Here is a 71,556-nt window from a genome sequence, read left to right as displayed (position 1 = left end):
CCTCCAAAACTAACCGTAGGCGAAGCTCGTGATCTCGGCCCATGGTACATCTTCTCCGACGAACTCACTCCAGTATAGGACGAGTCAGTTGAACGTGTGTCCTAAACCGTCGAGTACACATACCCGTCAAGCCTGAAGCCCCTACCGAACCCCAAGCTCTCGTTGAACCCGAAGCCCCCATTCAAGCAGCTGAGGAAGCAGTTATCGAATCAGATCAAGGTCACAATATGGTGACAAGAAGGACGATGACGATCAGCCGTTTTGTGCCCGGAGCCTGGCTAACCTCGCAGCGGTAAGAAACCCAAGGCAGAGATCCAACTCCCCCTCCTCCTCCTCCCTCTGGCCGTTCTCGGAAAAGACAGTGTACGATTGAGCAGACTTAGGCTGGCTCGGGAGATGCGCCTACGAGGACTCCTCCACGGCCATCAAAGGCTATCATTATTTGAGAGCCAATTGCCCAAACCAGGACGTACGTGGCATCCACCTCCCAAGTCGCGGCGGAATGGCAGCCTACATTCTAGCTTGACGACAAACCCCTCCCCACGTCCACCAGTGTAAGAGTATGGGATAAGGGCGAACGGGGTCATGTCGCTCAGATTTTGGCGCACAACCTCCTTTTGCTCGAAGACATACATGTTTTTTTGAGGATGGGATAGACAAGCCATTGGGTAAATGGTTGCAATGGCACACATAGTGGTAATCTCTTGTCCCTTGGCTTTCTATTTGCTTTCGCACACGTACATTTGTTTTCATACTTATCATTATCGTTTTATTAGGCCATGCAGCTGACTCATGTCCTTGATGGGTGGCTGAAGGAGCTTTTCGAGGATGCCGAGAAGGAGAAGGCTCTTAAGGAGGTTGCTGAGTTGACTGCTAAGGAGAAGGCGAAGGCCGTGGAGACCGTGGAAAAGAAGGCTGCTATGGCTAAGAAGGCTAGGTGATTGGTGGAGAAGAGGTTTGCGAAGCTGGAGGCGAAGTTGGGTGAGATCGAGCTTAGGTTAGCAGAAGCCGTGAGTCTGAACACTACTCGAGCCGAGGAGTTGGCTGATCTGAAGGTGGCTTTGGAGGCTTGCGAAAATAAATGGTACAACGAAGGCTTTGTCGATGCGGAGAACTCTGTGGAGCCAGTCATTCGGGAAGCTCGAAAGCTCGCATTCGAGAAGGGTTGGTTGGCCGCCCTGCAAGCTCTGGGGGTCCCCGAGGACTCTCCTTTAAGAAATCCCAACCAAATTCCTCTCCCGGGCCCTTCTCTTGCTGCACAGAACCCTTCTGGTGCCACTGACGAGGAAGAATCTTCGAGCATGAGGGAGTTGGTGGAGGCAATTGACTCCTATGTGGAGTTAGTTGACCTGGAAGTCACTAGCAATTTCCGTGCTGATGATTGGCCCGGTGAGGATGCTCAGCTTCAGCCACCTTCAGCAACCTAGCAGCCACCTAAGGATGTCGCCCAATTCCAGCCTGCAGACCCTTCAATTTGATTGCTGAACTAAATTTCTACTTTTTACTTTTCCTCTGCTTAAGTAATTTCCTTATTTTCATTAAGTTTGCCCATGTCACTAGGTTGTGGTGACAAAACAATTATTTTTCCGTGTTTAATTTTCCTATAATCACCGACTTATGGTGACAAAACATTGGTTTAGTTTTTATATGTTGGCTTTATTTGATTATGGTATGATTGCTGAACACTTGCTTTAAGTACGTCTATGAATGTTTGATTCTATGTTGTTCCTTTCATTACGTTCTTTTATTTTCTTCATGTTATAGAGATACCCCTAGTGGCTAGGTAATTCAATCACAGTTCGCTTCTGAATGGGGATTGAAACTGCTTTCTAGTTTACTTCCATAAGGAAAGATTATATCAAGGTATGTATGGTGTCTGAAACCGGTTTAGACGGGAGAAAGAGTTAACTCCTTGGCAATAGAGACTTCGTTCGATGTATGCTCACTCTTTGGGGTTAATGTAGGGCATAGAAAACTGAGAAGCAAGTTTCTGAGTTTAGCTTTTGTGCAAGGTTTCCACTTGCTCAATGATAATGATCGAACCAAGAAGCAGGCTTTTGTCCTTAGCAACACCTTTAGTGTAAGGTTTCCTCCTACTCAGTGATAATGATCAAATCGAGAAGCAGATTTCTGTTCTTAGCAACACCTTTAGTGTAAGGTTTCCACTTACTCGATGATAATGATCGAACTGAGAAGCAGGCTTCTGTCCTTAACAACACCTTTAGTGTAAAGTTTTCACCTCCTCGGTGATAATGATCGAACCGAGAATCAGACTTCTGTCCTTAATTTTTCTTAGTTCTTTTATCCTTATGTTGGCTAGCCAGGGCTAGTTAGTTAACGATAATGGAATTTAATACACCTGCACATATAAATATCATCATTGTATTAGCTAATAAAATGTACATTTAAGATTTTATTGAATTCACACACCCATGTATAGATGATTAGTGATAGAACTTCTTCAGATTATGGACATTCCATGGTTAGGGAAGCGGTCTCTTGTCCAGGTCCTCTTAACAGTACGCTCCTGCACTCGCAATGACAGTAACCTTATAGGGCCTTTCCCAGGCCAGGGCCAGCTTCCCGGCATTCGTATCCCGTATATTCCCTACTGCTTTTTGTAGCACCAGGTCCCAAGCTCTGAATTTCTTTGTCTTTATGCCTCGGTTATATCGTAGGGCAAGTTTTTGTTGATACTCCACTAGCCGTATAGTCATTGTTTTTTGGTACTCTTCCAGCAAATCCAAACGTTCTACCAGCAATTTATCATTCTGGGTATGGGCAAATCCCGCAACCTGTGCACTACATAAATTTACCTCGGCCGGTTTTACAGCTTCTGCCCCATATGTGAGAGAGAACGGAGGTTCCCCAGTAGACCTTCTAGGAGTTGTCCGGTATGCCCACAAAACGTTGGGCAGCTCCTCGGCCCACCTACCTTTTGCACCATCTAACCTTTTCTTAAATTCGTTCACAATTACCTTGTTGGTGGCTTCTGCTTGGCCATTGCTCTAAGGATACGCTGGGGTGGAGTACCTATTCTTGATGCCGAGATCACTGCAAAACTCGCGAAAGGCTCTGCTATCAAACTGTAATCCATTATCAAATATAAGAGAGTCTGGCACCCCAAATCTTGTGACTATATTCTTCCACACGAACTTCTTAACATCCATGTCCTAAATATTGGCTAACGTCTCTGCCTTTGCCTTTGCCCATTTAGTGAAGTAATCAACAGTCACTAAAACAAACTTTCGATTGCCTGTGGCTTGGGGAAATGGGTTGAGAATATCTAGCCCCCATTACGCGAAGGGCCAGGGGCTGTTAATTGGATTTAGATGGCCTTCTAGTTAGTGGATCAAGGGGGCATGCTTTTGGCACTGTTCACAGTTACGTACATACTCGGCAGAATCCTTCTGCATCTGTGGCCACCAGAACTCCTGAGTCATTGCTCGGTTTGCTAATGAGCATGCCCCCACATGACTGCCACACACTTCATCATGTAACTTGGCCAAGAGTTCATTAACTTTCTTAAGGTGTAAGCACAAAAGGTACGGCCCCCCAAAAGACCTCCAGTATAGCTTACGATCTGCCGACAACAGTACCGAGAAGCTAGTCGGCGAACCCTGTTAGCTTCCTTTTCATCATCTGGGACTCGATCCTTGGCTAAGAAGTCAATGATTGGGTCCATCCAACATGACTCGATCGTCGAAATTACTGCAACACCAATACCAACCGCTGTATTAATGCTTGGATCTGCTATGAGCTTTACCTTGATTAACCGAGGCACATCCTCTGTCATTAATGATGCCAGCGTGGCTAGAGAGTCAGCATGTTTGTTTTGTCCCCGGGCCACTTGGGCCAACTTTTCCGTACAAAACTTACTCATGACTTGCTTTACCACCTGTAAGTACTCTTTCATTCGAGAATCCCAAGCTTCAAAACTGCCCTACACCTGGCTGACCACTAGCCGAGAATTTGAATAAATCTCTACATCCCTTGCACCTATACCCAAAAGAATGCTCCAATCATATTCCTTCTAGGGTGATAATGACAATCCCGGCACCAGCCTCCATAGCACTTGATGCACCGTCCACAAATACCTTTCACGAGCGACATTCCACATGACAAACCATCTCCCCTTCGTTCTTGGGAGAAAACTCTGCAACAAAATCAGCAAGAACTTGGCCCTTCATCGAACTTCTTGGCCTGTACCTTATATCGAAGGATCCTAGCCGGGTCCACTATTTAGCTATCTGGCCCGTAAAGTCAAATCTTTTCAACAACAACTGTAAAGGGTACTCGATCAGGACATAAACAAGTATGAGCTTGAAAATAGTGAGACAACTTTCTCGTAGCTGCACTGGTGCTAACACCAACTTCTCTAAGGGTAAATATTTTGTCTCGGCATCAACCAAGGTTTTATTGATATAATACATAGGCTTCTGCACTCCTTGATCCCTTAATAGCATGGCACTCACAGCATGATTAGACACCGAGAGGTACATGAATAAGTCTTCCCCAGGTTCCGAGGCTGTTAACATGGGTGCCTGCATCAAATACTCCTTCAAATCCTGAAAAAATCTTTCACATTCCTCATTCCATTGGAACCCCTTCCACTTCTTCAAAAGTTGGTAGAATGTACGACAGCGATTGACAAACTTAGAAGTGAATTGATTAAGGGCAACTAACATTCCGATCAACTCCTGCACTTCCTTCGGATTGCCCGGCGGCTTGAGGCGCTGCACGGCTTCAATCTGATAGAGGTTGACCTTTATCTCACGGTTAGTGATCAGATAACCTAGGAACTTGCCAGTCCCCACCTCAAAAGCACACTTGTCCACGTTCAGGCCCAACTTATGTTGCCGAAGCACTTTAAATACCCCCTAGAGATCCTCTATATGCTGTATCTCTTGTTTACTTTTTACCACCATGTTGTCAATGTACATCTCAACCGTACGCCTAATCTTTTCCTGAAACATTCTAGTCATCATTCGTTGATATGTTGCCCCGACATTCTTTAACCTGAAGGGCATCACGGTGTAATGGTAGTTTGCATCAAGGGAGATGAATGCCGTCTTCTCCTAGTCCTTGACAGCTAGGGCAATTTGATGATAACCCTGAAAAGCATCCAGGAAACTCATCCTCGAGTGCCCATAGGTGGCATCGACCAATTGATCTATCTTTGGTATAGGGAACGGGTCCTTTGGGCATGCTCGATTCAAATCCGTGAAATCTACACAAACTCTCCATTTGTCATTCTTCTTCCTGACCACCACGGTATTTGCTAGTCATTCCGGGAAGAGGATTTCCTTTATCGCCCCGGCCTCTTTTAACCTCCCGACCTCTTGTCTCACTGCCTCAACGTGTTCCCTTGCCGACCTTCTCGACCTCTGCTTCTTTGGAGGAAATAACGGGTCTACGTTAAGCTTGTGAAAGATGGACTCGAGATTAACTCTGGGCACCTCATACGGGCTCTAAGCGAACACATCTACATTATGTATAAGAAATAACAATGTTTCTACCTTATCCCAACCCCTATCTGAAAATACCAGTCAATATCCGGTAGAATCTTTACTCTGATTAATTCCTTAGCACAACTAGCCCTCATTCCCTCTTGGGGCTCCTGTAATTGCTATAAAGGGACCTCCTCGATGGTTTCCTTTTGTTTAGCCTGCTTATGCTTCCAACCGACCACGGTCACTAAACATTGCCTGGCCGCTTGCTGACTTCCCCTTACTACAGTAATGCCTTGCTTGGTGCGGAACTTAACCTTCACATGCAAGGTGGAGGGGACTGCCCCTATCGTATGGGTCCATGGCCTTCCCAGAATGGCTGTATAAGGAGAAAATGAAGCAACAACTATAAAAGCCACTGTTACTTCCTTTCCTTCCATATTCATGGGAAATGATATTTGCCCCTCGGGAATCACCACCTGGCCATCGAACCCGAGAGGCAAATATCACTTCCCATTGGATCTGTTCAAATGGCCGTATTTAGAGAGGTCCTTCTTCTTCAGTCCGAGCCCTTTGAACAGATTCGAATACATCACATCGGCCCCACTTCCCTGGTCTACCATTACTCTCTTTACTATGAAATCATTTATCCGGGCCGTCACAATCAATGCATCATTGTTGTTAAAAGCGATGGGCTCCAGACTAATCTTCATCTTCTTCTCGGTGGCTTGCTTGCTTGAGCAATTTCCCACAGGTGCTACGGTTAACATTCCTTTCCTCCCAGCCACAGCAGTACTCCTCGGGGCGGCATGAATGACTTTGATCACTCCCAATGGAAGCGGGAGAGGGTTCCCTCTTTGCTGAGCACCTTGCCTAGCACCATTGTTCCTTGAATCTACCACAAACTCCTTCAGATATCCCGCCTTCACCAATTGCCCTAAATGGTCCTTTAATACCCGACATTGCTCGGTGATATGTCCCTTATCCTTGTGATAGGTACAGTACAAATTTTGGTTTCTCCGAGACGGGTCACCCCCCATCTTGTTCGGCCATCTGAAGTACGGCTCGTTCTTAATCTAGTTTACGAGCTTGTGCACAGGCTCCTTAAACGTCACGTTTACCTCCCCCAGTTACAACTCTGGCTTTTGTATCCTCAAATCCTTTTAAGACCTTGGCTGAAAACCACTTTGCCGAGGATGATTCATTAACGGGTTCTTACCCTTGCTCTGCTGTCGATCATCCTTTAAGCGTTTGTACTCCTCAATACGCCTCATGAGCTACATCATATCCTCGGGAGGCTTCCTCGTCAATGACTCCCGTAGTTCGGAGTCCTTGGGCCGCTCCATCCTAAAGTTGCTCATCGCAATCTTTTTGTTGCCCCCACCGTTCTCATTATAAAGGTCCCAATACCGACTGGCATAATTGTGAAGGGCTTCCCTAACCCTCATCTTCATAGATAGTAATGCATCCACTAGTTGTAGTACCCGACTACAAGTTACAAACCAGGCATCGAATTCTTGGATCATCTAGCAAAACTGTGAATTGAACCCTTCTGTAACCCATTAAACCATCTCAAAGCAGTGGGCCGGAGGCTTGAGGGAAATACCTTACACATCAGCGGGTCATTATGAGTATGCAAAGATATCATTTGGATATAATGGCTGACGTGTTCTACCAGGTCCATTTTCCCATCGTAGGAATTGAATGGTAGGTGCGTAAATCTACTTGGCATTGGGGCCGTTCAATGTTGTCTGAGAATGGTGACCAAGTAGCTCTGTGTAAGGCGCGACTCATAGCATCCATGGTGGCATTACGGGGTCGTCGCTCTTTTGGGGAATTTGAACCCCAATCTGCATACTCCCATGAACGTGAATGATCTCGACATTGATGGGACTCCCGTGAATGTGAACTATCTCGGCGTTGACGAGACTCCCGTGAATGTGAACAATCACGTCGTTGATGGGAACCAGATTGATTGGACCCCGCCCTATAATGATTTCCCCCACTATCAGATCTCCCTTCTCGATTGTCTTGGTCCCTTCTTCAGTGCCTACCCCTTGCTTCCAACTCCAAATCTCTCACCAGTCTGCGTAACAGCTCAAGTTCCTTATCTCTCTCGTCAAATTGCCCGTGCCCTGAAGAACCCGATATTGTCCGATGGGTTTGATACGACCCCTTTCCAAGGCCAGACCGCTCTTCCTCTTGTTCACGATCCTTATCTTCGCACCTCTTGTGCCTCTGTTCCCACCAGGTGGATCCTCGAAAAGATCCCATGAACCACTTTCAGCTTAATTGAACCATGGCTTTATAGGAGATCCCCACAGACGGCACCAATTGTGCACACCAAAAGTGAGGCTAATGGGCCAACCCTCACTTGGGCTCACAATCTGTTTGTAACATGGGTTTCGGATTTCTTACCTTAGGTAGTTCCTTATACAGAGACCTAACGGAGCTTCCTCTCTCTACTATTACTGCACAAGCTTAATTCTCACTTCTTCCACTCTTAGTCTCTTTTAGAACTTTTCCAACCACCCCCTTTCTTCCTTAACTTCTCATATTTATAGCCAAAAATTAGTGGGGAGTTATGATTACTTTCATGGTTAGTGGGAAAGGAGGTCCCATGTCGTTAACCTTAAATGGGTGTTTAGTTAGGAGTGGGGTGTGGTAAGAGTGGCATTGGAATTGGTTCCTACCTAAGTAGAGCTGTTCGACAGCGATATTCCCCAAGGCATTGTCGGGCAGCTGAGAAGCAGTAAACCCGAGTAGTTGTCTTAATGTTCGGTAAGTGGTTCACTAAGCATGGTTCGGGGATGAAGCATGGTGCGTACTAATTAAAACCATTTGCCTAATGGGGCTTTAAGGTGGCATGAGACCTAGGCCTATGGTCTTTGTGGACCTAGGACATGGGCCTCATGCAAAAAAAGGTTGGTGTCATGGGCTATATTGTTAGGCTGGAGCCCAAGGCCCAAATGGGCCTAGGGGTCCGGGTGCCATACACCTCCCTTTTCACTCTTTCTTAAGTAAGAACTCTAAATTCTCTTTCTAGTGATTCCTTTGTATCTTGAATATCTATTGTTGAATGCTCCCTTGGTTGGGGCTTTACCCCCTTTTATAATGCCCTTTTTTGGGTTCTTCCATGTTAATGACCCATTCCCTTGTGCTTTGGGTATCATAACCAATGTTAGGTCTGAGATATTGGTAACTGGTCCTTTCCTTTTTCTGCTCTTGGTTCACTTTCCTAGAGACTAGTAGCCAAAAGCCCATTTGCTAACTTTCCTCTTACGGGAGATCCTTTTTGAGTAAGTCAAAATTCTTCTCCAAGGTCAAGGCTTCTTATTCTTTTCCCAAGACCTTAAAAATGACACCTCAAAGTTCTGAGGTTTTGATGTTGACCTCTCATTACTTTTCTCTTTCCCCTAAATGGACAGATTTCTTCTTGCTAATGGTATAGCCAAAAAGGCTTCTAGCCACCTTCCATTTTGGTCCATCTTTTCTGCTTTGTCTGAGGTCCTAGGTTCCCTCATCAGGTTTTGGTTCCAAAACCACCATCTGTCCCCATCACTCTCTTTTTGGTCATAGGTATCTGATTTCGATATGACCTCCTTCGTTCTTCATGCCCACCTTTTAACATGAGCATGCTGTCCTGAGTTGTCCATGTCTTGGTTGTCCTTTGTTAGCCTTTTTCTCAAGGATTTGCTCCTGGCGGATCCTATGCAACTTTGGCCCAGATCCTACCTCCCTCTTTTTGACTTTCTTATGTGTTGTGGTTTCTTTTTACCCTTGGGCCAAGCCTTCCTCATTCCTCATTCTCTAGGGCCTAAGGGTTATTTTCTTTTTCTTGCAAGCCCAACCTTCCTCTTGCATCTTAAGATCCAAACCTTCTTCCTTATTCTCACTCTTGTGGGCTGGGTCCTTCTTGCTTTTATGGGCCTGGCTCCTTGATATATTTTGAACCTCAACAGTAACTAACACCACATCAACCACTTGAGTGTAGTAACTTTTGCAATGTTCTTGAAATCATGCTTTGATGAACTTGTAGCAGCTTGGTAAAAAACATAAGGGCACAAAGCATCATAGCAGCTCCAAGTATGCATGAGTCTCTCTGGGGGCATGATGACAACCATAGAATATCCCTTTTATATGTTATGGAACCCTAGTGCACGAATTCAAGGTTGGAGCAACTCATCATAGGTTGAAACAGAAAATACTGTTCAGTTTTACTGTTGCTTGATATATCAAGGGGTGTAGAGCTAGGTATTAAGATTCATTTAATCTCAATAGATCAATAGGTTTCGAGAGATATAGAAGTCTAGTGTAACAACTTTTCTTGAGCAGTTTCTTAAGGAGTCTCATGTCTTCAAATCATACCACTTGAACGTATCTTTTAACACACTTTAAACTAAGGCTCAATTACATAGAAAGTGCATTTTGTCTTGGAAATGCTATATATAAAAATAAGGCCCTAGCATTTTTGCTACCTATTCCAGCTCTTGGATTGGTTTAGTCATAGCAACAATCTCTAAGGAAATGGGAAATAATAAGAGGGTTGAAAGATTAGGAGTATCCATGCGTTTGATTAATTCAAAAGTCAAGCAAACACTTGACACCCATTCAAAAATTGATGAAACAAGAAATAACCCATTTCTTTTTTTAAATGATAAAAATGTTTGACTTATCTCTAACACTAAGTAAAGAGGTAGAGTGCAATGGAAAATTTTTGTAATTAGACACAATATCCACTTTTGGCCTTTAGAAATACACAAGGGTCTTGACGAGAAGGGAAAACTTTAAAAAAAATTACGGAATCAAAAAGCAATGAGACTTGTAATAATATTGGACTGTAATTAGTAAACAACATTCCTCAAGCAAAACTCTAATACACAAATGTAGGTGCCTTTAGAAATGCCAAATATAAAATTTTACATTTTCAAATTAACATTGATTGGTGGAATAATGTCATCTAATATGGTTTAAACAAGGGCTAGAAGTTGTTGATTCTATTTTTTTCCCCAACTTTCTTTTGGCTAAAATGGTATAAGAATAAATAAAGGTACGTTCAACTTTACTTAATTAATTAAAACGTAAGAAATATATAGCCATTCCATATTACATTTCACATCATAGGGCTTTTTCACTTCAAGTTGTTTATAAGTCATGCGATTTTCTTTTCATATTGGTTAACTTACAAAATCTTTATCCCAAACCATGGGGCTTGGGATAAAGATTTTAATGTCTATTTGACCTCATGTTCAGTGAACTTGTCCTCTTGTTACCCTTTGTTTTGTGCATTTATTGCTTTCTTAGAAGTTGTCATGTCTGTCCTTGTCTTTAGTGTCTTCATGTTTGTTTGCAATTCTTGCAGTTGGTCTTTGATCTTTGCTGTTTGTTTTTATGTCATGTGTGTCTGTTTGTTTGTTTGTGTCATTGTTCAATCTTGGGCCTTAGGCTCATCTCATACTTTGTTTGGGCCTTAGGCCTCTCCTTGCTTTGTGTCAGGCCTTAGGCCCATCTTTATTTTATCTTGGGCCCTAGGCCCATCTTATTTAACATCTTGTGTTGCATGCTTTGTTATGTTTGTGTGCCTCCTACATTGTTGTGTTCATCCTTTTTGTGATCACATGTTTGTTTGGTGTTTTATGCGAATCTTGTATGTTTGTTTGTTCTTTTCTTATGCGAGTCATGTGTGGTTGTGTTTTGTATTCTTGCATGTTTGCATGAATCTTGTGTATTTATTTTTGTAAATCTTATGTGGTTGTGTGTTTGTGTGAGTCATGTATGACTATTTATGTCTTTAGCGTAAATGCTCATTTTTTAGTGGTCTGTTTGTGTTTGGACATAAATTGCTCAGTTGAGTGGTCCTCTTGGTGTAAATTTCTCATTCTTGAGTGGTCTGTTTGTGTTTAGACGTAAATTTCTTGGTCAAGTGGCCCCCTTTGGTGTAAATTTCTCATTCTTGAGTGGTCTGTTTGTGTTTAGACGTAAATTGCTCGGTCAAGTGGTCTCCTAACTTTAGGTAGAGTCCTTAAAACTCGAAAACATCCCAAATTTTCTTTCATGTCTCTTATGATGCATTTCTTGTTTGCATGTATGTGTGTCATGAAGGTAGTCCTTAAAACTCGAAGGTAGAGTCTTTAAAACTTGAAAACATCTCAGTTTTTTCTTTTTTGTGGTTTTTCATACTTCTTATTGGAAGTGCACCGATCACCTTTTTTGAGCACGCCCCCATGTTTGCATGTTTGCTTGCATGTTGGTGTATTTGTGTGTAGTGTGTGTATGGGGACTTAAAGTTTATTAATTTTCAAAATGTTGTCTCTTCAGACTTTCAACTATACTTGCAATGCAAGCAAAGTTAAAAGAAGGGCATCTATAGACACCTCATTTTGTACTCATTAATAAATTTTGGTTCCCAGCCCCAATGATGAGCTTGACATATGTCAACTAAGGGTAATTAAAGAGTTCACAATAGTTTGGAAGTAATCACAACTCAAAAGTGCTCAAATCGCTTTGAAATTGATATTGAAAAATGACTTTTGCATACTATTTTGACCATAACTTTTGATCCACAAAGACGTTTTGAGTGAAATTTATTTAATTGGAAAGTAGATATCTTGGGCTTCAATATGAATATAAATTTTGCCTAATTTGGACTTATATTGTGTAAGTTATGACAATTTGAAGTTGGACCAACTAGGTAGTCTAATTTTTTGGGTTTTAAAACTTAATTTTAAGGGCTCAAAACATCATACTTTGATGTGGGCTGGCCCATAGACCCTTGAGAAAATCCAAGGATCATCAAAAAGCCTCACAAATCCTAGTTTTAACTTATAAATACTAATCTTTTGTCTTCAATAAAAAGGCTAGCTAGAGAAAGTGATTTTGGCCTCCATTTTCTCTAAAATCTTTTTTTTCTTTCTCTTTTCAAAACCCTAGGACAGCCCCTTAGCATATTTTTTACAAATTAAAAACCTTTCTTTAGTTAGTTCTAAGGTAGAAACTATTTTCCAAAATTAATTTCTCAAAACCTTTTTCAAATTTTTTTTGTTCTTGTGTGAGAGACCGCGCCCCCAGCCCCTTTTTTATGATGTTGGGCTAAACTCACATGAATGGATGAAATTGTGTTATTGCTTCTCAAAATAGAAGTTTGACTAGTTATATTTTTCCCTTTAGATTAAGGGTTTTACAATGGAGTCGTCACTTATTTAATTATTGGGATAAATAAGAAAATCAAAATTGAAAAATTCCTCATTTTATTAATTTTCAATTGAATTTACATTGATCATAGGAAAATTACATAACTTTGGTCATAGATACAATCTAAAATAAAGTACATAGCTTTGTTTCATAGTTACAATCTAAAAATTGAAAATTACATGGATAAACATTGATCTATCAACCCTTGATCTAAGTTCGGAGGCTATGTTATAAGGTGGGAAGGTGTTAGGCACCCACCTTACCCGGTGAAATCGGTCTTCTAGATTATGGTGGCCAACATTCATATCAAATCATCCAATATGTTATCAATTAATTTGCATGTTGAATTTAAAGTGTGTGCATGTGATAAACCCTAATTCAATTTATTAAACATTTCATTTGGATTGAAAAATAAATTCTAGTGAATGTGTATGGATTGTGATATCCAAGATTCAAGAATTTAAAAGAATTATTAAACAAACATTTTTTTTCATGTTTTTGAAGTGGAATTAAGATCGAAACTAGTGTTATGCATGAACATGTGATGAACAACTAAGAACATATGAAGAACACATAAGAACAGTTAAGAACATTCAAACATATTCAAGAGAATTTAAATAGTTAGTATCATGCTTTAATCCTAATTCTCATTATGGCAACACAAAAAAACAAGTTAGGGAAATGGATTATACCTTTATGCAAGATCCATATGGTAGAGGAGGAAACTCTTGGTAGAGGTCCTAAGGGTGGAGGAAAAGAAGAGTTAGGAGAGGAAGAGTGAGTCTCACTCAATATCTTGAGTCTTAGAAAGACCAAGATATGACAAGACTACTCAACTTCACTAGTTAAGAGAGGGGAAGAGAGGGAGTTTTTGTGTGTTTTGGAATAAAGGAAATTGGGGGTTTATATAGTAGTGATGGAGGAAATATGAATGAAAGACCATTTAATGAGGGTTGACAAAGAATCATGAACCTAGACCTCATTTTATCCTTGGGAAAAATCTGGTGCATTAACTATAGAGATAGGTGGGAGTGAGGAGTAAGCAAAATTCAGTTTTTCCGTAACTATTGTAACAGCTTGTAGAGCCAACTTTAAAAAATCATATCTTACTCAATTCTGACTGAAATTATCTCATTCTTGTGTAGATTGAAGCCCCGAATGTCTAGTTTCTAGGAAAATTAACCTCATTCACAGATTCAACATATTCTGAGAGATATCAACGAAATGATGAGCATAGATAATTTGTTAGAAAACAATTTCAGCACAATTAATATTAATAGGTCCCAAATTAGCTTCCAATTAACATTAATAAGCTCCAATCATTCCCATTTCAGACTTAATTAGTTCCAAATTTACCCTAATTAAATGATAATTGCACAAATTACTTATTGAATAATTAATATTTAACTATCTAATTAATTAGGTGTGTACAACCTTACCATGAAGTGTAGTCTTAACCAATCAAATTATGACACTATATTAATCCCAAATTGATTATAATTATAACCAATTGGAATCAATTGTTTATAATCATATATAGTCGGACTCAATTTGTGATAGTGCATCTCGGCCATTAAAATTTGATTTGATGATAACTTTCAATCTAATGGTCTGATTAGGGCTTATGACTAGTCAATTTGATCGTTACAACATCAAGATCATTTTGGTGAAGTGAGATTAAGGATCTAGTGACCAGAATCAATATGCATATTTCCAAGGCGAAATTACCTTTTTACCCTCCATGTGAGGTTAAATGTGGGTTGTAAAATGAGGTGTCAACATCTTGAGTTGTGATTACTAACAATTATGGTGTTCTTTGATTATCTTTGTCTTCTCCATCTAATCCTTGTGTTGTAGGCACTGAGGGGTCGGTTAAACAACTTCAAATATGTGATTCTAAAGCAAGGTGAGCCTCTTTTCCATGGTTTTCCACTTTGCTTAATATGATTCACATTATTTTCTTGATATAGTTTCTCTATTTGTTATATTTGATTTGGTTGATATTCTTAATTATGTTTGATATGTTTTAATATAATTTTAGGTTGTTTATAATCTGTTTAAGGTTGTTCTTATTTCATTATTTTGGTTTCATGTAAAGTATAACATGTATGTTTATTTTATGTTAGTTTAGTACAATTGTTTGATTTTGTTTCTTGATTATTTGTTTATGTTGATGTTTGTTTTATTTGCTTAATGTTAGTTTAGTGTTTAGAGTTTTAACATGTTTGTTTGATCTCACATGTTTATATCTTTGAATGATTAAATCTGTAAAAATGTAATTTTTCGAATTTGTGCTAAAGGATGCATATGCATCTTTGATTATTCGTGTGTATGGTTCAACCATGCGTACGCATAGTTGAGTATGTGTATGCACCCTGAACCTAGATTAGGGCAAAATCTTGTTTTTATTTGTTTTAATCATTTTTCACACGTAATTTGATTATGTTTTAGGTTAATTATTTATGTTTAATTATTTTCCATATTTATTTGAATCTTTTGACCATATTTAGTTTATTTAATATCTTTTTCTTATGTGTTTATATTTAATTGTCAACTTGCCATGTTTAATTTGTTTTGTTTGTTTCCTTTTATATTATGATGTGATACTTAATATGTTGTGTGTGTTATTTCCTTAAGTGCACGATGTTTTAGGTTAAGGATTAGGGCTCTCTTAATAAACTCTTTAATTAAATATGGCCTAACAACACATACTGCAGGCCGGCCCATAAGTCGGATGGTCTTGGGTGCCTAACACCTTCCCAAGTCATACCCGAACTCTGGACCCATAATCTGGTATGTGGACCCATGTATGTAAGTAATTGGCTCGAAAGGCCCAATATGGTTCCTAGACCTAATCTAGGTGGTGACTCCACTTTTCTCTACCATGGTCCACTCGGTTGGGGCATACCCACCTTTGTGCCTACACTAGTACAAAACCAATGGTTGGGGGTGACTCCTAAAATAAAAATAAGAAAAAGGGACTCACATTCACAGACACCTCACCGTAGAAATACATGCACACGAAGAGTCACATTGCTAAGGACTCAATGTGCAACCCAACCAAAAAAAAAAAAAAAACCCTCGATTTTTGGGGGCGTCCACAAATACCAAAATGTTCTGTTCCAATAGTCAAACTAAAACAAGATCCATATTCATAACATTGGTCTTAAAAATTAGGTAAAATTATTTGATAAACCTTTTTCTTCTCCTTTTGAATAAGGAACTTTATTAATAAGCAAAAAAAGACCAACTCCCAACATTGATGACACCACCCAAAAACTAATAAGTGTCTCAGTCTAATGTGGTAGATTGTTATTAGTAGATAAAAAAGTTATATCAGTGTTGGGCCTAACTAATATGTTTGGTAGACTAAAATAGGCATTGTAATGTAATAGTTATTCATATGGTTTAACTATTCAATAGTTTTGTTATGTTTTTATTACATTAAAATAGTCATTTCTTACGAAGAACTATTCCTTTAAATGAGCAATAACTATTCATCTCTAAATAGGTTGTAATAACTATTCCATAGTAGGTGTATTAATTTTGTAAAATTAGTATATTTCCAAATAAACAAACTTTCTATATGCATATAATAATTATGAAAATTTAAATAATATTATTTTTTAGGAAATATAATTATATAAGTAAGCTATTTCCTAAAATGTATTTTAAGTTTGATTTAAAATACTTTCATTCCATTGTTTTCAGAGTTCTATTATTGAGGTTTTTCATTACTTTTTTAACTGGAATCTCTTTTTATTTTAATAAAAAACTGCCCTATCACTCGCTAACTAAATAAAAAGGTGAAGATTAAAACTCACTACTACTTGCCATTATATATTTAAAACAAAAGGAGACTTCCAGTTAAAAAAGTACTGGAGGTAAGCCAAATCTCTATTATTGTGTTGTTACCAAACAAATGAATAATAATTTTTATTACATTATAACATTCGGTATTCCTTGTAATACCTATTCCTATTCTTATGTAGTTACCGTTATAATCTACCAAACGTGCCCTAAGAACCTATAAAAGCTTTGCCATTTGTTGTGAAAAATATTGTGAAATTTTTTAGTAATATTACGTTCACAACATTTGCATAATAATTTTACAACAAATCTTATGCGATAAATATATATATTTATTTATTTTAAATTCTATTTGGCAAATAGTTACTAGTTCTAATAGTCTACAACTAAAATTACTACTTTTGCTTATTAATAATAACTTGAAACAATTTACCATATAAAATTTATTGTGAAAACATGACACTGGATATCATTTCTTGAAAATGTTTTGTATGCAATTATGCAATGCTAATCTTTCAGCAAAAAAAAAAAAAAAAAAAAAAAAAAATTATGCAATGCTAATCCTAAAAGCCTTCAACCCAAAAAAAAAAATCCTAAAAGCCACCAAACGAGTGCCAAATAGACACTCGAATGGGTGCGCATTGTATCACACCACAGCCGAAATAATCTAGGATGCGCCGGTTCCGTGTTGCTTTTGTCTCGCAACAAGTTACAGAACAGTCACAGCAGCTCTCATTCCTTAAACTTAGAAAAGGAGTTCGCAGTCTGCACCCATCAATATTTCGATCAGCCTCTCTCCAAAATCCCAGCCAGGTTCTTTTTCTTAAACCCCCTTCTCTCTCTCTCTCTCTCTCTCTCTCTCTCTCTCTATATATATATATATATATATTTATATTTTTTTTTCTTCACTTCCTACTATAATTTGCTCAACTGGGTTGTCATTTTTATTATGGTCTTTATATATAATTGGACTGTCTCATTGGTTTCTGGGTTCATATGTTGTTTTCTGTTTTCCACATAGTTTAATGTAACCAAACACATGAGTGATTGCAAGTTAAGAAGTGAAACTAAACTAGCTGTGTGGGTTATAATTATATTCCGCTTATTGTTTATCTTCCTATACCCAGGGTAAGTTTTGAATTCCCTTGTTCTGAAATCTTAGATGAAGTGTTGTTGGAAACTTGGAAATGTGTATTTTAATCCCATCGTGGGTCTGAATTTATCAATCCCCATATGCGCGTGACCATCAATTTAAAAATCAACATTTGATGCAGCACAAGGCAATTTTGAGGACTTGTGTGGAGAGTTATAAAATTATGAACCAAAAAAATATTTTAAAAAATCCTTAGGAGTCAACACCTAGCATTGCTCAGAGTCGACACCAATGTTGGGGAGAAAGATAAAATTCTAGAGTTAGCCCCAAGAGTCAGCACCAAGCCATTAGAAGAAATTTTTTCAACAATAATTGTATTACTCAATCAAAACATAACCAATACTAAATTCTGTGGTCTTTAAGTAGGGTTCCCAAGTTAGATCAGGTGAGCAAAGGAAAACCACCCATAACCAAATCCAGGAATAAAATCAAATAACATTCAGTCATAAAAGTCATGCATCGATAAACATTAATTGGGTCTGATGGGTAGGAGGCCTCCGTTGTTCAGCCATGTGATTGGGGATCCGTATCTGTTGTCTCCACCGGCATTTGATTTTCTTGTAACTTCATGATGTAGAATATTCAATAAATTCAGCACGATATTATGTTTCTTGATGAGTTCTTAAAGGTTTGTTGTGGGGGGTTTGATGTTAACGACTTAGAGATGGTTTTTGATGTTTAAGGATTGATGGTTAGATTATAAAAAAGATTGAATCTCGGAGGATTCTCCTTTGGTTTGTTAATAAAATAGTTAATTGATGGAGGAAAAAGAAAGATAAATCCTAAGCAATTTAACCTAGGGTTCCTAAGTAATGACATCTAGAAAGGAGAAGACAATCACATGCTCAAATCTTAACAAAATGCTGTTATTTTATTGAACTCAGCCTCTCTTGATAGAATATATAGAAGCCTTCATATACACCTAAGAAGTACAGATATGACATGACATGAGACATGGTGATACAAATATTCTTGAAAAACTAGGAAATGAAACGATAGGCACGAGGGTTAAATCTATGTATATTTTTAGCTTATTTAAATTTAATAGGTCTTTTAGGTTTAGATATAAGTAACGACCATAAACAATAATCAAGCCTTAGTCCCAAATTTTTGGGGCCGGCTATGGATTCTGAACATATTAGTCAGGATTGACTACATGTAAACAAAGAAGGAAACTACTAGAACAAAATAGATTGAAGGTCCAAAATATAAGAGAATACTCATAAGTATCTGGTATTGCCATTTCTTTGAATCTGTGAATAATCAAATTACCCCTACCCTTTTAAAACTTAATCAAAACTTAACTAGCAGCAACCTAACCTAGATAAACAACAAAATAAGACTTAATATAATGTAGACTAGCTGAGAAAGGTCCCAAAATAACTCTCCATCATCCTAAACATCCCAAATTAGTTCTTGACCATTGGAATAGAATTTTCCTCAACTTTATTAAGTCTGCAAAGGGGGTTGCCAGTGGCATTCCCATCACTTCATGTCTCTGTCAAGGAGACTTATGGTAAAATTTATTAAGAACTTGTCTTGCTTTGGTGAACAAAGTCACAAAATTGTGTGTGGAAAACAGTAAAAAGTATGTCCAATGCCAACCAAGTGAAGGTGTTTTTTGATAGAATGGGTATCTTTGCCCAAAGGCCTTTTTTGAAACATGAGTTTGAAACTTTTAGATCCTTGATTAATCTAAACAGATCATTTCATATCTCTGTTAAAGTTTGATCTTTCATGGCTGATAATTTGATTCCTTGATGAAGCATGTATTCCTCTTTATTCTTTTCCTTTTCTTTATCCTGTCTCCAACTGTAACTAGTTGTTTCTGTCATTCAACAGGTTTGGTTGATAGTTGACTTTCTAATTGTATAAACTGGCTTCCTTTTTTGGGAAGCCTGCTTCAAACTAAACCCTTTTCCTTCTTGTTTGGATATGCAAACTAGCTTCTTTAGTCTTCTTCTGGTTCACACCATCTACTTATACCTTTATGTGTTATAAAATTGTTTTATATATGGGTCACGCTGATTTTAGAGAACTAGAAGTGAGCTTACTTGTAAACAAATTACATTGCAGATGAAATGATGAAATAATGGAATTTTCACTTTATATTAATGTAAAGTTTGAAATGACTGGATTATTAATGAAACAGTAAAAATGTAGTGAACTAATAATTTCCTAAAATGTCATTTACTTTATTTTTATTTTTTGATAGGTACCCTTTGATAAGAAACTGTTTGTTTGTTTTTGTTTATTTATTTATTTTTGGAAAATGTTGGAATATTATAGGAAATTAAACTTCCACTTTTTGAAAGTTTCACATATTTTGGACAACCTAATTATTTTCTGTGAGAAAATGTGGGATTGGGGGGGGGGGGGGGGTGTTGTGATTATTTGTTGAATGTTTGTCAATTTGAGAGGGTAAAAGAAATCATGGATTGAATAAATACCTTAGAAGAATGAACCCGATTGCAACTTCTGCATGTATAACCCTTGCTTTGACAACATATGTAGTCATATACAGATATACTAAACATACGGTATTAGATATATCATCTTGGCTGTGTGTGCGTTTATAATTAAGGGTAAATTGTAAATTATATTCCTAAAGTTTGGGATGTTTGGATTTTACACTTTGAAAATTCAGAATTTGGATTTTACCTCTTGAATTTTGGGGGTGCTTGGATTTTACACTTTGAAAATTCAGAATTTGGATTTTACCTCTTGAATTTTGGGGGTGTTTGGATTTTACACTCTGACGTTTCAAAATTTGGACCCCCCTTAAATTTTAGGGGTGTTTGGATTTTACTTCCTAAAGTTTTAGGTTTTTGGACTTTACACCTTGAAGTTTTGGAATTTGGGAGTGTAAAATCCAAATAACTCCCAAACATTAGGGGGTAAAATCCTAATTCTAAATCATTAGGGCATAAAATCCAAAAACTCCTAAATTTCAAGAGATAAAATCCAAATTCTGAAACTTCAGGGTGTAAAATCTAAGCACGTCTAAACTTTAGAGGTGTAATTTGCAATTTACCTTATAGTTAATATGTTACCTCAACTGGGGGAGAGGAATTCGAACCTTGACTCTCCTCATAAAAGAGAACAAGCAATGCCACTAAGTTACAAGACTCTTAGCAGCTGTGGTCTTTGTTTTGTTTATGTTATCATTGGTTTCTCTCTAGATTAAGGGTGTTCAATTTGTCATTTTAGCCGGTCTTGAGCAGGATTTTCCCACCTAACCAATCTCATTGGTTTTCCAAAATTACCAACCTAAACCAGACCATCTGAAGCATTTTAACTGAGCTTCACCGAGCTGAAACTCGTTCTATTGTTAGCTTCAAAGCAAAGAGAAATAGGAAGGCAGGGACAGGTGAAGATTTACGGAGGATGGCAACTATTTTTACCAGAAAATGTAGATAGTTGGAGATATGAAAGTGAAAGACAGAGATTAGCAACATTGGTGATGATCTACAGGGGAATGGTGGAGATTGACAAGATCCATGGAGATTTCACATTGGAGGACGTAGACTGATGGCTATTATGAAGGTTAGGAGGGTTTAAGAGTTAAAGGAGTGAAGGACGGATGGGAGTAAAAGGCATGAAAGGCAGGTTAGGGATTTCAATTTCGAAATTTGGGAAATTTTGGAGATTGGGTATTCACTAATTGGAGGCATGGTTTTGTATGGGCACGTGCCTTGTTTTTTTCTTCTATCCAGCAACTAATTGTTACCACATGCACTATTTAAACATAATATAATTAACTGTAAATAATAATAATAAATAAATAAATAAATAAATAATCGGTGGTTTGGTTAAACTGAGAAGCAGATGGTGTAGGAGTTGCTAAAACAGAAATCGAACTTCACAGTGATATTGCTAGAAGTTGACTGAGACCAATTGGCACAATATGGGGTGGTCGGTTTTGTCAGGCTCATAAACACCCATTGGATTAAGAGTATGAATATGGTTGAAAGGATTATGAAAATATGCTAGGTGCAACTGGAGGGAAGGCACTTCCTTTTGTGACACCAGTTTGGTGATTGATGTCCTAGTCCTAAATTTAAAAAATTTTCATTCTGTCTTTACAATGATGGCAATGATCTAGCAAGCTAGATCCAAAGATCCAATTAAGTAGGTGAGCCAATATCAATGTAGGATGAAGGTAATAAAGATTGTTTCTCTGTTTCTTGACCCAGAATTTAATTGTAAAACAGAAACAAACCAACCTCTTAGAGTAAGGTTTCTGGCTAGTCCTCAAATGCAGCTTTAATATTCTTATGATTAACTGGAATATTTGTGAGTTTTTTCTACCCATTACTACCAAAAATATAAATATATGTGCAAGTATAGTCTTCTACAATTTTGCTTAGTATGCTTGGCCAAAGTTCTAGGGGAAAGGAAGGTCATGGGTCATGGGTTCAAGATCCATTGGTTGGTTGTGTGTGTAACTTAGCAGCAAAAAAAAAAAAAAAAAAGGCCAAGGGCAGGAACTCTACCAACAGGACCAACAGGAACCGTATCATCAACCAATAGGACCGGGGCAAGGATTCTAGAAACTGAAGAATGGAAAAGACTCTTCAAGTGTCTCGGGTCCTAGAAAAATAAATGGATTCAGGATTTGATCTATTCAATGACATTAGAACATAATAATCAGAAAGAACATAGAATTCATTTAAATTTTTTTTTTTTAGCACTTAACCTTTTACAATTCATTTTTTCTATCTTATTGGCGCCCTTGTATCATTTCTTAGTTAATATTTCAGCCTATAGATTTATGCCTAGCCTATTTTCTTTTATAATTTGGTAGGCTAAAGGATCTTCTTATGTTATGCTATTTAATTCTCGATATTGTTATTCATAATATTGATCTGATTTGATATCATCGAGATCCTCTGATAAGGAAGGAAACAAAAGAATCTCAATTTTATGACAAATTCAGTCCGATGGCTGTTCTCCATGGCACTGTCGGATCACTAAGGCCAACTTTCATCCCTGCTTGATGGGTGGGTCTTGCAGTCAAGCTCCCTTCTGCCTCTGGCTTTTCTACTCGTCTGGCATTCTGTTCTCTTTTGTCTCATTAAATCTTTCTTTGTTGTTATTACTTGAGTTGACTTAGAGTGTTAAAAATCTACTTTGTTATTAGCTTAGGTTGGGTTGAATTTCATCATGAATGCAAATAAGAAACATCTAAGCACCTAGTAAATTCTACATTCTCTGAACTCTACCATCTTTCTAACCATGGACAATTATGGCTTCCGTTAACCTCTTCACTTGAATGCTTTGTCCATTTTTATCTTCCATCCTTATTGCACAAGTGAAAAATTAGTATGAAATTGATCTACATAAAAATTAAAAATTAAAAATTATGCATAATGATTGAAATGCTCCACTCTCTAGTATAGTCTGGATGTTTTTAGCTTTCACAGTTCTTTGTTACAGTTGCATAAAAGAGATTGCATATAAACTTGAGACCAACATGGTGGGTGCAGATGGGAAATTCTGATTATATTTCACTCATAATGCTTGTGTTTTATATGACAGGAGAGAGAGAGAGAGGGGGGGTGAAAAGGGGGGGGGGGGATTTCATTATTTCTAAGAGTTGGACATCATCTCGGCTAACTTATTTATATTTTAGTTAAAAATATCTGGTTATGTTGTCTCAGGTTTATCATCATTACCAGTCATTAGAGGGGAAAAAAAAAAAAAAAAACAACCAACAACCACCACCTTGAGAAGAAGCAAAATCAGTAGACCAAACACCATAATTCCCCTTATCAATTGGGACAGAGTTGTTTGGTTTTTCAGTCCCTTTATGTCTTTCCATCAATTGACAATGAGATAGATGGACATCTCTGTGTGGGTTTGTTGCTATTCCTGTACCCCCAATGATATTCCTCTATATGTTTATGGAGGCCAATGAGCTCTAGCTCAGATTGCGCTTCCTCCCCTCATCAGTGTAAGCTGGAGGGTAAAACTGTTTGGGTGCATGTGTAATGTACCAATAAAAGAATGTTTATGGAGCTTCTCCAGTGTATTATGTAAAGAAAATAATTCATTTTAATGACATGGATTATCCAAAAATATTTTGTCTTAAGGGTTGGTTTGTTGATTATCTGGTTTGCTGACTGGAAACCATTCTATATGCTGCATTATCTAAAAGAAGCTGGATCGTTAGTTCTGCAAAAATATATTTTGGGTTATTAATTCTGAAAATCAATCTTAATAATCATGTTTCTTTTGGTCATTTTGAATTAGATCGTGGATATGTTCTGTGAAGTAGAACTGTTCAGAGATGTGGCAGTCATTGCTGAAAACTTGAACAGAAATGGACTTGTTTCCCAGCGGTCCATCATAACGCGCCTGTTGGAGGACATGTTGAATGAAAAGGCCAGCAAGGATCATGGTTACTTTCTTGCAGTAACCAGCTTAAAGAACATAGGAAAAGGGGAGGTTGTGGATGAGTCCGGGGACGTTTTCTTCCCTGTAGTCTTTAATTGTCGCACCTTCTTACCTTACACAGGAGAGATTTTACAGGGAGTTGTTAGCCACATATTTAGGCATGGGGTCTTCATGAGATGTGGACCTATTAAATATGCTTTTCTCTCTGCTCGAAAAATGCCAAATTACCACTTTGTTGCTGGGGAAAATCCAATCTTCTTGAGCGATGAGCTTGCAAAGATAGAGATTGACATTGTGGTCCGTTTTGTGGTGCTTGGAGTAAGATGGATAGAGAAAAGGGGACGCATCAAAAAAGAATTTGTGATGCTTGCCAGTTTAGTTGGTGATTCCCTTGGACCTATTTCATTGTCTGGATCTGATGAATTGGATTTGTAAATAAATAAGAAAACTACACAAGCATGTTTCTTTGAAGATGATTTCATTAGCAAAATGATTTTCATTTTAAATTTGTTTTATTTTTGGCGGGTGACACTGCAAATAGGAAGCAGATGTTTGTGTGATGTATATATTTACCGATGTCAATTATAGCTTGCAGCTAAGTTTGCTGCAAGTTTGGAAGGATTTGAGACATTTAAGAATTAGGATATTGTAATTACAGTGAGCGATGATGATACACAGTTTAGTTCACTATTTCCATTCTCTAGTGCGTAGATATCCTGGTGTATTGTCTGCTATTATACTTCTAATGAGCATGTTCTTATTGATATTAAAACACAGCTGCCACTTCATTCAATATATATATATATATATATATATATATATTTGATAAAAGAGAAAAGATTGTCGTTTGAGCCGCAAAAAGTCGATGCAGCATCATACTTCCAAGCTTTGTTTACTGGAAGGAATGGTTGCTACTCTAAAGTTGATTGGCACTGGCTTGATTTGCATGAAATAACACCATATTTAACTCTGTATCTGGTAGTAAATAAGTGTCATAAAGAACTTCTCTACATCTCAGTTTCTAATATTCTACTAATATAATTATCTTACACACTAAAATATAGCTGACAACGTTTATCACTTTTCTGCAATCAAGATCATCTTATTTATGTGAATAAAGGAAAAATATTTTTATACAATCATTAGTGTACACATAATATCCATAATTTTATATACTTTAATCATATTTTTAAGTATGCATCCATTTAACACATGAGACGGTTGATAGTTTATACCAGCGAGTGTGCAATAATCAACGCTGGGCATAAATACAAAGTGCAATCCTTCCCAATCCTCTTGCAGTACCTTAGTGTTTGCGCTAGTAGCTTCGGCAACAATTAATTTTTTGGTATGTGCACACAAAGACAACACTGACACACACAACTACAAAGCTCACAGACAAGCAAATCAATCCTTCTCTTCCTAAAGCAAGGGAAGGAGTTGATTCCTCTAATCTGCTCTAGCAAAATATTGTGTTCTACCCTCACTTTTGGGTTTATCACCACAATAATTGGCTTATTCGTGAAGTGCCACTCCTCCCTGATGAACTTGATGCCTGGTATAGGTAAAAATTGTTGCACTATGTACAATGGCACCTCGGTGCCTAGGCTTCTAAACTTTCTTTCAATGTTAATGGTTGGTCTGCTCTGAACCACAATTGGAACCCACACGACCTTACCACGATTGCCAAGCTCTTTACGAAGCAGCTTGAGAGTCGAAACATCATTATCAGAGATGTCTGGGCCAGAAATGAACAACAACACGTATTTATGCTTCAATACGTCAAAGTAAACCTGTTTGTGGAATTTAATCATTAATCAAGGGAACTGTGTTAGCAAGAAATTCAAATTCTAACTACAACAATATGTCATCAAATCTCAATTGGTCAGTTTGTTTTTTTTAGCCAAGCTACCCAACAGAATAATGTGCCTAGTTTTGAAGGTACCCAAATTCTATGACTAAATGCTACAATTAGATAGTTTTCTGAAAACTAAAAAGACATTTACGCATGCACGGCCACATCAAATATATATTGAGGATCAAAACAAAACTAGCCCTAAAAGTTGAGGATCAAAAGAATACTTAAGCCAAAAAGGCTTATTAAAAAAGAAAATTAGAAAGTAGTGAATAAGTAATAACACTGTACTGATAGCAATAATAATAGAGGTGATGGGTAGCCATAGCAAACCTCATTTGAACCATCGATGAGTTGCTGCACATTACTCTTGCCATAACACAGCGCCTTAAAAACTTCCATGATTTTGGGACGGATTTGGAAGAGATTCATGAGTATCTGATAAGCCTCCGTCTCAGTTTCCTCTACATTTAAACGAAATCTTTCATTAGCATCTAGTCCTTTCTCATGCATTGCATTTTGTATTCAACACAGGCCAGGAAGCATTGCCTTATATGATATGAACACAGGCAATTATGCTTCCTTACCAATAAGTAGCTAACCTATTTGTTGTTTGCAAATATTCAGTTGCATCTTAAGATTGTTGAGGATGTGGTAAAGATTGTAAGTCAAGCTGGACAGATCCACCTCTTGGTCCCTGAAATTGGAGCAATCATATATAGTCATTTAATAATGCTAAGGTAAACTCGTCTCTGGTTATATTGGAACATAAAATCCCTTCTAAGAGATCTGATAAAATTGGAGTAATACAATGAAGATTAGCATTAGCATGACCCCATTGCTAAGATGACAAGACTAAGTACAAATTCAGAAAAGGGTCCAACGTTCTATTCATCTAAATATTAGTCTCATACAAAAAGAATTTCTTGTTAATATTTTTGAGCATGGAATATTGGAATGGACAAGCTAGGATAGCTTACTCATCACTAGTGATGCCAGTCAACTGAGCTGAACAACCAATAACCGTTCTAATGAGCCAATATGTGTCCAAACGGATATGGTTCAAGGCCTTTAACAATGCTGGCACATTCTCTCTACCATAGTTAGGTAGCTTCTCCAACTCAAAAATGCACTTAATTACTTCCAATGTGACTTTGATCAGATTGTTAAGTTCAGTAAGTGCTTGCTGGCGTTTTTGCAACCCTGAGTTCCCTGCCAAGACTGGTAGTCCCTTCAGGATTGACATTGATTTGGTGAGTTGATCAGACGCGCCAATCTGCATAAGGAGCCAGAATTCTCCATAGTCCAAAGCAAAAGCCGCTAGGGTCATCACGGCCCTTGCATCCCATGAATAGCTTGATAGCATGCCAAGTATTGCCAGTGTTGTTTCATGAGCATTTACCACACCCGGACCCTTGCATGCCATCTAGAGTTACATATTTATTAGCATTGTGCCCATGCCATTCATGGGAATATGATATTTCAATAATGAATAATAGATGTCTTTTGATTAATAAGACATCTCAGTAAATTTATTATTTAGAAAAAAAAATTTAATTTAAGAAAATTTAGCAATCTTATTTAATGTGAACGGTTATGGAACTGATAAATATACAAAATGTCAGATGCTTAGTCTATTGAGTAATTACTAGATACTTTCAGAGCACTTCATGTGGTACTCCATGTCAATAAAAAGAAACAACCTAATAAATTATATGATATAAGCCAAAAATATTTGGGTGAAAGAGTAAAATTTTGTATTATGATCTGGTAGGAGTTACATGACCATTGCTCCTTCCAAATGAAGTTCTTGACAGAGTTCAGTCCCTCCTCATATCTATGCTTCCATTTCATTTATATACAACAAATAATAGATGAGGAAGTGAGTAAATACTAGGTTCCACTCGTTTTTTTAATAATTATTTGTGAAAAAGACAAAGTGCATGTTGGCCCCCTTAAATTTATAGAATAAATAAAAGAATTGATTAACTAAAAAAAATTTTAAAATTCTAGAAAAAAGATAATTCAAAAGTCAAGAAAAATATAATGTCAAGTTAAAGTTACAAAAGGTGAATAAAGGATCCAAATGTTGTTTTTAAAGTAACATATTTATGATTACAGATCATTTTCATCATAGTTATATATATAAATGATTCTCAAAAAAATAGTTATATATATAAATAAAAAAGAAAAAGAAAAAAAAGAGAGAGATCCTTTTCATCATAATTATATATAAAAAAAAAATTTAAGAGAAAGAGAGAGAGAGAGAGAGAGATCCTTTTCATCAGTTCACTAATACTGTGAACACTTTGGATTTGGGCCCATTATCTAATCATTTACCATATTGATCAACATGATATCATGACAATCACATTATCCTTACACCAAAAATCTTGAGGAAAAAAAAAAAAAAAAAACAGAGTAATTTGAAGTATATCTAGCGGGTTTCATATATGAATGACAATTACTAGGATATATACATATGCTGACCTTGCAGGAAATCTGCTTAAGTGTACAAAACGGTGAATTAAAACAGACACTGGGAGCCATGTCCTCCGTGTTAAACAAAAGTGCTTGGGCACCCTGCAGTAAGGCATACTTAATTACCAAAAGATTAAAAAAAAAAAAAGGCTGAGAGAGTGAGAATTGGCAAGGTTGTAGATGAGGAGGGTGTATATTGTACCGGCGCAAAACTACCAATAATGGGTGCGGCATGCTTAACAATGTTTTCGACTAAAATGAAAAGAGACTCAGCATCAAACTCTTCACCAGCAGTAACATGGATTTCATCAATTTGCTTCAAGATCTCCTCCTCGTTATACCCATTTGGCACACCCGTGATCTCAAACTCAACAGCTTGCTGCTTCATGCTGGCCATATTGTGCTATACAAAGCAAGAAAAGGCCAAAAAAACTTCTGCGTTTTACGCAGAATGTGATGTTCTTCCAGATCAAACTCTGGGATAAGTGGAGGACTGAGAAATTAAGATGGTTCGTGTTCTTTGTTTCAGCTTTTACGTGGCCGAGTTATAACCATTGAAACTGGGATGATAAGGGCCTTAGCTAACACATCGCGTTAATTATTTTTTTGTCTATATTCTCCCGGCTTGAAAAAGTTAGCTTCAAGTGGGTCCCTATCATCGTGGAATTACAAACATTAATACAGTAATTACCCATGCAACAAATTCCACATATCTACCAACATAAAATGGTGCTTTGACAGCATTCTCAAATTCTTCATTTTATCCAATCCTAGGGCTTTTGGATTTAGTTCAAAATTTATTAAATAAGCTTATCCAGCCCAGGCAGTAAAGAAGCCGCAAAATATTTCATTTGTAGAGGTCTGAGACAAGGGAATCCCATGTCCGTTTATAATCGGAAGTGAAGTGCTGGCTAGATTAATGGATAGAGAGGCAAATAGGAATGCAATAAGAGCGGTTAAAATGGCTAGTGGGACTCCAGCTATAACTAAATTGTTTTATGCCGATGATGTAATGCTCTTTTGCAATGCAAAAGTGTCATAAATGGAGCCTTGGTTAATGTGTTAATACCATGGTTTTAAAAACTGAATTGGGTGTAGAACCATTTTTTTTTAATTTTCGGTTCAACCCTGGGTTTTGACCGGTTTTCCTGTTGTTGACTGGTTTTGGGGCTTTTAACCGGACTGGATTAGCTTCTGGTTCTCGATTGAACCGATAAGACCGGCCAGTTCGGTTTTTAAAAAAGTGGTTAATACTTATAGTGTCTAGTCAAGACTGAGTATTAGTTTTGAGTAGTTAGGAGTCTTTTGCTCAAAGGGTGTGCACCATCAATTTCCAAAGCAAATAAAAAATCCATAGGGAAATAAGAAGATCCAATCTAATGATTGTAGCATAAATTTGTATCGCATGATTGTAGCATGGTTAAATCCTTGATTAAACTAAATTCAAGGAAAAGCAATACGTCTTGATTTTAGTTTTAGGGTCTATTTGAGATCCGCTTATTTTACTGAAACTGAAAACTTTTTCTAGAAAGTACTATAGATAAATGTAAAAATTAGTTGAAATAGTACAGTGAGACTCATAAATAGTACCAAAAAGTATATCGGAGTCTATAAATAGTAACAAAAATAAGCTGAATAGTAAAATATGTTGGCTTTTTAAGATAGAGCCAAACGCACATTTAATCAAGGATTTTTTATCTCTCAGTGTCAAATTTAGACCTATATATTTAGGCCAACTCATGCATATTGGACTGCAAGTAAAAATTCAAATTCAATTTTGTGGTTGCTTAACAATGTTTTACTCTGCCAAAACTCTACTGATATCACCTCTCATTCTTCTTTATGTTAATGACATGATTATTAATGTTAATGATATTGCAATAATTCATGCCTTTCAACATTTTCTTAGACTGAATTTTGAAATGAAGGATTTGGGTACCCTAAGATATATACTTCCATAGCCTTGAGGTTATATCCTCTTCCAATGCAAAATATGCATTTTCCTCCACTCCAAAGTTGACCTAACTTATCGTAAGATCATTTCTAGTCCATTATAGATCAATGTGAAGCTTAATACATTAATGGAGAACCTTTTCCTAATGCCATACTCTACTATCAGTTGGTTGATAATCTAATCTATCTCACTGTCACTAGTCCAAACATTACCTATGTCGTTAGTACTTGGCCAATTAATTCATGGAAGCTCCTAGATCCACTCATTATATTGTTGTCCTTCATATTCTCCAACACATCACTTGCACTCTCTTCCACGATCCCCACTTTTCCTTTAATCAATCTACCCTTAGGTTGTCAATAGTAAATATTTCTCCACTATTGGCTATTAGTTCTTTTTGGGCACTTCCTTTATATCTTGGCCAACAAGAAATAATTTGCTCTTGTGGTCCTATGGATGCCATATTCGAGCTACTCTAGCTTCATTGGCTCTTGGCTGACTTTAGTGGTCCTCAAACTAGAACTTCCTCTTATTGTAAGAGCATCTACAACAAACCTTGTATAATAGAAAAAGAGATGAATTTTTCACATTTAAGCCACAAAACTTCCTACATCAATCCTTCTAAAATTGTGTATATCTACACATTTGCTACAGTAATCATGTAAATATACATAGTTATTGTGGTTGTGTATACTATTATTTTATTAATTCCATAATTTCTCTCCTTTTTTCTCTCTCTTCTCTGTGTGCAAAACAAACTTAGTCTAAGACTTCTCCTCTCCTCTCCTCATCTTCTTTTTTCTTTGATACACACAAACACAAACACAAACACATCCACATAGACAAATCAACACAGAAATACACAAACACACTCACACGAACAAACCAATAGAGAGAGAGAGAGAGAGAGAGAGAGAGAGAGAGAATGGTGTTGGTGGTGGGGATCAGAGTTTGTGGGTCTAAAGAAATGGGTTTGGATGCTTGTGGATCGATGCTAGTAGTGGAGATTGGTGCTTATGGGTCGATGGGATTTGATACTTCTGGATCGATGTTGGCAGCAAAGATCAATGCTTGTGGGTTGACAGAGATCTGTGCTTGTGGGTTTTGATGCTTGTGGTACTTGTGGTGGAGAGGCGACCTGACCATTAGAGAAAGAAGAAGAAGAAGAAGAAGAAAAAGAAGAAGATGCTTGCGATGGAGATGTGATCTAACCGTGAGAGGAAGAAGAAAAAAAAGAAGAAGAAGAGGAGGGTGGAAAGCTTTTGAAGAGGGTGGAGAGTTGAGATTGAGAAGGATCAGATTCTTTGATCTGAGAGACGAGATAAGGACAAAAGAAAAAGATAGAGAGATAGGGACAAAAGAAAATATAAAATAAAAAAATTAAAGAAATATTACTATTTAAATAGAATAGATTGTAAAATAAATAAATTGACATGGGTGTTTTTGAAAAGCGGTAGTGTAAAGTAGAAAAAGTAGGTTCTTATGCTAAAATAGACGGAAAAATTTAGCTAAATTGATGTGATTGCTCTAACAATTGAAATCCCATTCATAGTGCCCATAATAATGACATTAATGATCATAGCAAGAATATTGTGAGTAGCTGCCACTTCATATGACATCGCCTCTAGCAACGCTTTTTTTGAGAAACCATAATAATGACATTAATGATCGTACCAAGAATATCGAGATTAGTTTTTCTTTTACTATTTAAACATATTGTAATCTCCAGGGTAATGCAGTTTTCAGATTAAGAAAATTCTTACCTTTGTCTATTTCTTCTCTCTGTTGGATTCCAAAAATTTCTGTTCCATCTAAGAAATCATTGAGTGTGCTTTTTCCAAAGTTCTATGACATCACCAAAGTTATATGTTTGACTTATTGGGTCCCTTATCGATTTTTTTGGAAGACTCTTTGGAATGCAAAGATCAATGCTCAACATAAACTTTTGCTATGGAGATAGACTAGGAAATCTTGCAAACTAAACACACTCTAGCCACTCATACTTATAAAAACTAAAATTAAAAAAAAAAACACTCTTGTACATAGTGTGTTACACACACTTGAGTTTTTATAATTGCAAATGTGATCTAAAGTCACATTTTCAGTTTATAAAAACACACAACATAGTGTGAAAACTGAAAACGTGATTTAAAGTCACATTTTCAATTTATAAAAACACACAACACAATATAAAATAAACACCTCTATTTAGTCAATTGACCAAATTGTGAAAGACAACACCCCCGGCCCAAAAGCCCTTCGATGGTGGTTTTTGGCACTTGTCCCACATGAATGGGATAGAGTCATGTTATTGCCTCTCAAGAAACAGTGGGGGCATCCTACTCTTATTATTCTCCCTCCTAGTTCATGGGTTTTACAATGGAGTTCTCACTTATTTTAATAGAGAAAATAAGAAACTAAATTAAAAAATATATATATATATATATATATATATATATATATATAGGGTATAATAAAAAAGGAGAAGGTAAAAAAACCTTATCTACATGCATAGCACTCCTAGCACTCCAAACCAGACAAAACCTCAAGAAAGAAAGAGAAATCTTAGTTTGCTAGGAAGCTCTAAGATTTTGAGGTGATTTGAATAGTTGACGGATTAGGGTATTTATATTAGATGTGGGAGAGGTAGGGACGAGTTTTTGGGCAATGTAGGACTTAGGGAATTATATAGGGTTTTCTGAGTGAAAAATGTAAAAGGCAAAGTCAACGTAATTGGGAAGCAAGCAGGGCCAAAAAAGGAGAGGATTCTGGGGGATCTAGTCCAAGTGCTGATCAAGATCTAGAACTTCCCTAGATTTTTCCCTTTTAAGTTCCATTTGTTTCTATTTCAGTTGTGATTCGCTTTCGAATTTCAACTCTATTTTCTGATTTCTTGGTCCACAAGCTCAAAAAATCAATTCTAAATATTTTCAATTAATTAATTAATTAATCAAATTTTGTCTATTTTGCAAGGAATCAATTAATGTTGTCTCTGGATTAAATCATTTATATGTAACCTTACCATAAATTATATCCTCAACCAACAGCATTATGACATATCAGTTAATTTAAATTGGACTGAAATTAGACCAATTAGAATTAAGAGTTCATAATCACGTGTGGTCGGGACTTATTTCATGCAAGTGCACATTATTGTTAAAATTTGTTTTCTTGATATCTTATAATCCAGTTGTCTGATTAAGACCCATGAACTATCATTTTGATCGCTATGACCTCAAGGTTTATTTCATGAAATGTATTTGGAGATCAGATTACCAAAATTATAATTTTACCCTTGTGACATGATATGGTGATGATGTGTAATGCAATGTAAGTGAGGTTAAATTGGAGGCACAAAATGGGGTGTCTATAAAAATGTGCACCAGTTGGAAGTTGGTAGACCTTTACACACTTACAATTCAAAATACTGACACACCACTCTAAGGAAGAGACTCACTCTCATAAAGCACACAAAGGAAGAGAAGTGGAGAGGGAATAGGAATAGAACTTTTTATATTGTTATTTCTTCTTCTTTTACCCTTTGTTTAGAATAGAAGGATGAATGGCTACATATTGCCTCCAAGCACTCTCAAATAATTTATTCTATTTGTTACATAATATATATTTTTAAAAATAAAATAAAATTCCTTATGCATTCACGTCATAAACTCTCCACATAGTTTCGAGAAATTCCTCAAATGCTACATGATGAAGCCGAAAATGGACCTCGTTAGTACGTTCCTCGTCTATGCCAATGGACGACTTCTGGTTCCTGTTGTTAAGAAAAGAAAGCAATGGAGGTCTTCTTGGCGTGGAGTCGATTAAAAATATTCCAATGCTTAAGTTAGCAAAACTCTTTACAAACTGGAATCTGTTGTAAATCAATACTCGGAATTTTTATCATGCCTCTTACTTGAGTTCTTTTTTCCCTTTTATAGCTTGTTATGGATGGGTGTAGTTATGTCTATTAATGCCGTTTCCGGACGTTTTTCTCTTGAGAGTAACGCAACATTGATTGACACTAATGGTTTCCTTAATGGTGTAATGGATAGCCGTTGGGCAATCATTACGTTTGGTAACTGTTCCGGAGCAATTATTGGTTCACAGCTATCCTGTGGGCATTTATCCGTACTTTAATGAGTGGTAGTCTGCTTCATCCATGAAGGTGATGTATGCTGATGGAATCTTGTTCTCAGCTTGTCACGAACATGGCTAAGCTCGTCTTTCATCTAGACAATCCTTTTGCCGATATTCGTCAGTTGCCCCCTCATTCCATGGTCGTCATAATTTTGGACGATCTTTGGAATGTGAATGGTCTCGGCGCTTCGTAATTCCCGAAATTTGGGGTCTTGCTTTAAATGCGAAGCGACTGCTCTTCAAGGAAAAAACACGTGTTGGCTTCTTGTTTAAGGTGCGTCTGAGGCTTCCTAGATTTTGGCTCGCTTTTTGGGTTTTCCTTTTTAGAGAAAACCGTTCCCCTTCCTCCACCCTTTTTGGTCTGATTTTCGAAGCGCCAAGTGATCTTCATCTTCAGAAATTCCCTAGTAAGGTTTCTTCTCTTTGCACTTTCATGGTTGGTTTTTATTTTCATAGTCAAGAGTGCCCCTCTGTCTCTTTTTTCTTCGCTTGATTAGGAGTTTTCTTATAGTATTCCTCAGGTCACTGACCCTAGGTAAGTCTGTTTATGTCTCGTTGTTCGGTGCTTAGGCCTATTCTTTTCATTCTTTACCCTCTAATTCATTAGTCTTTGGTTAGGTATCACTCTGAAATAGACCTTGTTGAGTATAAGACAGATGATGTCAGGTCCAATGAGTTGGAGACTGGGTTGTCTTCCAACGCTGAATCTTTGAACCAAGTGTTTGATACAACAGTTTCTAAATTGCCCTCATCCTCTTCCTCACGTCCTTTACACGCCCTTTCCGAGTCTTGTTCCTTGAAAGAGAGTCAGTTGAAGGGTTTAGGAAGAGATTTTAGTTTCCTAAAAGTACCTCCACTAGGTTGCCTTGCTTGGGTGAGGAAGCTTGCAACTTTGCTCACGGAGAAGTTTGTTTTTATAAGGCTTACTTTTTGTGTGGCCTTCGATTTCCCGTCCATCCGTTCATCTTACACCTCCTGAACGAACTTCAGATTGCCCCTAGTCAGCTCGTCCCCAATGCTTGGAGGACGGTAATAAGTTGTCCGGCTATTTGGGTGTTCGCTTGTGATGGTGAGATGATCACTATAAACGAGTTTTTGTTTTTGTATCATCTAAGGTCTTCTACCCATTATGGGTATTTTAAGCTCCTACCCTGGGATAGGAAATCTAGGATTGTGAGGGATTTCCCGTCATCCTTTCATGACTGGAAATCACGGTACTTCTTTGTTTCCGAATCAGGTTGGGAAACTTTGTTCGATCATTTTTGGGGGGAAGTCCCAAGATTGCTACGAAAATGGGAAGTTCCAGCACTTGGTGCGTATTTCTGTTATCTCCTTCTATTCTTTTTCCATGCCTCGATTACTTGTCTACCGATGTTCTTGTTTTGATCTGCAGATCTTGATTGTCTTGACCTTGAAGACCAATATCACCATCGAGTTCGAGCTGCCCTTGCTTATGCTCATGAAATAGAGGATTTCGACGACCTAGTTAATCCTCGTCATTTATATGATTGTTGCTTAGGCCCTGAACCCTTAAAATATGTTTTGGAAAAAATTCGTTGAGAAGAGAAGAGTAAGTTCATCTGTCAATTGCCTTGTTTTTCTTAATTTCGTTTATTGTTTGACTGGGGGTGGCTCCTTCTCTTTTTTCTTCGTCTTTTTCTTTTAGCAGAAATGGCCACTTGATACAGCAAAGACAAGTATGCCCGCATTAAGAATTTGAAGAATGAACTCCTAGCCAACTTGACCTCTGACTCGAAAAAAAGAAAGCTAGGCGACAACAAAGCTGATACTGCTGTCCTAACTCCGTCTGTCCATACTTCCCCTCCTTCTCCAACTCCCTCTCTGGAAGTAATTGCTACTACTCCTCCAATTACTTGTGCAAGGGGTAAGAGTAAAACAGGGATGAGCGTATGGGATGATCCTGCTACAGCCTTAGGCCGTGCGCACAATGTCATCACCAATGACGAATTGAAGGGTTTGTCATCCATTCCTTCGCATGAGCTCGTCAGTCGACACATTCACAAGTTGGTGCAAGTATGCAGTTCTGATCTTCCTATGTTTCTTTCTCAATTTACTTATACGTGTAGATGTGCCCAATTTTTTTTAACCTTACTTGTTTTGGTTAGGTCCTTGGGGAGCCATTGCACATTACGATTGATTATTTAAATGTGGAGGAGAAGGTCGTGATGGCTACATCAAAAGCAGAATCTGTTGAGGCTGAATGTTCCTAGTTGAAGAAAGATTTGATCGTTGCAATGAATGAAAGGAACGAAGTGAACCAAAAAGTGAAGGAGCTCACTAAATCCTTACATGTGGAGAAGGCCCTCGTCATTCATAAGGATGAGGAGATTCAAACTGCCCTTCTAAAGACTGATGATGAGAGAGGGAAGATCATCCAAAAGTTCAAACAATCAAAGGAGTTCTTCGATCTTCTGTTCATGCAGTACTTTAAGGGTTTTAAGCTCCTAAACTGGTGGACGATGAAACACCATAGTTTGGCTGTAGATTTTTCAAGCTTGGATTTTGAAAAGATTGATAATGAGGTTCTTGAGGACAACGCAAAAGAGCTAGAAGGAGCTGAATCCGGTGCCAGGGAAAAGGAAAAAGCTGCTGAAGGAAAAAGTGCTGACGAGTCTATTACCCCTCCTTCATGATTTCTCTATCCTCTCTTTTTTTTATTTTGAGAACAATGGGTTCCTCCTTTTGTATTTTGGGGTTTCTTTTCTTTCTTAGTAAACATTGGTTACCTCCTGTTTTGAGGCCCCTTTTTGAAAATGACAGGTTTCCCCTCGGTTTTGGGCCGTCTAACAAACTGCTTATTACTTTGCCTTGATGACCATATGTTATAATTTCACTTGCTGAATTTCTCATCTTTGTAGTCCTGTTGGTGATCTTTTTGATGTCCTTTGAGTATAATCCCATCATTTCCCAGTCTCTGGTTCTTAGTCTCATTATCGGAGTATTTGCATTTGCGTTTTAGGACTTAGCATTTCTGTTGTTTGTTTCGTCATTCATTTTGACAAGATCCTCGTACTTGCATCTTAATTTTTATTGCCTCTAATGGATTTTAATCTCGCCATTCATATTGATGAGATTCCCACCCTTGTGATTTAAACTTATAGGTTTTATCACTTATGCTAGATTTGATCTCGTCATTAATATCGACAAGACTTTTATCCTTGTGATTCAAACTTGTCACCTATGATGGATTCTTATCTCGTCATTTGTGTTGACGGGATTTTTATCCTTGTGATTCAAACTTATCACATGTAATGGATTTTTATCTCGTCATTTGTATTGATGGGATTTTTATCCTTGTGATTTAAACTTATCACATGCGATGGATTTTTATCTCGTCATTTTTATTGATGGGATTTTTATCCTTGTGATTAAACTTATCACATGCGATGGATTTTTATCTCATCATTTGTATTGACGGGATTTTTATCCTTGTGATTTAAACTTACGAGTTTTTATCACCGAGTTGGGATTTTTAACCTCGTCATTCATTTTGACGGAAGCTTTTATCCTTGCCTCCTCTTTCCAATTTAAAGGAAATTGTTTGCCTTGAAATGATTTGCCATTATCTATGATGAAAGCAGTTCTGCAAACATTTGGTCTGTTATATTCGTCCTTGCTTATAAAGATAGGTTACAAAGACATAAACTTATGGCAACACAAAAGTGCTACAGATAAAGTATTGAATAGGAAATGAAACAAATGCATAATGAAAATTGATGTCTCGCTTATCTATGTGTAAATAAATGAGATGTCCCAAATCCTGGAACTTATTAGGGTTGAATCTTCGCTTCTCCTTATTGATAATACTTCTTGAGGTGTTCTGCATTCCATGGACGAGGCAAAGGTTTTCCCTTCGCGTCTTCTAGATAGTAGCTACCCCTTCTTGAATAACAGACGACCTTGTATGGGCCTTCCCAATTGGGGCCTAGTTTCCCTTCAATTGGATCTTTGGTGGCTTGTGAGACCTTTCACAGAACCAAATCTCTAGGATTGAAATGCTTCAGCTTGACCCTTTGGTTGTAATACCTCGTCATCCTCTCTTGGTATAATGCCATACTTTGGGCTGTATTGTCTCTAACTTTGGGTATACAGTCTAGGGCTAGCTTGAGGCCCTCGTCATTACTCTGCTTGTTGTACCGTGCCCTCCTAATGCTCGACACGCCGCCACAGGAATCACTGCCTTTGTCCCAAACGCCATTTTGAATTGAATTTCACCTGTCGGGGTTCTCACCGTTGTTCTGTAAGCCCATAACACTCTTGGGAGCTCATTAGACCATGCCCCCTTTGCCCTCTCAAGTTGGATTTTGATAAGCTTGAGCAAAGTCCAATTTGTGACCTTTGTTTATCCATTGGCCTATGGATGACCAGGTGAAGAATAATAGTTTCTTATCCCCAACTCCTTGCAGAAATCCTTGAACTTACGACTGTCGAATTGTCGTCTATTGTTAGAGATAATAACTTGTGTTATTCCAAATTGGCAAACAAGAATCTTCCATACAAATTGTTGTATTTTAGCCTCTGTTATGACTACAAGGGGTTTTGCTTCTACCTTTTGTGAAGTAATCAATAGCAATGACTAGGAATTTTACCTACTTCTTACCATGTGGTAGGGGGCCCATTATGTCTATTCCCCATGTGGAGAATGGCCAAGATGAAGTTATGCTCGTCAAATTCTCTATTGGCACATGTTGCACATTCCCGAATTGTTGGCATTTATCACATTTCTAGATGACCTAAGCTGCATCCTTCTGCATTGTTGGCCAAAAGTACCCTACATGAATAACTTGTCCGACGAGTGAACATGGTCCAAAATGATTCCCACTTACTCCTTCATGGATTTCCCTTAGAACGTATTCAGTATCTTTTGGGTTGAGGCACTTTAAGTAGGGTTGGGAAAATCCCCTTTTGTAGAGCTCGTCATTCAAGATCGTAAACCTGGATGACCTAATCTTAACCTTCCTTACTTCGGTTGGGTCCGATGGAAGATTGCCAATCTTGATGTAAGTGACTATTGGATCCATCCAGCTCTCTCCTGACAGTACGCAGCTCACTTCAAGTCCTTCGATGCTTGGGAGATACTGCACCTCCACTAACAAATTAGGTCGTCTCTCGCTAGTCTCTGACAATGCTAATCTAGCAATCTTGTCTGCTTCAGAATTTTCTTCTCGGGGTACTTGGGTTATCTTGACATCATCAAAGTTAGAAATTAACTGACTAGTCAGCGCTAAGTACCTCTTCATTCTATCCTCCTTAGCCTCGTATTCACTATTCATTTGTCCAGTCACGAGTTTTGAATAAGAGTTCAACTTTAGGTTTCTCACTCCCGGAGCCTTTACCACTCGTAGGCCCATCAAGACGGCTTCATATTCTGCTTCATTATTTGTCGCTAGGAATTGGAGTTTTACTCTATACTTGAGGATATCTTTTTCAAGGGAGAAGAGAATCACCCCTACTCTGCCCATGCCAGACATTGCTGAGCCGTTTGTGTACATCGTCCAGTAATTTGATTCTGGATCTTGCTCGGCTATAGTGAATTCAGCGACAAAATCTGCCAGTGCTTAGGCTTTGATTCCTATCCTAGGCTTGTAGTCGATGTCAAACTAGCTCAATTCTATCGCCCATTGAACCATTCTCCCTGCCACGTCTGGCCTACTCATTGCCTTTCGTAACAGTTGATCCGTCATCACCAGTATCGTGTGTGCTTGGAAGTAGGGACGGTGCTTCCTTGATGCAATGATTAGGGCAAAAACTAGCTTCTCTATCCTTAGGTATCTTGCTTCCGTGCCTTGGAAAGCTTGGCTTGTGTAGTAGACCGGCCTTTGAATCTGGAATTCTTCTCTAATCAGTGTCGAGCTTACCGCTATCTAAGAGCCGGCTAAGTATAGGACCAAATCTTCTCCCTCGACGGACGGACTCAGTAATGGTGGTTTGGACATGTAATCTTTCAGTGCTTGGAATGCGACTTCATACTCATTTGTCCAATGGAAAGCTTGCTTCAGTGTTTTGAAGAATGGGAGGCACTTGTCCATGGCTCTTGACATAAACCTTTTCAAGGCTGCTATGTGTCCCGTCAGTCTTTAAACTTCCTTCACACTCCTTGGGGATGTCATGTCTAGTATGGCTTTCACTTTCTCTGGATTAGCCTCTATACCCTGCTGTAAGATCATGAACCCTAAAAACTTGCTAAAGGAAACTCTGAATACACACTTTACTGGGTTCAACTTCATTTGATACTTTCTCAATGTGTCGAAGGTCTCCCTGAGGTCGTCCAGATGCAGCTCTGCTTTCTTGTTCTTCACGAGCATGTTGTCTACATAAACCTCCATGTTTCATCCAATTTATTTGCTGAACATCTGGTTTACTAATCTCTGGTAAGTGGCTCTTGCATTTTTCAGGCCAAAGGGCATGACTTTGTAGCAATATAGCCTTTAACTAGTGACAAATGCAGTCTTCTCTTAGTCCTCCTTGTTCATGCGAATTTGGTTATAGCCTGAGAATGCGTCCATGAAAATCAACAATTCATGGCCGACTGTTGAGTCCACCAATTGATCGATCTTGGGAAGTGGGAAACTGTCCTTAGGGCAGGTTCGGTTAGGGCCTGTGAAGTCTACACACATGAACCATTTTCTGTTGGACTTCTTGACGATGATGACGTTGGTCAACCACTTGGGATAATAGACTTCCTGGATGAATCCAGTAGTCAAAAGCTTTTCTACTTCTTCCATAACAGCCTTGTTCCATTCAAGGGCAAAAACTCGTCGTTTCTGCTGGACGGGCTTCTTGGTGGGGTCGACATTCAACTTGTGTTCTATCACCTCATTGTCTATCCTAGGAATATCTTCATGAGTCCAAGCGAAGACGTCTAGATTTTGCTTGAGGAACTCCACAATCTTGCTTTTTAAGATGGGGTTAAGTCCCGTTCCCACCTTTGTCACTTTTGTCGTGTCTTCATCTACGAGGTTCACCTCCTTCAGCTCTTGGGATGACTTCTTTGGTTCTTCCTCCACCATCCATGTGTGGTTTTCTCTTGAGGCCAAGACCACTTAATAACATTCCCTGACCAAAAGCTGATCCCCATATATTTGGCCTACCCCGCTTGGAGTTGGAAACTTCATTTTCAAGCAATAAGTCGACATCACAAACTTGAGCTTGTTTATAGTAGGTCGTCCCAAAATGACATTGTAGGATGATGGGCAATTAACGATCAAGAAATAAACTTGAATCGTCACTTGCGCCGGGTATGCCCTAGTTGTGACGGATAATGTGATGATTCCCTTTGTATAAATTCTATCTCCACTGAAACTAAGCAATGGAGAATTAAAGGGTTTGAGCTTCTTGGGATCCACCCTCAACTGCTGATAGGCCGTCATGTACATTATGTCCGCCGAGCTTTCGTTATCAACTAACACTCTCCTCGTGGTGAATCCTTCTATTCCCAATGTAATGATGAGTGGGTCATCATGGGGTTGCTTTATCCCATTTACATCTCGTTCAGTAAACTTGATGTCATCATTCTCTGACCATCGATACTTCAGGGATGGATGTTTCATATGGACACTATTGTCCTGCCTGTAATACGTTTTCTTCAAAGACTTGAACGACCCTTCTGATATGGTTCTTCCTGTTATCGTCCGTATCTCTCCCACAACTTGCTTCGGAAAATCTCGTCCATTGTCCTTTGCATTACCATGGGTTTTATCCTTAGCCCTTGATTGAGGCTGGTGGTCCCTGTTAACAAACTTTTGAATCTTTCCATGTTGGATCAACTCTTCTATCTGCTTTTTCAAATTGCGGCACTCATCAGTATAATGGCCGTGATCCTTATGAAAATGGTAGTACTTCTTTAGGTCATGCTTCCTCAAGGACGTGCTTAATGGCTTAGGCCATTTCAACCTTGGTACATCCTTTATTTGCATCAGGATTTTGTCCATAGGCATAACTAACGGAGTGAAGTTCATCTTTCTCTTTGGGGCGTCAGGACTACTCTTGCTGGCCTTAGGCTCTGCGTATGAGTCCTTGCTATCCTTCTTCTTACCATGAAACTCACTGGTCTCTTCCTTCTTCTGTTTTCCTATTAGCCTTTTGGCCGTAAGGGTGTCCTTCCTATTCATATACTTCTGGGCTTTGAACAGCAGATCCGTCATGGAGGTTGGTGGCGTTTTTCCTAATGAAGAGATGAGGTTGGGATTATTGAGCCCTGCCTAGAAGGTTGTTATGATGACTTGATCATCAGCTTCGTCGATCTCCAATACTACCTTATTGAACCGCTTCACATAATCCCTCAAGCTTTCCCCTTCCTACTGCTTACTATTAACAAGTAAGAGGTTGGCCTTTTATGACGTTGTCCTCCAATGAAATGGCGAACGAAAGAGTCACTGAGTTACTCGAAATTCGCAATGAAAGATGTTGGCAACTTGTTAAACCAAACCCTTGCAGCCCCTCTGAGGGTGGCAAGGAATGATCTACAGATAACCTTGTCTGGGGTCTGTTGCAGGTTTAAAATTGTCTTGAAGGCCCTTATATGGTCGAGGGGGTCTTTCGTCCCATCATAGAACTCTAGTTGCGGCAGACGGAATTTTGGAGGTAGGGGGCACTCCAAGACACTGGGTGTAAAGGGCGAATCTGTCCGTTTAAGCATGCCATCCAAGTTCATTGCTGTCTTTCCCTTCATGGCATTCTTCACTTCGTCGAGCTCTTTCCGCAAATTTTGCATCAAATAGTTATTGCCAAGTGTAGACTGTCCAGTTTACTCTGTTGTATCTTTTCCCTTGCTACTCCTAGGGCTATTGGCTTCCTCATCATGCCTGATACGACATCGCCGATGATGCGAAGTGTTGCTGCCCTCTGGACAGGCTCGTCGTTTCAGCTCTTCATTTTGCCTTATTAACTCTTGCACATTTGCTGTCAAGGCCTGGACTTGTTGAGCCATCACCACAGGATTTGGAGTCACTGTTGCTTCATTGTCCATCTCGAAACAAGAACTTTATCGGTTGGAGTATGATGGTTTGAGTAAGGGTTAACTTGCTATGATTCCCATAGACGGCGCCAAACTGATGAAGCCAAAAATGGACCTCGTCTGTATGTTCCTTGTCTATGCCAATGGACGACTTCCAATACTTGTTGTTAAGAAAAGAAAGCAATGGAGGTCTTCTCGGTGTGGAGCCAATTAAAAATACTCCGATGCTTAAGTTAGCAAAACTCTCTACAAACTGGAATCTGTTGTAAATCAAAACTCAGAATTTTTATCATGCCCTTTACTTGAGTTCTTTCCCTTTTATAGCTTGTTATGGATGGGTATAGTTATGTTTGTTAATGCTGTTTCCGGACATTTTTCTCTTGAGAGTAACGCAACATTGATTGACACTGATGATTTCCTTAATGGTGTAATGGATAGCCATTGGGCAATCATTACGTTTGGTAACTGTTCCGGCGCAATTATTGGTTCGTAGCTATCATGTTGGCATTTATCCGTACTTTAATGAGTGGTGGTCTGCTTTGTCCATGAAGGTGATGTATGTTGATGGAATCTTGTTCCCAACTTTTGTCATGAACATGGCTAAGCTCGTCTTTCATCTAGACGATCCTTGTGCCGATATTCATCACTACATAATATAAAAAATGATGCTTGTAGTGAAAGTTATTAAACAAGTTTATCTTATAACACACCCTTGCCAAATCTCAAGAGGAATCTACATTTCACCTATTTACTCAATGCCCTACTGCACAATTTAATGACTTTCTTCTACTTGGCCAGTCCTGCTAAACTGATTGCTTCTGACAATAATAGTAGAATGGGTAACCTTGCCTCTTAACCTTCATAAAAATTAGCCCTTCCCTCTCTAGAGACCCCAAGTTTACTTTCTTAGCAGATTTCATGACCGATTATATGGTTCTCACCCCACACTTATCCCTTCTCCCCCTTTGCTTAAGTGGGAGATAAACAAAAAAAATTTCAATTACACCAACAAGATTGGTATTACTTTATCCAATAAAAATTGCTCCCCATTCTCTGGCTAGCACAAAATAAATTTTAACTGTTGTATGATCATTTATGCAAAATCACGCATGCATGGTTAGGCAAAGATGCTTCGAGAGAACCATTTTGGCCCTAGACCACCTCTTCGAGAAGCAAAGGTATGACTGATCTCACTCTCTACTATAATGTAGTGTTCAATGTTTTTTCTTTTTTCTTTTGTTCCCCCCAAACCCCCCTCTATTGAAGAGTGAAGCATGATCTTCAAGTGCACAAAAAGAAGCAAAAGAAATTATCAAGTGAACTAGAATTTATAAGGAATTAAAAGATGTGATAATAAAATTTAAAAACCACAGAATGCCACATAGTAATGCAACATCCATACCGTTACACACACATTTCCTCTTATAAACCAAAACAAAGGAACAACAAAACCAACAAAACATAGAACAAAAAAGTGGCATCAACGTCATGTCACAAACTTATTTTGCTACTAGCATCTGGTTACCAACGCAACCATGTTATTTAATTTAGTAGCAATACTAGCTAATCCAAAGTAGGGTGGCCACTCAGTGAAGACCATTGGCGGCACCATCAATGTGGCAACACTTGAAGCTGATATAAGTCTCCATGACTCGGGGACAGTCGGGGCATTTCATGTTCTCTGGTATTTTACCACTGGCCTTTGGAATGTCAATGCGGCAACAAATGTGAGCAGTGTGAAGAACCTTGTTATGGTACTCTTTGAAAGTGGATTCAAAGCTCTTTTCTCGCACAACCTCCTTCCATTTGTCAAAGTCCTCCAAAACCTTCAACATAGTGGTCCCATGCCCACTGAGTGCCACAGTTGACCCTTTGCTGAGCACAACCCATCCACTCTCATTCTTGTATGATAGCAATTTTTGGATCTCTAGTGCCACAGCGTCTGTATCAGTCTTCCTTTGAGTCTTGGAAATGAACAAGCTCTCAATGCCAGTCCAGAAGCGCCCAAGGATGCCAAGATCATCCTCTCCTTTGCTACCCTTACCAATGCAGTGCAACTCTATGGAAATCTTTGCTTCTTTTATCACCGGATCATTGGCAATAGCAGTTGCTCTTTTAGTGAATTGTTGGATCCATTCTTTATCCTTGCCTCCATAGAAAAAGATGTACTTTTGGTCCTTGATCTGATTGAACAACATATCAAACCCCAATATTATTCGAATGCACATTACTATTATTTTTTTTTTTCAAAAAATGTGCATGCAACTATATGACTTCTTTTGGATACATATGCTACTTTTGTGGATACAATATTTGTGGCACAACTTTTACTACTATAATTCTAACATGTGCAACTGTTTGTTGTAAAGAAAAAGTTATGAATCTATGTGAAAGTAACGATTCATTAATTACAATCATATATATCATCAAATTATGACAAAAATTGTAATAAATTAATGGTGTGATACAAGAAAAACAATAGAATAATCGACATTGACAATACATGTGTGTACAAGCATAAGCACAATATATATATATATATATATATATGAATTTATAGATTGGGGAAATGATCTTTACCCAGTTCTCAATATTTGGATGAATTCTAGCTCCTATGGATCCAATCCATTCTCTTGAAGTGGTCAGAATTTCCTCCCTCGTGGAAGTGAAAGGGAAGGCCTTTATTCCCCATACCCTGATCATGTGCAATGCATTCTCACATTCCACCTTTCCTTGAGGGTTCAGCACCACAACAGAGGGCTTACCCGTGAAGTTCCACTTCTCCTTCACGAATCTAATACCTGCAATTGGTGAATAGTACTGCACCACGTACCATGGCATCTTAGAACGAAGGATCTCAAACTTCTTTTTTGAATCCTCTGTCCATTCGTCCACAATTGGGATCCATATAATCTTATATTGATCTTCCTTCTTAATTGTATCATGAATTGGTCTAAGAATTGAAATGTCATCATCAGAAATGTCTAGGCTTGAAATGAATAATAAGACATTCTTCCGCTTCAGCACTTCAATGCTAACCTGTCACAATTATGGGCGTCAAGAAACTTGTGTTAGCACCCATTTCAAGCATGAAAAATACTAGTCGATTTATATATTATTTATCCAAATTACCTGTTGGAGCAATGACACGTAAGTGGAGGAACCAACCCAAGGTCATAGAATTGTTTGTAATACAATTTTTACAACATAACGTTACATAACATTTATTACGGAATGCAATTTACCAAATTGGACGTCCCATATTATGGTGTAACAACAAAAGTATTGGTATGTAACCAAATCGGTCCCAGATTATGGTTTAACATTTGTGAATGATTTAGCTGATGTCCATTATATTTGTGCAATTTACTCTCAAAATGAGAAACTATTTGAGGGAATCGAAAATCCATGTAAACCACACCAAATCAAACAAATACCACTAATCTCACATCTATTTAAAAATTGAAAGGAATCAGAGAATTTAAATGAAATGAGATCTTATCCCATTATTGAAACTTAGGTTTCTTGGGTGCAAGAGAATGGATGAAGTGCATTATGATTAGATTAGACATTATGAGTTAATTTCAGAGACCTAAATTCAAACTTTTATTTAGTTTATCAAGAAAAATCCTTTAATATTCACATTTCACATGAATGATAAATTCTACTATAAATAATTAGTGAGGTTCCTATTAGGTAAGAGGAAAGACTATTTATTTTTTTTAAAAGTATTGTATAATTTTTCATTTAGTACTTACTTTCTATCAACTTGGGGATCAAGTAGGGGATTTTTTTTTCTGCAAGAAGCAATCAAACAATTGATTCATCTATCGGGAAATTAATTTTTTAAAATAAAACAAACAAACAACTTATATTCTCGAAGGGGCATATACCGGTTTCTTAGTAGAACCATCAATAAGGGGCTGCACATTGTCCTTGGTATAAATTAGTAGCTTAAATATTTCCATAATCTCTGTAGGGGTTCGGAAAACCTTCACCAGCTTCCAGTAAGCCTCTGTCACCTCTACAATCAACCAAAACCTTTCTTCATTACATCTAGTAGTCCATATTTTGAGGCAATGAACTTTTTCAATGTACAATGCATGAACTGAAGCTTGCATCCGAACAAAAGGAACCACCAAGACACTAACCTATTTGTTGTCTGATAGTTGTTATCTGCCTCTTAAGCTTGGTGACGATGTAATTGAGTTTCTGAGAAAAGGGGGATAGTTCCGGTTTCTTGTACCTGGAAATTGACACTGGTAATAAAATGGTGTATACCAAAAAACTGTTTTTTTTTTTTTTTTGAATTATACTAGGTAACTCTATTAGCCTATTAGCAATGAGGCTAGACATTATTATATAGATTTCACGCCAGTATAAAATATATTAGTGACATTTAATTATTTAAACTGCTATTTAACATAAACAAGATGTAATGCAAAATTCATTTCTAAGTTATATAATCATAAGCATTTTAGCAAGCCTTAAGATTGGGGCATATCATATTGGCTTGGATAAGAACTTACTCATCGTTAATGAGGCAACAAAACTGAGTTGTGCTTGCTACAATAGTTACTATTGCCCAATAAACATCCACTGGGATGTGCTCCACGCCTGTTGATAATGCTGGTACATCCTTTGTGTCATAATTTGATATCTTCTCCAACTCAAAGATGTATTCAATCACTTCCAGTGTGGCTTTGATCACATTGTTAAGCTCAATAAGTGATTGCCTATGTTTCTGCAGGGTTGGACGCTTCAAGAGGATAGGTACCCGCCTCAAGGTTCCCACTGATTTGGCTAGTTGGTCCGACGCCGGAGCTTGGGCTATTTGCCAGAATTCCCCATAATCCAAAGCAAAAGCTGCAAGAGTTAACACTGCCTTTGTATCCCAGGAATAGTTTGATAGCTTGTTAAGTATTGTGAGAGCTGTTTTGTGAGCAATTTCTTCACCAGGGGCCTTGCATTGCATCTGACATTTTATATTCATCAATAATAAAAAAATATTTATGTGATTGACCAAAATAAAATAAGAACCATGAGTATCCTTAATTATTAGAGTCTTATAGGGTTGTACCACACTTTGGGTAAGGGGGAAAAAACATTCTGTGTAATTACTGGTAATTACCTCACAGGAAATATTCTTGAGTGCACATATGGGTGGACTAAAACTTGCTTTGGGGGTCTTCTCCTCCAAGTCTTCAACAGTTGCATGAGTACCCTGCAGTGAATTGCGAGTAATTAGGAAAAAAAAGAAAAAAAAAAAAAGAAAAGAAGAAGAAGAAGATAAACATGAGGGGGGGAAAACAAAGAAGGTAAGAATTAGAGATTCTAACCTGAAAATCACTCTACTTAAAAATACTATTAGGTATTTAGTATTTACAATGAAAATAAATCATTTAATACAAATAATAATGACCTTTTTGTCTGATTTTTAAAACTTACCTAATATTTTTTAATTAATTTTTTTTGAGAAACAATATTTAACCTTTTTTTTTTTTTTGAGAAAGAATATTTTAAATTAGTTGAATTGCTATTATTGACTAAGAGTAACATGTCACGTGTATTCTAGGAAGCCCATAATTTTTTTTTTTTTTTTGAAAGTCATAAATTGCTTTTTTTTACTCTCACATGAATTGTAGAATCTACTAAATTAAATAGTGAATTCCCATTATTATGTTGGAAAAGAGAGTATATGATCATGCACACTACTTTACTAAATAAATACTCCATTTCCATCTTCTCCATTCATCCAAACAGAAAAAAATATAAATAAACACGTTTTCTAATAAGAAAAGGCATTTCAACCAGACATTGACAATGGGCAACCAATGGCTAAACAAGAGGTGAGGAAAAGAGACCTGCTTCTTATCCGGTTGTTCCTGGAGCATGTATTTAAGGGTCCGTATAATTGGAGTGAAAAAGTGGGAGGATAGCAAATTGTGGATGATAAAAAAGTGAGAAGATAGGAAAGATTTAATTTTTCTTTTTTGTTTGGGTTGGGAGTTTGAATAAGTTTACTCATACACCCTTGTTAAAAAATAATGCCCAATTAAAACAAAAAAGTGACAAATAACAAAAAAAAAAAAAAAAAAAAAAAAAAAAGAAGAGCTAGCAATCACCCAAATTTATTAAAAGAAAAAATTATCACACCTAGGCCCTAGAAAGTCAAAAGAAAAAAAAAATAGAGACAACGCCCAAGCCCTAGAAAAAAAAAGAAAAAGAAAAAAAAAAGGCAACGTTACTGCCAAAAAAGAAAAGAAAAAAAGGCAACTGCATGAAGTTCATGTGCACTTGCACATGGGCATTTTTGACAATCAAGAAAAATTACATCTCCACTCATTTTTCTCTCCATTTTGGGGGGTTTAGGGAGAAAACATGGAGTCCAAATCTTCTATCTCACTTTTCCTGCTCCACTCTATACTCTACCAATAAAAACATGTCACGTGTTCACCTAATTAATTAAATACTATCATTATTGACTTATTAATACTACATTTATTAATTAATAGTAGTATTTAATTAATTAGGTGAACACGTGACATGTTTTTATTGGTGGAGTATAGAGTGGAGTAGGAAAAGTGAGACAGAAGATTTGGACTCGAAAACATGTAGGTCCTACCATTTATTTTTCTTACTCCCCACCCAACCAAATACATTCTAAAAAAGTTTTCTTTATCATTTTCTCTTCAAAGTTTTCCATCTACCCTGTTTTACCTCCAAACAAACACACCATAAGACTTGAGTCCCAGGAAAAACCCACATGGTCTCCCCTTTTCTTGTTTAAAATAATAAAAAGAAAAAAGGAAAAAATTATTCTTTTACATTTTTGAAATACACTTTACACACATAATGTTTGCACTTCTATATATACCAAAAAAAAAAAAATCCTTATATTTTAAAAATATTCGTATTTATCATATTATGACACATGATGAATATGAAAAGTCAATAAAAAAAAGAATGAGACAAGTATTTCAAGAATGTGGAAGAATAATTTTCAAAAACTATAAATTAACTAAATTAACCATAAAGGTAGGACCAGCTAGCTAGCTAAATTGCTGAAATTCTCTAATTAACCAATTTGGTATATTGGTGGCGGACTATTAAGGGTGTGAAAACTGTTTAGTGTAACCTGAACATAAATATTAAATTATGTGTAATACTTGTTACACACATTAATACTTAAAGTGTGACTTAAAGTCATGATTTTTATTTGAAAATCATGATTTCAAGATATGTTTTCAGTGCATTTTTATGTGTGTATAAAAATGTGTGTAATAAATATTCTTCAAAAGAATAAGTTGGTACTGTACCAGCACTACATTATCAACGACGACAGTAGAACGCTTAAGGATGTTCTCAACGATGATGAAAAGAGATTCAACATCAAACTTTTCATCATCATGGACATGGTGGGTTGAATAAATTTGGTTCAGGATCTCTTGCTCAGACAAGGTAAACAAGCTCAGGCCACCCTTATTGGATTGCTGTGAAGAGCCTAGGGCGTTGCTGGCCATGTTGTTGTGTTACACAAACGAAGATGGGTTAGAATCAGAGCCCTTTGGTTAGCTTATTAGGACTAAGGGAAAGAGGCAAAGATGGTTTGTGTCATTGCACTCAAGCTACCCATGTCCATTTATAGAGCCATAAGAGTGAGGGCAAATGGTAATTACGTGCGATGCAAGGACTCGGTGAAGTATACTCATTTGTCTGTACTCTATATTCAATTATCCCTCACTTTATGTGGTAACTAATAAAAGGAAATTTTGGACACTCAAAACAAAACTATAGGTGGTTTAGATTACATTATTACAAGATTACAAAACTATATGATGTGAATGTGTGATAGTTATTTTAATCACGTGCAGGAATATTTCTTCTTTTCTCTCGATCTCTCTCTTTTCTTTTCTTTTTTTCATCTTATTATGTACAGCATTTTTAGCACTTTTCAAACATTTTTCCATTTTCACTATGCTGGATTTTTTTGGGACCTAACGGTCGCATTAGATTTTTAGCAAGATGTCACAACAGTTGACGGTAGACTGAAAGCTATACTGCTAAAATGTCACTAGATAAATGCAGAGTGTGAACCCTACCTTGTCGGGATCTAATCCATGGGTAAGGATAAGATCTCTTCTAGATAAGAAAACAGAGGTCGAGCTTCAAATGTGAGATGGGTCCAAGAAGGCGAGGGAGGTGATGAAACCGTGAAGACAAAAGAATTTAATGATGATATTTTATGTATTTTTAATTTAGGAATAAACTGCAATATCATAAATATTTAAACAAATGTATTAACTTACATCATCTATATTTATACTACCATTTAAGGGGCTGGCTCTGTTTGGACCAGATTTTTTTTGTTCCAAAATACCCTTATATGTCTAAGGACAAAATTTGGTAAAAAGACTTCTTTAACTTTCACATAAAACATTGCCTACAAAAAAGGATTACTCTTCTAATAGTTTTCAAATTCTTTATCCATTTATATAAAAAAAAATTAAAATTAAAACAAACACAAATTTTTTGTACTGATAAAAAAAAAAAAAAAAATTGTATACCCACATTCTAAGTACCGTTTTTTAAAAAATAAAAAATAAAAATTAACCCCACGTTTTATGGTATTGGTTATAAACAAAAATTAAAACAAAAATTATCTTTATTTTCCTATCTTTATCACTACTTTGGATAACTGTCTTTTCTTTTTCTTTTTCTTTTTTCAATTTTCAAAACAAAACGATTGAATAAAAAAAAACACAATTTTCTTTGTAAAACCATATATGCCTTACTGATAATTAATAAAATAAAATAAAATAAAATAAAATAAAAAACACACAAACAAACAAACAAATGTACACAAATTTGAGACACAAACTTTATATTTCTACCCAGCAATTTTAAATTTCCCCCTTATCATTAACCCTTTTCTTTTCTTTTTTCTTTTTAGGGAAGCATTATCATTAAGTAGTTAAGATCACGTTGCTTTTGTTTTTTTGGCTAAACATATATTTCTTTTTTTTTAGAAACCAGTTAAGCATATATTTCAAGTTTCTAAGTTATCATCCAAATTAAAAACTCCTCAATTTTAGTTACAAATTTTATCATTCCACTAATTTCTCCCCACTATCAGTCATTACTTGATCGGTTATTCAATCAGCCCACTACAAAAGCAATTAACCAAAATCACAATTCTTACCCCTACCTCTACATCACATATAAATTATTTATTTATTTATTTATTTGATTGTGGAAAGTACCTTCAATGTTGAAGAGGGGTACTGCACCTCCAGATTACAAATAAAATTGATTTTTACGGTTGTAGAAAGCGCCTTGAAAGTGTGAAGAGGGGTACTACGTAGGAGGTATGTGTTTTTCAATGAATATAACTAATATTTGAATTTTACATAAATATTTACACGTGATATGTATTCTTTCATTCTTTGTGATAATTTCTATTTTTCTTGAGCAGGGTTACTAAAGTTTTACACTCACCATAGAAATAGATACAGGAAAAAGAAACTCTACTTACAAAAACAAAAGATTTTTTCTAATTGTTCCTGCTCAAAAAAAAAAAAAAAAAAAAAAAAAAGCCTTTCTATCTCAACTGTATCTTAATGTACATAGCTCATTTCTTTTTTCTTTTTTAATAAAGAAATATAAACAGTCTTCTAACTCTCTTTTTTTAATCACCATCTCCAACCATTTGTAAAATTCGATGAGGATTACGCAATTTGTAGTTGGTTTTTGTTGAATTTGGGTAGGTTATTTTTGTTAATCCTTATTCAAGGTTACTTTTGTTAATCCTTACTATAATTATAATGACTTTGAAGTGTTTTTCTTTATTTTCATATTTCCTTATCATTATCTCTTTTTTTTTTCTTTTTTTCTTTTTTTCTTTCTATATGATATGCATTTATTCATTAAAGCTTACTCATTACCTTAAAGAAATGAAATATTTATTACTTTTCTTTGAATACAATATTGCAGTATGTAGAACTTTGTTTAAAAAAAAAAAAAAAAACTTTGTTACAATATGACCTTTTTTTTTTTTTTTTTTAAATAACTGTGCAATTTGGACAAGTATTAAATTGTATTACTCTACTATTAACAAAAAAATATGAACATATTAATTATATTGCTATCTTAATCAATTAAAAAATTAGTACTAAATTTGACAAACTGTTCAATTTGGATAAGATTGCAATATAATTAATATGTGTATAGATTACTTAGAGAAAGTAGTTATATTTAGTTCTTACTTTTTTTTTTTTTTTTTGGGTCTTTTTTTAGGGTGACGTATCAACAATTTTGTTGAATTGCATAGTGGGCACATTGGATGAGTTTGGGTGAGACACTTTACAAAAACTAGTGTATGATTCCAAACTCACATAAAGTGGTGGTCATCTATCAGGTGGTTGTTAATGACTATTTTTTGTATATAAGAAAAAAATATTTATCCTACCTATGCCTATATTTATCAATTTGTGTAATTATATGTTGGATTCAATTTATTGTTTTTTGAAATATTAATGTACAGTTTAGCTTTATTTTTCTCAATCGCATCTCTTTCATATGAAATTAATTAATTATCCCTAACAATTTTTGTGCCTTTCACTATAAATTCTTTTCAATTTTTTCAAGAAAATAAATTTAAAAAATTAAATGTTATTATTGCTCTTGTGAGAGACTTCCCATAATCACAATCTTATTAAATTATTTAAATTAAAACTATTTCATTTTTTTTAGGCATTTGAAACTTTTGTTATGGATGCATACTTAATGGCTACATATTATGACTAAGTGGCTACCTTTTATGATTTAAAAAAAAAACCTAGCCTTTAAGCACACGCTTGCGCGCATGCTTAGAGGGTTTTCTATTTTTTGAGTAAATGTTAATAATTTGCATATATTATAAATTGGGATTACTATTTTTTTTTAATTACAAAAATATCAAGGAGTGTGATGAGTGTTATGCATGGAGAAAGGTTAATAATTTTAATATTTGGTACAAATGCATGACACTCATCACACTCCTAGGCATTTTTGTAATTAAAAAAAATAGTAATCCCAATTTATAATATATGCAAATTATTAACATTTACTCAAAAAATACCCCTACAACCTTAGGTTTAAGTAGAGACAAAATTAAAGGATAGTCTGGTAAAAATACATGTCTAACTTGCACTAAAATATTGCCAACAAAATAAGAACACTCTTCCAGTAACCTATTTCTTCAAAGCAACTATACGTTCATTTATTTATTTATTTTTAAAATAGAAAAATGGATATGAATTATCCCATATTTTCCCATGTTTTACTCTAATGGACCCATGTTTTACTCTTAAAAACTGATTTTATTATGTCAAGTGTCAACAACGTTTTGCAATTTTCAATTACCAACCAAATTTTCCCTGCTTTTTACAGCCGATTAATCACGTTTTATTGTTTTACTCCTAAAAAAATGATTTTAATTTGCCAACCACGTTTTCCACTTATCCAATTACGAAATTCAAAATTTTTTTTTCCCTCTTTCAACAAATTGTAAACTAAATTCAAACTTTTTAAGAGATAAACTTATGCAATTATTTTTTTATTAGCAGAAAACTTATATAATTATCACAACAATTGCTTACCACGTTTTCCACTTTCTCAATTACCCAAAAAAAAAAAAAAAATTCCCTTTTACTACATATTAGAACTTCCAATACACACACACACAAAATTGTCACTTTCTAATCCTCATTTGTCTCTTGACTTCTCACCAATAAACACGTACATGGTAGTTACCTTTCTTTCAAAAAAATTCTTTGAAATTTCAAAATTCAAGCAATCAATGACTCCCAATATTTTTCACCAATCAAAACTAAAATTGGGTAACACATGTGAGATTCAAGTATTAGATTTTTTATTTTCTCTGCTCCTTTGTTTCCCAAAAAGTATAAAGTTGTGAGGTTCTTAGGTTTGTCTATTTAACTCTATTGGATTTGATTATTCATTTCATTTATCATCAATTGAATTCAACTTAAATACGTAGTTTTGCTTTTCGATCTCCATAAATGATTTGGTTTTCATTTTCATTTTCTTTTCTTTTGTGAGTTTGTAGGTGTAAAGGAACCTTTTGAAGCAACCCAAGTTTGAGAACAAACAGTAAGACGAGCAGATCAGGTATAGTTTGAATTTGTGTTTTCAAATTTTGTAGCTTTAATGGATTGGTAATTTTTCTATCTATGATTCTATATAGGGTGAAAATGGTTCAAATTTGTTCTTGAAGGGTTTTAATACTTAGTTTATTTTTTATCCATAAAAATATATGTAGGGTCCAATTTTTCTGGTCCAACCCAAGATGTGTGGGATCTTAGATCAGTAAGCCTGGTACAATGAATTTGTAGAGAGTGGGCCAAAGAGCTAGGTTTTGGTGTATGAACAAAGGTTATCACGGTGTTTTAATCGATCAAGTTGAGATGGACTGAGTTCATCTGAGAGAATTGGTCATTGGCATGGTTCCGGGAGCTCTTTTTGGTGCTTCTTGTATGTTGGGGGGTCTCCCCCCCTCCCCCTGTCTCTCTCTTTTCTCTTTTTATAGTAGATTTCTTCCTCCTGAATGGGGTTCCTAAGGTAGGTACTTGTCTCATCCGCCCTTCCCTCCAGTCGTTGGGAGTAGTTGTAAGAACAGGGAAATATGGCCATGTCAGGCACAAGGCAATGGACGCAATAATGACATCCTTTTCCCTAGACACTTCCCTTTTCTCCATTGTCCTTTTCTATTTTATTATTTTTTTTGCTCCGTGGTACGATATGGAGTGTTACCACTAGTGGCAGGTTGCCTTTTTTGTCCTCGGCTATATCCATGCCGAGAAGGATTCTCCTTTTGGCCGAGGAGGGGTCTTTCCTTGGGCTGGGCCCTTGGCCCAAATGTAGACATTCACATGGGCCTCTGGGTCTTTTACCCCCCATAATAGCCCCTCAAAATCATGTTGTCCGAATCCTCGGATGGAGAGGAGGGTTTTGGTGACATTGGATTTATGTCACGGCTTGCCAAGTCTTACCCTCCATTAATGCTAAAGCCTCTTTGTTTGCTTGAGGCGCGTTCCTAGTGGTGAGACATTCTTTTAGTTTATCCAAGTCGCGTTCCCGTCGTTTTGGTACATGAGGCGTGCTTTAATTAGGGTCTCTTTACGAGGCAATATAAATCCAACGGCTGATGTTTATCTTGGAAATTGAGTGAGATTTATCTCGTTTGTAATTCCTTCTTAGGGATTTGGGTGAAGTGATTGCTACCAGATTTGCCCCCTATATAAGACGCACAATGGGAAATCACTCCCCTTTATTCGTAGACCCTTGAGTTTTTCTTAGGCTTCTAACTCTCCACATGTTCGCAAAGTCTCCACTGTGAGAGTGACTGAAATTTAAGGAGTGAAATGGTCATGGTTAGGGTGAGGGTGAAGGAGCCAAACCCTCTTCATAAGCCCTGGGTGTCTTTGAGATTCATAATGGCTTGATCAGGGCAAGGGAGACAAAGGCTAAAGATATTTCTTCCCCTCGATAGGACAAGAAAGGAGCCTCTTCTTCCTTCAGCCAAAATCCGAAGTAGGTGGAGGTCACGTCATTTTTTTTTTTTCGACAACACTGGGACTTCCATCCGACGCCGTGTGTTATGCACGTGAGGGCTTGGACTTCCCATCGCTGGTACCATCCATATTTGCTCGATTACTGCTAGAACGATACTTGCTTGATTGTTGCTAGAGCGAGTATGGGGATTTGACATCCTCGCTTCTTCCTCTCTTCCATCACTTATGCCATCCAGACTTGCTTAGTTGCTGCTGGAGCAAGGTTGTGGACCAGGTGCCTCAGCTTCTTCTTCTCTCCCCCCGCCGTTGCCATCCATACTTGCTCGATTGTTGCTGGAGCGAAATTGAAGGATATATCGTTCCCGTGTACCCCTTTTTATTTTTATTTTTTATAGTTAGCTTATGATATAGGCTTTTCTAAGCCCTTTTATGTATATTGTACTATCTCTTTATCTAATAAAAGATGATTTTATCTCATTTTATGTATCATTTCTTTTCTGCAATAATTATTTTGCGAATGGATGTGCTGGTACCTTTTCTTTCGAACCGTACTTAGAACTGATACCCTTGTCGGTAAAACTTTGAACTTATCGAAACTAACGGACACAACAATGCCGACTTTAAATAGGTTAACTATATAAGACTAACCGGGATAACCACCGCACGTTCTGTATTACGAACGAGATGACCGCCTGAGGACGTGTAATCTAAAATAAATTGTCCGAGGGGGTCGCTAGGTACTAGGGCTCTTTTCCGCGTTTCCAATTATATTCATAGCTTTAACTTATTTTAGGTGTCTGGTCCGAGGGCCAATGCATGACTGTACCTGGTCTAAACACTAAAAAAGGCACCATTATGTGTTAGTTTCCCTAAAACCAGAAGTTCGAGGACCATGCAAGACCTCCATTCTGCCTAGGACTTAGGCCTTTCTTGAAGTTGCTAGTTTCCCGTGAGTTTGAGTCCGAGAATCATGTAAGACCTTAGTTCTGTCTAGCACTGAGGAATTTCTTGAAGTGTCTAGTTTCCCCATAGGTTTGAGTCCGAGGACCATGCAAGACCTTGGTTCAGTCTAGCATCGAGGCATTTCTTAAAGTGTTTAGTTTCCTCATAGGTTTGAGTCCGAGAACCATGCAAGACCTTAGTTCTGTCTAGCACTTAGGCCTTTCTTGAAATGTCTAATTTCCCCATAAGTTTGAGTTCGAGGACCATGCAAGACCTTAGTTCTGTCTAGCACTTAGGCCTTTCTTGAAGTGTCTAGTTTCCCCATAGGTTTGAGTCCAATGACTATGCAAGACCTTGGTTCCGTCTAGCACTGAGGCCTTTCTTGAAGTGTCTGTTTCCCCATACGTTTGAGTCCGAGGATCATGCAAGACCTTAATTCTGTCTAGCACTTATGCTTTTCTTGAAGTGTCTAGTTTCTCCATAGGTTTGAGTCCAAGGACCATGCAAGATCTTGGTTCTGTCTAGAACTAAGGCCTTTCTTAAAGTGTCTAGTTTCCCCATAGGTTTGAGTCCGAGGACCATACAACACCTTAGTTCTATCTAGCACTTAGGCTTTTCTTGAAATATCTAGTTTCCCCATAGGTTTGAGTCCGAGGACCATGCAAGATCTTGGTTCTGTCTAGCACTTAGGCCTTTCTTGAAGTGTCTAGTTTCCCCATTGGTTTGAGTCCGAGAACCATGCAAGACCTTGGTTCCATTTAGCACTGAGGCCTTTCTTAAAGTGTCTAGTTTCCCCATAGGTTTAAGTTCAAGGAACATGCAAGACCTTGGTTCTGTCTAGTACTTAGGCCTTTCTTGAAGTGTCTAGTTTCCCCATAGATTTAAATCCGAGGACCATGCATGACCTTGATTTTGTCTAGCACTTCAAAAGATTCCGGTTTAGCCTTTAGCTTCCTTCTTCATAGGGAATTCAGCGAATCGAATTACTAAGGTTCTCAAGAGTTAGCCCCTTGACAAGTGCATGGGGGCACATATCTAACGTCCAAAGCCCCTTGAACTGCGCTCTATCTAGCGATCCTCCCTACATGATGAACACTTTGAAGCGTGACTCTAAACGGAGGTTGAGCTATGATAATGATGGTGTGTTCCTGGAAATGATCGGGGGCTTTCGCGCAGCTCGCACCATCGCCAAAATGGTCCTCTCGAGGGACTCTTGTTGATAGGAGCTTAACTGTGATTAACCATCATATTCGCCAATGCACAAACTCTTCCCACAAATGGCGCCAATTGTAGGGTCTGATTTTTCTTGTCCAACCCATGATGCATGGGACCTTAGATTAGTAAGCCCGGTACAATGAATTTTTAGAGAGTGGGCCAAAGAGCTAGGTTTTGGTGTATGGACAAAGGTTATCACGGTGTTTTACTCGATCAAGTTGAGATGGATTGAGTTCATCTGAGAGAATTGGTCCTCAGCACGGTTCCGGAAGCTCCTTTTGGTGCTTCTTGTATGTTGGGGGGTCTCCCCCCCTCCCCCTGTCTCTCTCTTTTCTCTTTTTATAGTAGATTTCTTCCTCCTGAATGGGGTCCCTAGGGTAGGTACTTGTCCCATTGGCCCTTCCCTCCAGTCGTTGGAAGTGGTTGTAAGGACAGGGAAGTATGGTCATGTCAGGCACAAGGCAATTGACGCAATAATGGTAGCCTTTTCCCTAAACACTTCCCTTTTCTCCATTGTCCTTTTCTACTTTATTACTTTTCTTGCTCCGTGGTACGATATGGAGTGTCACCACTAGTGGCAGGTTGCCTCCTTTGTCCTCGACTATATCCATGCCGAGAAGGATTCTCCTCATGGCCGAGGAGGGGTCTTTCCTTGGGCTGGGCCCTTAGCCCAAATGTAGACATTCACATGGGTCTCCAGGTCTTTTACCCCCCACAATATACTTTCAAAAAATATTTGTTGGTTAAACATAAATAAGAATGGATTTTTAAAAAGTGAAAATCCTAACAATTTCTTTAATTTAATAAAAGTTTCTGCTGTTGTAGAAAAAAATTCAAACAAAAAGTCAGCACTAGGATTCAACAGAATGGTACACTTAGAGATAATTTATAGGATCGAAATGAAAAACTCCCTTCACATATTTTTCAACTATTTTCTTTTCCTTTTTTTTTTATTCAAAACTTCACTAAATTTGTTTCCAATTTTTAATATCTTTATTTTTTTTATTGCATTAAAATACTCTCTTTTTATTTTTTGGAAATTTGGATTTATGCTGTTTTTAGGTGACTGGGAACCTTGGAAAATGAATGGAAATTTGAAATATTTATTATTCGTTAATTGTTGAGGATTCTTTTTCTTGCAACCAAGACCATATTATTAGTAACTCACTTTTTAATTTATTTATAGGTTGATTTGCTGGTAAATTAAGAAGGGCGATTTGGGATTTGCTCTGCCAAATTCTCAAAGACAATTAAAGACACATCTTCCTCTTCTTTCTTCTATATTTTGGTTGATGGGGTGGTTGAAAATGGATATAGGTGCTTCGACAATAATGCACATAACAACTCATTCATCTATGTAATGAACTTATGCAGCTGAATATCAAGGATTCATATAAGTTTTTGTATGTTTTATTTTGTGATTTAATAGTCTTTACATCAAAATAAATATCCCTAACCTTAGTGAATACAGATTATAATTTTGTGTGATATATGTATATGAATGGTGCTAACATATATCTTTGTTATATATTACTAGCCTCTGAGCGCGTGCTCATAGGCTCTTCTATTTTTTTGGGAAAAAGTTAATAATTTGCATAAATTATAATTTGAAATTACTATATTTTTCAATCACAAAAAACCTAGGGGTGTGATGAGTATTATGTGTGGTGAAATAATTTTTCATCACACCCCTAGGATTTTTTTTTTTTTTTTTTTTTTTTTGTGATTGGAAAATGTAGTAATCCCAAATTATAATAAATGCTCTAAATTAACCCTTACTCAAAATATAGAAAAGCCTCACGCGTGCTAAGAGGCTAGTTTTGATTAATACCTAACGGTTAAAAAACCACTCCACTATGTTATGGTTTAGGACTCAGTTGTGCCAAGATTAACCAATTAAGTTGTTAATTATTCCAATTATGCAATAATTCTCAATTGATTAAGTCACATAGAATAGATCATACTAGGACAAATGATGGCGATCCAAAAAAAAACCAATGGAACAAATTTTTCGACAATAAGAAAACTCTAGAAGAATTTCACCTATCAATCCTAAGATAAACAAAGTCCTTATAATAAAATGGAAGTTTATACAAGAGACATAACTCTAAATCTACTAATATCTTCTATAGTACTTACTAATGTGACATATGCAGCTCTAAATCCATAGACTTTTTTATTATGGAGCTTGTTGCAATTGAATTTCCGCTCACAATTATGTCCCTAATACTAGAATAAGTAGAAACAAACCATAGTTTTAAAAACCAAAATAGTCAAAGAACCAAAAATATGTTCCATTTTTGGTTGAATCGATGGTTTTTATGGTTGAAATGTTAGTTTTTACCGGACCGATTCCATGACTAATTCCCAATTCACAGCCTAATTCCCAATTCAATCGGTACAGCCGTTCATCAGTCCAATTTTTAAAACCATGAAATAAACAATTATTTAAAAAAAAAAAAATTAATGATGTGAAGGCAAGACAATCCTGCATGTCATCAAGAATATTTATTTATTTATTATTATTATTATTATTATTATTATTATTATTATTATTATTATTATTATTATTATTATTGTGTGAAAAGTGGTAGAACCCATAGTAAGACTTGATCTTAAAGTACATAATGATTTGTGTTGATTGAGGGAAAGTGAAGGAGAACAGATAAGAGTAGAGTAAAATTAGCCAAAAATTAACCCTCTTCCCTGGTTGCGGCTGTGAAGGAGCTGAGTAGCTGAACAAAATGACAAGGAAGACACAGACGGCAATATTCAAGAAGCATCTACATTCTAGGGTTAATAGATAAAAAGACAAAAAGGCCCTCATACACTTTTAGCCTACCCATGTACTTAGAGTCAAGATGGTGATTTCATCAAAAAAGCAACAAACTTGACAGCGCCATAAAGTTGACAAATAAAAAGACTAAAAAGCCCCCATTTTTTTCTTTAGCTAACAAATGAAGTTAGGTGCAATATAGTAATTTCAATTTAGGTGCAATACAGTAATTTCAATAAAAAATCAGCCTAATTTTTGACTAACTTTATTCTACTCTCTTTTGCACTCCTTCCCTCCTTCTCAATCCAAACAGTCCCTAAAAGAAGCAATTAATATAAGGAATTAGACTTTAGAAGAAAGCAAAAGAAATGGTAGAAAAATGTAAAAACCAGAAGAATTCCACTTTTGTTAATGCAACATCCATACCGCAGGATTACACACACTCCTTCTCAGAAGTCACAAAACCAGAAGAGGGTAACAACACAAGTCATAACGTACAATACAAAAGTGGCATCAGATCACATCACACCAAAACATAAATATTTAAACCCCATGCATGTCACATCTCATTTTTGCTACTAGCATAAGGTTACCAACGTAACCACGTTATTTAATTTAGTACTAGTAGTGCAACCCTAGGTGATCCAAAGAAAAGGTAGGCACTTAATGCAACCCATTGGCAGTACCATCAATGTGGCAACACTTGAAGCTGATATATGTTTCCATGATGCGTGGACAGTCGGGGCATTTCATGTTCTCTGGTATTTTCCCACTGGTGTTTGGAATGTCAATTCGGCAACAAATGTGAGCAGTGTGAAGAACCTTGTTATGGTACTCTCTGAATATGACTTCGAAGCCCTTTTCACGCACAAGCTCCTTCCATTTGTCCAAGTCCTCCAAGACCTTCAAAATTGTTGTCCCATGCCCACTGAGTACAACGGTTGAACCTTTGCTGAGCACAGCCCACCCACTCTCATTCTTGTAAGAAAGCAATTTCTGGATTTCTAATGACACAGCGTCTGTCTCGGTCTTCCTTTGAGTCTTGGAAATGAACAAGCTCTCAATACCAGTCCAAAATCGCCCAAGGACTCCCACATTGTTTTCTCCTTTGGTGCCCTTTCCGACGCAGAGCAACTCAACGGAAATTCTTGCTTCCTTTATCACTGGATCATTGGCAAGGGCAGTTGCTCTTTTAGTAAATTGTTGGATCCACTCGTTGTCTTTGCCTCCATAGAAAAAGATGTACTTTTGGTCCTTAATCTGATTTAACAACATATTTCAAATGTAAATATTATTCGAATGCACATTACAAACTTTTCTCAAAATGTGCATGCATGTATGATTGTATGTATGCGTGTGCGTGTGCGCGCACGAGCACACATGTGCATTAAGAGATTGGTTAAATGATTTTACCCAGTTGTCAACACTTGGATGAACTCCAGTTCCAATGGATCCAATCCATTCCTTTGAAGCAGATAGAGTTTCTTCTACTGTGCTAGTGAAAGGGTAGGCCTTAATTCCCCATACCCTAATCATGTGCATTGCATTCTCGCATTCCACCTTCCCTTGATGGTTCAACACCACAACGGTGGGCTTGCCCTTGAAATGCCACTTCTCCTTGATGAATCTAATGCCTGCTATTGGTGAATAGTACTGCAACACATACCATGGCATCTTAAACCGCAAGATCTCAAACTTCTTTTGCAACTCCTTGGTCCATTGCTCCACAATTGGGATCCACACAATCTTATACTGGTCTTCCTTCTTAATAGTATCATGAATTGGTCTAAGAATTGAAATGTCTTCTTCGGTAATGTCTAGACTCGAAATGAACAGTAAGACATTCTTCTTCTTCAACACGTCAATGTTAACCTGTTTGTGCCACACAATTATAGGTGTTAAAAAACTTGTGTTATCACTTCATTTCAAACATGAAATGTAAGATATGACTCTTGACTTGTCGATTTTCACATTGTGTTCAGCCAAACTACAATTTATGGTATGGTAAGTGTAAGTATTATAAATTAGTTATATTTGTTTGTAGTAGATAAAATTTTAAGAGTACTCCATAAATTTACAAAATAATTAAATATTTAAAAACATGCACTCTTTTAAGAAGTTGGGGGAAAATTAGAGCATTGCCCAAACGAAGTACCATGCCAGTGTAGAAAGAAGATTATGATTCACACAATATTCATACTTTAATATGGAATATCCATTTTATGCATGATGTAAAAGAGCATAGACTCCGACATCAAACAATCATATCTAGGAAAATATTTTCTTACACTAATTTTCCGTGCACTATTTTGCATAATTGATGCATCGATGCACATAATTTAAAAGGCAGAAAAGAAAATATACGTGAAAGTACTATTAGTATCACACACTTTCATACATATTTATTTTTTTGACTGTTATTTTTTCAAGGTTTATTTTTTTAAGATAAAAAAATATTATTAATATCACACACTTTCATACACATTTTGTTTTACATGATAAACAATTTTTACATGATAAACAATAAATTATTGACAAAAAAATTACAATTCTACATGATACTGTCATATATAACCGATTATAATCTATTATATAAAATAGATTATACTAGTATTAAAAAAAAAAAAAAAATAGTGTGCAAGAAGTGAAAGGGGTAATTGCACAGGATACTCGATATCAAGCAGGTTGAAAAAGTGTTTCTAGCCTTCTATAGCTTGTAGACTTTTTTGAAGAACCCATGCAGACATTTGTATCTTTCTATCCAACTTTATTAAAAAAATAAGAGATTCTCACATGTGCGTCTCCTCTTTCTAGTAATTGAAAATTTGAAAGGACAGGACAGGTTGCTGAAATGTATTGACTCTTCATAGACTTTTATATGATTTATTGAGGACAGTGCTCATTGATTTACGCGGAGCAAAAATATATAAATTTCATACCCCCCAAAAAGGTTGAAGAAAAAACAAAGGGGTATTACTATTAGGCCAAATTTCACGGACAGGAAATCAAAGCAATCCGGTTTAGGTGATATACTGTAGTAAAATGTGTGTCCTTATCTGCGGCGGAGCTACAGCAAGGCTTGGGGGGCCATGGCCCCCCCCCCCCCCCCCCCCCCCCAAATTTTTAAAAATTATTTTATATTATGTATAAGTCTTAAAAATTTTAAATGTTTAACTACAAAAATAGAAGTTACCCCCCAAATATTTGAGTTAGTCCAATGATGCTCTTAAAAATCAATAGAATTTTTCAATTGATCTAGTAGTTATAGAGACAAGGTAGTTTTTATTTTCTCTAATTCGTTTTTTTGTACATGTTTAATGACAGCTTTTGTATAGTATTGGAGTTTAAAACATGATAAATTCTCCTAAAAAATTATCTTGCGAATATACAAATGTGAAAGTTATTAATTTTATATACAATATATTTATAAATTATAACCTACTCTAGTATCAAAATATTAATGTTTATATTTGTGTATGCGCGTTTATGCCTGAGTGTGATGGTTTATTTTGACTTGAGACTAATATATTAGTAACAAAATTTGGCCCCCTCAAACAAAAAATCCTAGCTCCGCCCCTGGTCCTTATATATACATTAGTAAATTATTTTAAAATTTTTATTATAAAAAAAAATAAAAAATAATTATTTTGATAATTTTTATAAAATTTTCTTAAAATATATAATTAATATATATTCTAAATGTATATATTAGACATTTTACTCCGAGTGGAGTGGCTATCACTCACATGTAATGGTTAGATAAAATAATGGGTTTGGTAAAATAATGAATATTTTTCATAACATTTATTATGGCATTCCAAACTCCAAAGTCCAAACCTAAAACAACATTTATTATTATGGCATTCCAAATGGACCAAATCGGTCCACGTAAAGTTTTGGCAGTCCGTACGATTATTCTAGACTGAACCCACTTAATTATTCACGTATGAGTTGTGACCCGACACGGTCCATGAGCATTATTATTAGCCAACAATAAACAGTCAATGGATATTGTCTTTTTCTTCTCTCTTTCTCTTCTTTTTTTTTTTTTTTTTTTTTTTTTTTTTTCTGAATTTTTTCTTCTCTCGTTAAAAAAAAAGATATGGTCTTTTCACATTTAGAAATATATGGATATTGATACTTGTAATATATACATATATATAAATATATATTTATATTAATGACCTAAAATTAAATAAAAAAAATACTAAATCCTTTAAATAACAAAAAAAAAAAAAAAAATCCTCAATGAGATTGTAAAACCTATCAAATGTTATGCAAACATTATTTTCCATTTGAGTTTTGCTCTCGGGAAAAAAATTTAAGATCACATCATTTTGTATCATAATTTTACCACAATTTTAATGTAACAATCTATGGAAATAAAAAAAAAAGAAAGGAAAAATGGATGAATCTATGCAAAGGTGAGAGTTACAATATGCCAAATAAAATAATATTTATAAAAAATAAAATAAAAAATGTGTAACAAAAGATGTAGAGTTTGTTATCACTCTCACCCCCACCACCTATGAGTTGGTAACCTCGCACAAAAATATCGGGCCCATGCCTATGATGAGCCCCACAGCCACGAGAAATTATAGAGTTTTTTGATAAATTATGTCACTTATCCATTATTCCACTAAAAAACTTCACTTGTTTAAAATTGTTAAGTTAGTAATTAATTTCTATTTAAACAATTTTAAACAACTGAAAGTTTTTTAGTAAAATGATAGACCACATCACTTATCCACCATATGGTCCTTATAATTTCTCTACAGCCATAGCCTATAATATAATAATTTTCACTCACACCACTCCTGTCCTTTTCTGTTTCTTGTGTTGTGCCCTTGAGTTGTCACATATTGGCCATGAGCTTCTTTTTCTTTTTTACTCTTTTAGTGCATTTTCATCTGGATTCTAAAAAATTCTATTTTACAACTACAAAATTTACTTTATTTATTTTACTATTTTATTTTATAACTCATCCAACATCATTGTTTCTATTTTTATATACAACTCAATAAATAAAATAAACTACAATATAAAATAATAATAATAAAATCATGTTTCTCTCTCTTTTCCTTCATTTCTTTTATCTCTCTTCACCTTTCTCAAATAAAATAATAATATTTTTTTACATCCAAGTTAACAGTTGGTTCTATATATAAAAACAAACTGTTCATGGGTTCTAAAATTTTTTAGGAACCATACCCAGATGGAACAATATTTTTAAAGTTTTGAATGTAAAATAACAACTGGGGTGTTTATACCCCTAATGCTAGTGCCTTTAATCTGAAGTCTTTTAGGGGAATTAACTCCGGAAACTGTAAAATTATTTGAACCTTGATTTCGTTTGGTCATGGGTGCAAGGGTTTCGGATAAAATACATTATGAAAAGAAGACTAGACATATATGCGGTGATTTCAAAGCCTGATTTATTCACGAAAAAACAAAAAACGAAGCCTGAATTCGAAATTTTAGAGTAGTTTTAAATGTTTAACAAACATCTTCGCTCACTTTTTAACATCGTGCATGGGGAATCAAAAAGTTCTTTTTTTATTTATTTATTTAGTAAAAACAAAAAGTTCTTTATTTATTTATTTAGTAAAAACAAAAAGTTCTTTGTTTTTTTCTTTCTTTTTCCTGCCAAGTAAATGAAAAAATGAGTGTAAAAAACCTTTAAATCAGTCTCTGATTTAGTGCATACCGGTTTTTTAGTAGAACCATCAATGAGAGGCTGCACACTGTCCTTGGTATAGATCAGTCCCTTAAATACCTCCATGATCTCCGTAGGGGTTCGAAAAACCTTTACCAACTTCCAGTAAGCCTCTGACTCCTCTGCATTTAACCAAAATCTTTCCTCATTATACTCAATGCATGCAAGGAAGCTTGCATATATATATATATATATATATATATATATATCTGTACAAGTAAAACAACCAAAAAAATCTAACCTATTTGTTGTCTGATAATTGTTATCTGCCTCTTAAGCTTGGTGACAATGATATTGAGTTTCTGAGAAAATGGGGATAGTTCTGGTCGCTTTTCCCTGAAAATAATGAGATTTAATCATTTATACCACTATTTAACTAAAACATGTAAGACAAAGTTCCATTCTAAAAATAATAAAAAAAGGTATTTTTGGCTTGGATTAGAACGTACTCATCGTTAATGAGGCAACAAAGCTGAGTGGTGCTAGCTACAACAGTCACAATAGCCCAATAAACATCAACTGGGATATGTTCCACGCCTGTTGATAATGCTGGTACATCTTTTATGTCATGGTTTGATAGCTTCTCTAACTCAAAGATGCACTCAATCACTTCCAGTGTGGCTTTGATCACATTGTTAAGCTCAATAAGTGCTTGCTTATGTTTCTGCAGGGTTGGGCGCTTTAGGAGGATAGGTACTCTCTTCAATGTTCCTACTGATTTGGCAAGTTGGTCCGATGACTGAATCTGGGCAAGCAGCCAGAATTCCCCATAGTCCAAAGCAAAAGCTGCAAGTGTCAACACTGCCTTTGCATCCCAGGAATAGTTTGACAATTTGCTGAGTATTGAGAGTGCCGTTTTGTGAGCAATTTCTTCCCCAGGTGCCTTGCATTGCATCTGAAATTTTATATTCATCATTATAAAAATATTCATGTGGGTGACTCAAAAAAATAATAACCCATCAGAGACTTTGAGTAGGGAAAATGAAAAAAAAAAAAAAAAAAATGTTGTGTAACTACTAGTAATTACCTCACAGGAAATATTCTTGAGTGTACATATTGGTGGACTAAAACTTGCTTTTGGGATCTTCTCCTCCAAGTGCTCAACTGTTGCTTGGGTACCCTGCAGTTAATACCCAGTAATTAGGAAGTGGAAATTTTTTTTTTTTTTTTAAAGGAGAAAGAGATATGTAATATTTATAATTACACAAAAAAAAAAAAAAAAACAAAAAAAAAACAAAATGGTAAAACACAAAAACTTCAAACTGAAAATGACTTCCTCTCATCTCTATGTCCTGTACGTTCTCTAATAATTGAAGCCATTTCAACGACAATGGGAAAATTTGAGTCCAATGGAAAATGTCCTCTTCAACGTGTCTTAAGATTTGAGTCCCACATAAAATCCAAGAGAGATATCATGGTCTTACTATTGTTTGTCATAAAAAATAAACGAACTGGAAAAAAAAAAATAAAAAATTTAACTGAACTAAACTGAAATGGTAGGACCAACTAGCTAACTAAGCAGCTGAAAATCTGTATTAAAAACTGTAAAAATAAAAAATAAAAAAATTAAGATGGAATTATGTTTCCATTAGTGCATTTCAAGTTTCCACATTCAGACCCAAAATTTAAACATTTTCTTAAAAAGAAAAAGTTGGTACTATACCAGCACTATATTGTCAACGACGACAGTGGCACGCTTAAGGATGTTCTCGACGATGATGAAAAGAGATTCAACATCAAACTTTTCATCATCATGGACATGGGTTGTATAAATTTGGTTCAAGATCTCATGGTCGGACAAGGTAAACAAGCTCAGGCCACTCTTATTGGTTTGCTGTGAAGAACCTAGCCGGACCAAGCTGGCCATGTTTTTGTGTCACACAAAAGAAGATGGGTTAGAACCAGAGCTCTTTTGGCTTAGGATAGTAAAGGCAAGAAGGAAAATGGCTTATGTGATTGCACTACGAGGCGTACGTCCATTTTTATAGAGCCATGAGAGGGGTAAATGGTAATTATCTGAGATGCCATGACTCGATGAAGTGTGTACTCATTTGTCTATATCAAAATCACTTTACGTATGGTAAACAATAAGTGCGTTTTTGGACCCAAAAATAAAAAACAAAACTTTTCTTGAGGTCCATTTTGATAAACTTACAAGATTTATACATGCCTTATCCAAACAAAAAAAAAAAAAAAAAAACAAAGTTTTATCCATGATTATGGTTGAATGTAGATAGTGACTTTAAACATGTGCAATATTACTTTAATCATAAATTTCGAATTTCAATATCAAAATGCACATAAGAAGATGTCCTAAACGGCTAAACCACTTGAGTCAAATTATTAGAACTTGTTTGTCGGACTTTAATCAATTCAATAATCCAAACCACCGGGCATGATGGTCTTGAATGAATACAAATTTGTTGAATTATTTTTTATGTTTCATTTTATATTCTACCAATTATAATTTGTCATGTGTTTAATTTTTTTTTCATTTTAAAATTTGGTTATATCATAAGAAAAGTTAAACAAATGCATAGCCAAGTTATAATTGATAAAATATAAAATGAAACATAAAAAGTGATATAGAGAATTTGTATTCGCCTTAAACAATGGTTTTTTCTTAGAAATTGACAAGTTAAATTCATATCACTAGTAACATTAAAAATGACAATGTTAACTTACAGTGCATTCTTAATATGGTTTTTTTTTTTTTTTTTTTTTTTTAATATAGAGTTTCGACCTATTGCGCCCGCATCTGATAATTGTACACTTTATTACCAGATCAAGACACATTTTTGGAGTAGATGGAAACTGAACTTCGGCTAGATCTTTTATTCAACCATTAAAAATTTTACTAGTTGAGTTAACTAGAACCCACTATCATATTATATTATGTAGAGCAATTTTGGTAATTCAAAGATTTAAGACCTTCACTAGTAACATTGCAAACGATGATTTATTCAATGCATTCGTTAATCTGGGTTTATATATACCGTTTCTTCTTTTTTATTTTTTCATCTTATTATGTACAGCTATTTTTTAAAATTTAAATTAATGTAGAGCATTTATTTTATAGAGAATTTTTATTACTCTTCAATCTGTTGCTCCAATCCATCTAATGATACTCGGATTTTTCAAGAATTAACAGTAGAATTAAATTCTTAGCCAGGTGTCACCACAGTTGATCGACCAGTAGAAACAGAAAGCTTTTCTGTTAAATATCACAAGAAAAAGGCAGGAAGTGAACGCTACCTTGGTGGAAACTAAAATTATTGACAAGGATACGATCTTGAAGATAAAAAAAATAGAGGTCCAGCTTCAAATGTGAGATGCGTACGTCCAGAAGGCCAAGGAGGTGATGAAACCAAGAAGACAACAGCAAATAATGAAGGCATTTGATGTATGTTAGAAATTATCATAGAACATAATGTCTCAACTTTGCTAGCTACTCAAGCACCAAAATGATCGCTCTCGTAAGTGAGTCGATTCGATCTAAGCCTGTCTACATATACCTTTCATACCACAAAACTTAATTCCATGGTATATGTATGTTCTAACATACTTAATTATTATGAATTGAATAACATTATATATATTAAAAAAAAACATCCCAAAAAAGAGTAAAATATATGGTTTGTTAAAAAACAACATAACATTACAATTTACGTAACTCTAGACCTGTAACATAAACTTGATTGCTCTCTCTTCCTATAGACTTTGTCAAGGGATCAACAATCATATGACTCATAAAAATGTGTTTCAAGACCAAGTCTTTGTATGCAACTATATCTTAAATGTAGTGATATCGTATAATAGAACGTTAGGTATTTCCATGATACTTGGGATCCTTAGCATAGGCAATTGTTGTTGTGTTATCACAATGAATCATCACAAGATCTAAAGTATCCTTATGGACTCAAGAG

General features: G+C 36.4%; 6 protein-coding genes across 7 annotated transcripts; 1 reads left to right on the top strand and 5 right to left on the bottom strand.

Moving 5' to 3' along the window:
• Nucleotides 1-5,956: 5,956 nt before the first annotated feature.
• On the bottom strand, nucleotides 5,957-6,490 carry LOC115949891. The gene has a single exon (XM_031067156.1). It carries the CDS (start codon nucleotides 6,488-6,490, stop codon nucleotides 5,957-5,959), a length of 534 nt encoding a protein of 177 aa, XP_030923016.1.
• Nucleotides 6,491-17,138: 10,648 nt separating this feature from the next.
• LOC115995232 (DNA-directed RNA polymerase V subunit 7-like) lies at nucleotides 17,139-24,715 on the top strand. 2 transcript variants are annotated; one of them, XM_031119715.1, is made up of 2 exons: nucleotides 17,139-17,264; nucleotides 23,860-24,715. In XM_031119715.1, the coding sequence occupies exon 2, from the start codon at nucleotides 23,869-23,871 to the stop codon at nucleotides 24,436-24,438; it is 570 nt and encodes a 189-aa protein (XP_030975575.1). In that variant the 5' UTR covers nucleotides 17,139-17,264; nucleotides 23,860-23,868; the 3' UTR covers nucleotides 24,439-24,715. The 2 variants fall into 2 exon arrangements, with proteins under 2 accessions (XP_030975575.1, XP_030975576.1); XM_031119716.1 differs by lacking the exon at nucleotides 17,139-17,264 and adding an exon at nucleotides 20,407-22,607.
• A 430-nt stretch (nucleotides 24,716-25,145) lies between these two features.
• Nucleotides 25,146-28,892, bottom strand: LOC115950539 (protein SIEVE ELEMENT OCCLUSION B-like). The gene is made up of 6 exons (XM_031067729.1): nucleotides 28,542-28,892; nucleotides 28,349-28,441; nucleotides 26,839-27,284; nucleotides 26,461-26,555; nucleotides 26,192-26,322; nucleotides 25,146-25,796 (listed from the first exon to the last, which is right to left on the bottom strand). Exons 1-6 carry the CDS (start codon nucleotides 28,734-28,736, stop codon nucleotides 25,341-25,343), a joined length of 1,416 nt encoding a protein of 471 aa, XP_030923589.1. The 5' UTR covers nucleotides 28,737-28,892; the 3' UTR covers nucleotides 25,146-25,340.
• Nucleotides 28,893-41,494: 12,602 nt separating this feature from the next.
• LOC115949890 lies at nucleotides 41,495-42,595 on the bottom strand. Its single transcript, XM_031067155.1, has one exon. It carries the CDS (start codon nucleotides 42,593-42,595, stop codon nucleotides 41,495-41,497), a length of 1,101 nt encoding a protein of 366 aa, XP_030923015.1.
• A 2,121-nt stretch (nucleotides 42,596-44,716) lies between these two features.
• On the bottom strand, nucleotides 44,717-51,029 carry LOC115993667 (protein SIEVE ELEMENT OCCLUSION B-like). Its single transcript, XM_031117612.1, has 7 exons — nucleotides 50,727-51,029; nucleotides 48,539-48,631; nucleotides 47,937-48,382; nucleotides 47,559-47,653; nucleotides 47,301-47,431; nucleotides 45,988-46,446; nucleotides 44,717-45,590 (listed from the first exon to the last, which is right to left on the bottom strand). The coding sequence occupies exons 1-7, from the start codon at nucleotides 50,928-50,930 to the stop codon at nucleotides 44,994-44,996; spliced, it is 2,025 nt and encodes a 674-aa protein (XP_030973472.1). The 5' UTR covers nucleotides 50,931-51,029; the 3' UTR covers nucleotides 44,717-44,993.
• An 11,260-nt stretch (nucleotides 51,030-62,289) lies between these two features.
• Nucleotides 62,290-69,595, bottom strand: LOC115993669 (protein SIEVE ELEMENT OCCLUSION B-like). The gene is made up of 7 exons (XM_031117615.1): nucleotides 69,294-69,595; nucleotides 68,658-68,750; nucleotides 68,080-68,525; nucleotides 67,872-67,966; nucleotides 67,622-67,752; nucleotides 63,328-63,786; nucleotides 62,290-63,174 (listed from the first exon to the last, which is right to left on the bottom strand). The coding sequence occupies exons 1-7, from the start codon at nucleotides 69,495-69,497 to the stop codon at nucleotides 62,578-62,580; spliced, it is 2,025 nt and encodes a 674-aa protein (XP_030973475.1). The 5' UTR covers nucleotides 69,498-69,595; the 3' UTR covers nucleotides 62,290-62,577.
• Between the last annotated feature and the right edge of the window lie 1,961 nt (nucleotides 69,596-71,556).

The sequence above is a fragment of the Quercus lobata genome, chromosome 6, assembly GCF_001633185.2.
Source record: "Quercus lobata isolate SW786 chromosome 6, ValleyOak3.0 Primary Assembly, whole genome shotgun sequence".
Classification (NCBI taxonomy): domain Eukaryota; kingdom Viridiplantae; phylum Streptophyta; class Magnoliopsida; order Fagales; family Fagaceae; genus Quercus; species Quercus lobata.
Note: the sequence above shows the minus strand (reverse complement) of the source record. Positions and strands in the feature narration are given on the sequence as shown.

Coding starts and splice junctions, on each gene's coding strand:
- LOC115950539 (XM_031067729.1), bottom strand. CDS start 28,736: ATGGCCAGCATGAAGCAGCAAGCTGTTGAGTTTGAGATCACGGGTGTG. Junction 28,442..28,541: donor TTATTGGTAGTTTTGCGCCG/GTACAATATACA, acceptor GCCTTACTGCAG/GGTGCCCAAGCACTTTTGTT. Junction 25,797..26,191: donor TCATCGATGGTTCAAATGAG/GTTTGCTATGGC, acceptor TTCCACAAACAG/GTTTACTTTGACGTATTGAA.
- LOC115993667 (XM_031117612.1), bottom strand. CDS start 50,930: ATGGCCAGCAACGCCCTAGGCTCTTCACAGCAATCCAATAAGGGTGGC. Junction 46,447..47,300: donor ATGGTTCTACTAAGAAACCG/GTATATGCCCCT, acceptor TAATTGTGACAG/GTTAGCATTGAAGTGCTGAA. Junction 45,591..45,987: donor ATCCAAATATTGAGAACTGG/GTAAAGATCATT, acceptor TTGTTCAATCAG/ATCAAGGACCAAAAGTACAT.
- LOC115949890 (XM_031067155.1), bottom strand. CDS start 42,595: ATGACGGATCTGCTGTTCAAAGCCCAGAAGTATATGAATAGGAAGGAC.
- LOC115993669 (XM_031117615.1), bottom strand. CDS start 69,497: ATGGCCAGCTTGGTCCGGCTAGGTTCTTCACAGCAAACCAATAAGAGT. Junction 68,751..69,293: donor TCGTTGACAATATAGTGCTG/GTATAGTACCAA, acceptor TATTAACTGCAG/GGTACCCAAGCAACAGTTGA. Junction 67,753..67,871: donor AATTATCAGACAACAAATAG/GTTAGATTTTTT, acceptor GGTTAAATGCAG/AGGAGTCAGAGGCTTACTGG.
- LOC115949891 (XM_031067156.1), bottom strand. CDS start 6,490: ATGGGGGGTGACCCGTCTCGGAGAAACCAAAATTTGTACTGTACCTAT.
- LOC115995232 (XM_031119715.1), top strand. CDS start 23,869: ATGTTCTGTGAAGTAGAACTGTTCAGAGATGTGGCAGTCATTGCTGAA.